This window comes from Cannabis sativa, chromosome 3 (genome assembly GCF_029168945.1).
Source record: "Cannabis sativa cultivar Pink pepper isolate KNU-18-1 chromosome 3, ASM2916894v1, whole genome shotgun sequence".
In the NCBI taxonomy this organism is placed as follows: Eukaryota; Viridiplantae; Streptophyta; class Magnoliopsida; order Rosales; family Cannabaceae; genus Cannabis; species Cannabis sativa.
Genome location: NC_083603.1, coordinates 50,358,326 through 50,430,414, shown reverse-complemented (window position 1 = coordinate 50,430,414; position 72,089 = coordinate 50,358,326). Strand labels below are relative to the sequence as shown.

General features: G+C 34.6%; 2 protein-coding genes and 2 long non-coding RNA genes across 4 annotated transcripts in view; 2 read left to right on the top strand and 2 right to left on the bottom strand.

The window, feature by feature from the left end:
- Positions 1 to 36,312: 36,312 nt before the first annotated feature.
- Positions 36,313 to 39,479, bottom strand: LOC115709634 (probable inactive receptor kinase At2g26730). The gene is made up of 2 exons (XM_030637783.2): positions 38,192 to 39,479; positions 36,313 to 37,467 (listed from the first exon to the last, which is right to left on the bottom strand). Exons 1-2 carry the CDS (start codon positions 39,471 to 39,473, stop codon positions 36,884 to 36,886), a joined length of 1,866 nt encoding a protein of 621 aa, XP_030493643.2. The 5' UTR covers positions 39,474 to 39,479; the 3' UTR covers positions 36,313 to 36,883.
- A 13,861-nt stretch (positions 39,480 to 53,340) lies between these two features.
- On the top strand, positions 53,341 to 54,301 carry LOC133035474 (uncharacterized). Its single transcript, XR_009686675.1, has 2 exons — positions 53,341 to 53,593; positions 54,070 to 54,301. It is a non-coding gene; the product is annotated as an uncharacterized LOC133035474 (long non-coding RNA).
- A 6,403-nt stretch (positions 54,302 to 60,704) lies between these two features.
- Positions 60,705 to 61,526, top strand: LOC133035473 (uncharacterized). Its single transcript, XR_009686674.1, has 2 exons — positions 60,705 to 60,818; positions 61,295 to 61,526. It is a non-coding gene; the product is annotated as an uncharacterized LOC133035473 (long non-coding RNA).
- Positions 61,527 to 70,909: 9,383 nt separating this feature from the next.
- The window catches only part of LOC115709645 (ubiquitin-conjugating enzyme E2-23 kDa), a 3,606-nt gene continuing 2,426 nt past the window's right edge, over positions 70,910 to 72,089 (bottom strand). The window contains exons 6-7 of the mRNA XM_030637806.2: positions 71,862 to 71,990; positions 70,910 to 71,358 (exon numbers count right to left, since the gene is read on the bottom strand). Coding sequence (XP_030493666.2) covers positions 71,219 to 71,358; positions 71,862 to 71,990 — 269 coding nt within the window. The 3' untranslated portion in view covers positions 70,910 to 71,218. The remainder of the gene's footprint in view (positions 71,359 to 71,861; positions 71,991 to 72,089) is intronic.

The window sequence follows — 72,089 nt, the reverse complement described above, 5'->3', positions numbered from 1 at the left end:
TCCGTTTCTGTACCTACAGAATCGTGGGAAGTAACTACAACTTTCCTTTTATAGAAAAGGAAAGTTTAGCTCCGGTTTTCTCTTCAAGAAACCTGATCTTAGAAAATGGGAAACTCAACACAAGATCAGAATAACAGCTGGTTAGCAAAGAATCAATGTGTAATCAAAACTTACCATATTTACCTCAATTTCCATAAATAGGAAAGCTAGACAACTTTCCTTTCAAGTTTGAATACACCAAATAGGAAACCATATTAATGTATACCAGCCGAAAATATACAATGAATAATAAAATATTTTTGTCAATTAAATATGCCAAAAATGGAATTAACAATCTCCCCCTTTGGCACTTTGATTGACAAAACATTTTATTATGAGAAAACCTACATCAAGTGTTAGAAACCAAGGCAAATAGCTTTTTAAAGATACAAGAGTATAGAAAATACTCCCCCTGCATGAAAGCTCTCTAACACATAAAACAAAGAACTTTTTTTGGACGGAAAAGCTTGAAAACCGAAGAACACAACTTTTTAAATGGAAAAGTGTTAAACCACAAACAACTTTTTAAACGGAAAAGTGTTAAACCACAAACAAGACAACTCCCCCTAAAAACAAGGATCCAGAGTTGTAACACATAATCCAAAAAAAATAAGTACTACTCCCCCTTTTTGTCTATCAAGGAGCCAAAGATGACAAAAAAACCATGAACAAAGTCATAATAGTTTAAGCATTCACAAATAAAAAGCAAGAGATAAAGAATTGAACCACTTATTCATCATCATTGGATCGGAAGAATTTCATGATGTTGTTCATCTTCCTAAGAAGCAAGGCTTGACTTGTCTCCATTCTTCCCAAACACAAGTTGAATTCAGCCATTTCTCTAGAAGCAGAAGTGGAAGCAGAAGCAACAGCAGGTTAAACAGTAACACCAGGGGAAGCAAGGATGTAAGTCGACTTTCAAGCTTTGGTCTTCGACTTCTTGGCAGACTTCGTTGGAGCAGAAGACGAACCTGAAGCTCCGGTTGCTGGTGCAGGCGGCGTAGGCGGGGTGACCGGAGAAGCAGAAGCAGAGCCACGAGAGGGCTTCTTGGACGGTTGGGCATTCTTAGTTTTGGCCATTTTCCTTTGAAAACCCTAGAACACAAGCACTCTTACACTTTGAAAAAGTTAGACCTTTGAGAGAAAGAAAAAAAAAAGAAAAGAGAAGAGAGTGGTGATCGTGGGTGAATGGGTGGTTGAACATATATAACATTTCAATTTTAATTACCCAATAAGAATGAAAATGGAAAAAGGAAAGTAACTTACTTACCTTAATCACCACGTGGGGAGAGGAAAAAGGAAACCAAAAAAGGTTTTTCAAAATTTGGTCAATGTTTCCTTAAATGGAAAAAGGAAACCAAAAATCCCCACAAAATCTAAGAATTTAAAAACCCTTACCAAAACCGAAATTGCCACCAAAAAGGAAACAAAAAATAATTAATTATTTAGGTACAAGTTTCCTATACACATCAAAAAGACCAAATCTCCACAAATAAAGGAAACATTCTAAATAAATAAATACAATTAAAACATGTTTCCATAAAATGAAAAAAAAAATAAAAGAAAAAATATACAAGGATTCGAAAAAATTCGAAAAGAAAGAAAAAAATATGCCCCCCTTTTTCTTTTATTTTGTTAAAAAAATGCCCCCCAAAAAAAATTGCAAATAATGAACAAGAGAACACACAAGGACACAAAAAGCACTAATCACCACTTAAGAGCAAAAAATTGTATCTAAGAATATAATGAAACATAACAAAAAAATAACAAGAATTTTTAACAAAGCTCAATTGACAAAATCGATCACAAATTTCTTTTTTTTGTTTTATTTTTGATTAAAAGACAGAAAAATAAAATAACCTTGATATTTTTGTAACTAGAATTCACAATGTCCATTTGTCTTTGTCCCTGATGAAAAAATCAAACTCATAAGAATAATCAGAAATTATTTTATCAAGCTAATGAAGTAATAGAATGAGGTCATACCGGTTCACAGGAAAAATTGACTCAGTCACCAAGAATATTAAAGCAAATCAAACAGTATGTAACAGCTTTATAACACCATTTTCGAGAATAAACAATTTTTACCACAAACTGTGTCAAGCATTAGTGTGTGAAAGTGTAAGAAGGGAACATTGCCCAATTTGTCAAAAAGACTTTTTCTGATAAATTTTACCCATAGGAGACGCTGTCACACTACCTCAATGGTAGCCCTTTTCAATGGTAGCGTATCTTCTACATAACTCCTAATTACATAGTTCCAACTTACTCAGAGATGGCTTTCACACATTGAGATAGGTAGCTCTATTCATCCAATGGAGCTTGAACACATAGTTTTTGAACAACATTATTCGAAAATGGTAGCTTACATAACACTGTTTGATGAACCTGAATATTCCTGTGAGGAGTGAACAATTTTCCTGACAAACCTGTATGACATCATAACATTACAACATTAGCAATAAAATAATGACTGAAATTCTTATAAGGTTGAAATTTTCTTCTAGGACAAAGACAAGACATTATGAACTCTAAGACAACTCAAATATCAAGGATTATGAAAAACAAAAGCATTAAACTATACAAACCCCTAAGGATTTCCTTAGAGAAATAAATCGGATCGAGTCAAGAGCTTTAGTAAAAATATCTGCAATTTGTTTGCTAGTTTCAACATATTCTAAGACAAGAATTTTATTTTCCACAAGCTCTCTAATAAAGTGATGACGAATGTCTATGTGCTTTGTGCGAGAGTGTTGAACAGGATTCTTAGAAATGTTTATAGCACTAGTGTTATCACAGAATATGGTTAAAGTTTTCAAATCAAACCCATAATCAGCCATCATTTGTTTCATCCATAACAATTGGGTACAACAACTATCCGCCGCAATGTACTCAGCCTCAGCTGTGGACAGAGAGATTGAGTTTTGCTTCTTGCTATGCCATGAAACCAGATTGTTTCCAAGATAGAAACATCCACCACTAGTACTTTTTCTATCATCTGCATTACCTGCCCAATCAGCATCACTAAAGCAAACAAGGTTAGAATTAGTGTCTTTTGAAAACCAAATCCCAAAATCAATAGTGCTATTTACATAGCGAATGATTCTTTTCACAGCAGAAACATGGGATTCCATGGGATTTGCCTGATATCGTGTACAAACACCAACACTATAACAAATGTCAGGACGACTAGCAGTAGGATAAAGCAAACTACTTATCATACTTCGATACAAAGTTTGATCTACCTTTACTCCTTGTTCATCTTTGCTTAATTTCAAAGTTGTGCTCATGGGAGTGTTGGTATGTTTGGCTTTCTCAAGACCAAACTTTTTCACCAAATTCTTTGCATACTTGCTTTGAGTGACGAAAGTTCCCTCATCTGATTGCTTCACTTGAAGACCGAGAAAATAAGTGAGTTCACCTACCATACTCATTTCGAACTCCTTTTGCATTTGGGAAACAAAAACCTGCACTTCAGAGTTAGAAGTAGTTCCAAAAACAAGATCATCAACATATGAAAAAATAATATCAAATTGAATGTGTGTGATGAACTGTGTTTTAATAACATTTCCTAATCTATAACCATGAGAGTGTAAAAACTCAGATAGACGCTCATACCAAGCACGGGGTGCTTGTTTCATGCCATACAAAGCCTTGTCTAAAACATGATCAAGAAGGTGGGAATCCTTAATCGCTCCATTTTGTTGTGGGATTTTAGGAGCAGAAAGATTATGAAAAATACCGTAAGATTTACAGAATTTACCATACACAGTATTTTCAAAATCTTTTCCATGATTACTCTTACCACGAACTATCTTACCAATGTTGCAATCTTTTTGAACTTTTAATTTCAAGCAAAGATACTTAAGAACATCAAAAGTATCAATGTTTTCTCTAAAAAATTCTACCAATGAAAACCAAGAGAAATCATCAACACACATAAAAATATACTTCTTACCATTTAAGCTTTCAACCTAGATTGGACCCATTAAGTCCATATGTAGGAGTTCGAGAACTCTGGAAGTATTCACATCAGAAACACTCTTATGAGAAATTTTCAGTTGCTTACCAAGCTGACATGGTCCACATTTTCCCAAAGACTCCTTACCTAATTTAGGTAATCCTCGAACAATTCCTGCATTAGACAATCTCCTCAGATTTTTAAAATGAATATGACCAAGTTTTTCATGCCATAAATCGGTGGTGTTATCAATAACCGAATGACAAGTAGCATAGGTAGTGATGGTGTAACAGTTATCATTAGATCTGAACCCTTGCAAGACAATTTCATCAAGAATATTATACACATAACAATGATTACTATCAAAGCTCACATTATAATCCTGATCACAAATTTGACTAATGCTAAGAAGATTAGCTTTTAGTCCATCAACCAACATGACATTCTTCAGTCTAGGAAGCCCTTCGAAATTGAGGGTTCCTATCCCTATGACTTTTCCAACAAGACCGTTACCAAAAGTAACTTCTTCACACTGCATTGGTCTGATGTTCTCAAGAAATTCTTTTTCACCTGTCATGTGTCTAGAACAACCACTATCAAAATACCACATGTTAGAAGCAGTAGTTTTAAAACAAGTAGAACCTACCAAGCATTTATTTTTGACAACCCATTTTTGTTTTTGTAAAACATGTTTATTTCCAACGTAATTAGATTTAAACATGTTATGCATGGTTATGCATTTAGGTCGAATGTGACCTTTTACTCCACAGAAATGGCAAATAGGAATGAAACGTCTTCCAGTCCCTTTGAAATTGTCAAACTTACCGTGCTGCTTCTTTTCTGTAACGACGAGTGCTTTCTTTGTAGAGACAAAAACCTGCGAGGTAGAAACAGTTCTTCCAGAAACAAAACTATTAGTGGTATTAGAAACAGGTTGATTTGGAACATAACCCAGCCCATCATGATTGGTTTGGCCAGATTTTTGAATTTTTTCAAAGATGGTGGAACCTGGATTTAGCATTTTAACATTCTTTTTAATGTTATCAATTTCCTTGGTTAAAGAAATAATCTTTGGCTCTTTTAAAGACAATTCAAATTCACAACATTTGAGTTTATCTTCCAACTCATTAATGTTGTTACACAAAATTTTATTATCTTTAACCAGGGAGCGATTTTCAGCACAAGTTTCCAACCACTTACCAAACATTACCTTGTAGGATTCAACCATGGAATCCTCATCAATTTCTGACTCATCTGATTCGGATCTGGATTCTTCCTTGTTGTCATTGATCAGGATATTGTTCAAGCAAATGCTCTTTCCTTTTTCCTGCAAATTTCTTGACAAAACACTTGTTAGAGCAAATTTTTCTTTTTCATCTTCACTACTTTCAGAATCATCACTCCAGGTAACATTCAATCCCTTTTTATTTTTCTTTAAGGTATTGGCACATTCAGATTGAATATGACCATACCCTTCACACTCTCTGCAACGAATACTTTTGTTAGATGAAAAAGGTTTAGAGGGATTGTTACTTGAAATGTTACCATTTGAGTTCTTTGAAAAGTTCATTTTATTTCCAACAGATTTCATGTATCTTTGGAAATTTTTTGCTAACAAGGCCATTTCATCATCATTTTCATCATCAGAAACAATAATTTCAGAATCATTGAAAGCATTACCATTGATTTTCTCATTCGAGAGACTTTGCTTACTCTTTTTCTTGATATGTTGATTCAACTCAAAAGTTCTTAAAGATCCCATGAGTTCCTCAACCTTCATTTTGCCAAAGTCTTTTGCCTCTTCCATTGCAAGCAATTTTGTATCAAACCTGTCAGGAAGAACTCGAACAATTTTTCGAACCAAGACAGATTCATCTAATTTTTCTCCCAAGGCAAAGAACTCATTAGAAATATCAGATAATCTTTCATAAAAATCATTTAAAGTTTCAGTATCTGACATTCTCAATTCATCAAATCTAGTTTGCAACATGGTAAATCGTGATCTCTTTACATCAGGAGTACCTTCAAATTGAATTTGAAGGATTTCCCATGCTTCCTTTGCAGATTCACAAGATGAGATTAATTTAATAAAGCCTTCACCAACACCATTAAAAATAGCATGTAAAGCCTTATTATTATAACCAGACAATTTTTCATCTTCAGTGGTCCAACTGAGTTCAGATTTTACCTGAGTATTACCTTTTTCATCATTTTCAGTAGGTTGAGACCAACCTGTAAGAATAGCTCTCCATGCCTTCTCATCTTGCGATTTGATGAATGCTCTCATTCTGACCTTCCAATAAGGATAATTCGACTCATTCAATAGAGGAGGTCTAGAGATAGAACTTCCTTCTGCAAACAAAGACATCTCACACAAAACAAGTTAAACGGAATAACCTCAAGATCTCACTAAGAATTTAGTGACTTGCTCTGATACCAATTGAAATTCCGTATTTTAATATTCCCAGTTTGATTATTTAATTAAGTGATTAATTAAATGCGGAATAATGAAACTGGTACTGAAAACAGTTTTTCCGTAGTTACAGAATACAACTCTGTAACTCCAGAGAAACCCAGAAAAACAAACAGTGCATAAAAGTAAAAACACACAAGATTTTTGTACGTGGTTTCAACAATCCTTTCAGATTGTTACTAGTCCACGGGGCCACGCCCAGAGATAAGATTCATTAGATCGGTATCAAAAATACAAAGTAATTGACTTATGCATAAATAGACTCCCTCTTATTGTATGCCGCAAGCTTGATGTATTCCACCTACTAACCGAATCTTGATAAAACTCCAAGAGCTCGAACTCCCTTCGATCACCTTGAAGAGTGCTTGAATCCTCCCGATTCAAGGCTTAAAGGCTATCTCCCGAAAGCCTATACAACCATCTCCCGAAGGTTGTGTGCTTGTATCATCCCGATGCAAGACTTCAAAAGCAATCTCCCGAAAGCTTGTAAATACCCTTCTCCCGAAGGTGCACTGATGTTCTTCTTCGTTGTAGACTTGAATACAGACTCAAGACAATACAAACAACAAATAAACAGAGTAAGAGTAGAACAACTGTTCTCTACAAAACAAAGACACTCTTTTCTTATGATATGAAAGTGAATAAAAGAGTTAACATAACAAAGACACTCTTTCCTTAAGATATGAATATAATTCTAAGTGTATGAAAGAGATGCAAAACCTAGCTACTATAAGATGTATTTATAATGAATATACATCTCATAGACAGCTTAAATTCGGTCTGAACAAGACCTCAACCCACTAGAAACTTCCCTAAAATAATTCTTCAATCAGTCCAGGAATTTCCGTTTCTGTACCTACAGAATCGTGGGCAGTAACTACAACTTTCCTTTTATAGAAAAGGAAAGTTTAGCTCCGGTTTTCTCTTCAAGAAACCTGATCTTAGAAAATGGGAAACTCAACACAAGATCAGAATAACAGCTGGTTAGCAAAGAATCAATGTGTAATCAAAACTTACCATATTTACCTCAATTTCCATAAATAGGAAAGCTAGACATTTTTCCTTTCAAGTTTGAATACACCAAATAGGAAACCATATTAATGTATACCAGCCGAAAATATACAATGAATAATAAAATATTTTTGTCAATTAAATATGCCAAAAATGGAATTAACATTATCTAAACTAAATAAAAATACTAATTAGTTTGATTGGATATTAGATGTATTGGATTTCTTAATACCCCATCCAACATCTGATCCGATCCAATTAGATATTCAAAAATAACATCCAATACGATTCGATCATAATTGGATATCAATGTCTGGTGATCTGTTGTGATTGGATCGGTCAATTGTAATTGGATTAAATTGATTTATGCACACTCTTACTATCACATGTGAATCCACATAAATTCACAACACATGATTTTAATTTTACATTTTCTAGCCCATCTTCTTCAATGTTTCTTTGTATAAGATGTTGATTAGGCTGCCATTATCAACCAATACTCCCTCTATTTTTTTATTTGAGAATTTTACTGTGATGACCAGTGGATTGTTATGGGAAGTTGGACATGTGTTGTATCCTCCTCAATAAAAGTTATTGGGGGATTCTCAGGCCTAACACATTTTATGACTTTGGGTGCAAATGCTGAGACTTGATTCTTGACTTAATTAATATATTTTTTTGTTGGAAATATTTTACCAGGATCTAGATTTACTACCATGTATGTTTCATTAATATCCTAATATGAATTCTAAAACACAACAAGATATGAATTGCATGCTTTCAATTTAATCATTCTTGAGAATATAATAAAACACAATTGAAGCATAAACATCCAATAATAAAAAATTATTTGCTCACAAAACAAACAAAGTAGTTCACAACATCAACAAGAAAATTACATATAAATGTAATCTCAAATATTAGAATAAGAAACTCTTACTAACATAAAGGAACAAAAGATTATAAAATGTCCATATCAACAACAAGTTTATTAAACAATAAGACACTTAATCCTTTGGTTAGAAGTTCTGCTAATATCGACTTGGTCTTATAATATTCTATCATAAAGTCTCCTTTCTTGACCAAGTTTCCAACAGTGTGATACTTTATTTCTATATGTTTGGAAGCACTACTAATATCATTATTCTTGAAAAAAAAACAACAATATTATTATTACAATAGATTAGTATAGAAGAGGAAATAGAATAAACTAGTCATATTTGTAAATTTAAATTCGTTAATCATGAAAGATTGTAAATAGGCCACGTAACATGCGACAAACTCAACATACATAGTAGATGATGTAATTAAAGTCTATTTAATACTTTTTCAAGAAATAGTGGAACCATCCAAAGTGAAAATATAGCCAGAAGTTGACTTTAAATTATATACACAGCCACCAAATCTTAATATGAATAACCAACAACTCAGAGATTATCAACATGCTTATAATCAAGCATAAAACTCTTCGTTCTTTGCAAATATCCTACGAATTTTTTGGTTGCAACCCAACTATCATGGTCAAGATCAGATAAATATCTCCCAAGAGTATTGACTACAAAAGCAATGTTAGGTCTAGTACAAATCGCAGCATACATCAAACTCCCTACTACACTTGCATATGGGATGCTCTTAATTTCTTCTCTTTTCAAGTTCTTCTTAGGACATTGTCGCTTAGTAAACTTTTCCTTTTTCAGAATAGGAATAGAACCAAATTTACATTAAATTCATGTTGAAGCTTTTGAGCACATGATTAATGTAAGCGTCTTGAGATAAGCTAAGAACTTTTTGATTCTTGTCATGGTGAATCTCAATCTTTAAAACAAAAGACGCCTCTCCAAGATCTTTTATATCAAACTTGGTAGACAAAAAAAATTGGTCTCATTTAGTAATAAAAAATCACTACTAGCAAGGAAAATTTTGTTCACATAAAGGACAAGAAAAGTATAATGACTCCCACTGACCTTCATATAGATACACTAGTCAAACTTGTTCTTGATGAAACTAAATGATATCACAACCTATCAAACTTCAAGTATCATTGGTGAGATATTTGTTTGAGAGCATAAATGGATTGTTTCAATCTGTAAATCAAATTGTGATTTCATTTTCCTTGAAGGATTTAGGTTGAGACATTCTCCATTCAGAAAATAATTTTTTTACATCAATTTGATGCAACTCTAAATCAAAACATGCAACCAAGACCATCATAATTTTGAATGAATCTTTAGTGGAAACATGCAAGAAAGTATCAGTGTAATCAATACAATATCTTTGAGGAAAGCCTTTTCCCACTAAACGTGCTTTATACCATTCAATTTGTCCCTTATTATCTTTTTTAGTTATTAAAATCCACCTACAACCTATTGATTTAAAATCATTCGGTAATAAATCTAACTCCTACACATCATTTTTCTTCATGGACTCAATCTCATTATCCATAGCTTCTATCTATTTTGAAGAATGTGGACTATTAATTGCATCGCTATAAGTGACATGATCCACAAAATGACCAATATCATATCCTTCTTCTCTAAGGTAAACAAATTATCATCATAACTTGTTGACTTCTTTTGTCTCTGAGATCTCCTTAGAGGAGGTATTTTTGGAATAGCTTCTATTTATTGATCATCATTTTGAAAGACACCTCTTACAATTGGAATTTCTCTGATAACAGGACCCTCATCAACAACAGGAACTTCTTTAATAGTAAGCCCCTCATCATCTTTGATATCAGGAATAATATATTCACCAACAATCGGAGCATTATCAATTGGAATAGGAATAAGACTACTATTATTTTCATCTCTTGAAAATGACATAGGAATAAAAATTCCCTTAGATGAATCCCCCATTTCAAGAAATATTGAAGGAATATTTTCAACAACATAAAATTTTAGAAATTTAGCAGTCTGAGATTCAACAATTTGCATACCATGAGTAGGACAGTAATAGCAATAGCCTTTTTGAGTGCATCGGAAAGTTAATGAAATAACAGAATAGTGTTCTTGAGTCTAAATTTTTCAAATTAGGATTATAAATCTTTATTTTATCTGGACAAACCCATACAAGAAGAAAATTCAAACTAGCCTTTTTCCCACTCCACAACTCATAAGGAGTTTGGGGAATAGATTACTTGGACAAACCCATAAATATATATATGGGTGACTATTCAATGGTTACATTTTTATTGTAACCATATGGTTACATTTTTTTTTGACCTGCAATAGCAGGTTAACAATAGGTAAAAATTCCATTTTTAGAATTAATTAATTATAATTAACTATTTTTTAAGTAATTAAATAAATATTTAACAAAGACCTATTTTAGCAATTAAAATTTTTAAATAATTTTTTTTATTTATATATAAATCCCTTGATTTAATTATTTTAACCATTAACCTATTTAATTATAATATTTACACTTTTTTTTTTCAAAAATTTTAATAATCGTATTGTTTGAAGTGTTTTCTTTTTTTTAAATATTATAATTTGGACGGATACTATTATATATTATAAGATTGATTATGTTTTAAATATTACAGTAATATTTTCTTTTATTCAAAATAGAAAAATATCACTTTTTTTTAAAAAAAAAAAATTCAGTATAATTCCAAATTATATTAAAAAAAGCTAGAATCATAATATCAACTCTAAAATTTTTGTTTAAAATAAGGATTGCTTAAATTTATAGCTTTTAATCAAGCGAAATTTAGGCCAAATGACATTAATTTGATTTTATTTGCTTTGACTCCAATTATATTAATGTATTTTATACGGCTTGATTTTTCAAACTTTTATTAATAGGTATACCAATTGTTTGATTATACATTTCACTATTCAATAAGCTTTATTTCATTTTCTTTCTATGTCAGAACTTTTTTTTTATTTATTTAAATATACATCAAAACTTATACGTAATATTCTAAACAACTGAATTTTAATTTTACATATAAACAATTTTGTTGTCTTAATACATTAGAAAATTTTTTAATTTCTAAAGAAAGTGATATTTTTAATGATTGCCACGTTCTTCAATTCATTCATGTGCACCACTTGTGTGTTTCTATTTTATAGCTTATACACACAACACACAACACACACTACTCACTTCCACCTTATTACAATTTTATTAGTGCCAACCACAAAATTACCATTATACTCTTTGTACCTTAATGTATCTAGTTAACTAAAATTTAATCAAATAAGATTTATTATAACAACAAAATTTATAATTTACTTAAACATTTTTTTTTTAAATTTAAAAGTAATTAAATAGCGAATCGTATTCTCACAATTTTTTTTTTTTTTATAATAGTTTTAAATTTTCATAAATAAAATTAATTTTAGGTATAATATTGAAAAGATCCCATTAATCAATCCATTTAATTTAAATTCTATAATTAAAAAAAAAAAAAGAAAACCAAAATCTTATAATAATGAATTAAACCAATTCTTTTCTTGGGACCATGCTCAAGTCTATGGGTGTCCAATTCTTTGTCCATTGTTTCCTGCAAGTTCAGCACATCATTATTTGCTTTATGTGGCAATTAAAATTTTTGTTTAGTTTCTATCTAGGTTTATGAATTTCAATACCCAAGATAATTTTCCCCATTTTTCCATTATTAATGTTAATATGGAAGGTGTGGTTACAAATTGTTGAGATTTCACTAAGTCCCTTTGTTTGCGCCCATGTTCCATGAGATTTCACTCATTGACATCTGTTTAATTTCATATTAACCTATTTTACAGTATGCTTTTGTTGAGATTTCATTAAGTCCCATTTTTTTTTTTTTTAATTTGGGTGTATAAGTAAAAAAGAAGGTGATGAAAAGAAATAGTTAGAGCATGAAGAGAGAGAGAGAGAGAGAGAGAGAGAGAGAGAGAGAGAGAGAGAGAGAGAGAGAGAGAGAGAGAGAGAGAGAGAGAGAGAGAAAGACAAAGAAGAAAGAGGAGGAGATAGAGAAAAAAATTTTCTACCGCAGTACTGACTAAAAAAATAAATTTAATTTTCTTCAAAAAAAAAAATAAATTTAATTATAAAAGCTTTGTTTAATAACACATTTTCTAAAAGAAGTGTGGTGATTGGTGACACGTTGGCTCGGGATAAAATTCTGGCCACCTAACTCGGGATGATACATTGGCTCGGGATAATAAAATTTTAATTATCAAGTTATATGTGTATAATTTTAAATTATTAAGAGTTTTGTTGTAAAAATTAAAATAATTTAAGTGTAAAAAAATAAATTGCTAAAAGATCCTTATTTAATAATAAATTGCAATAAATTAATTAATAATAATACTTAATTTAATTTTAAAATATAATTAATTTTAATTAAAGTTTTAAAAGGAAATAAATTAACAGGTTAATATCAGGTTACAGGTCATTTTTTTTTATTTTATTTAATTTCCAAATTAATCACAACCATTTAATGCTGATCCAATGGCTAAAAAAAACGTAACCATGATGGTTACAATAAAAATGTAACCATTAGAACCTCCTCCATATATATATATATATATAACTATTACCTTTGGGCAAGTAATTGTTAAATAAAATATAGGTCATACATCATATACAATAGGGAATTTGATACCACATGTTAAAATATTTAATAACTCAAGATACAAATATCTATATAATCTACAACACAATAATAATTATATAATAAAATGATCCTTATTGATTTATAGCAATTACTTTAGTTTGATAGTGCAATACTATGAACTAAGTTTTCATTCTTAGATCTCTAAATCATAAGTAGTTTTATTTATTTGATTATCAAAAGATATACAATTGTGATTAGAAAATATGTATTTATAGAGTTAGCTACATAACCCTACTTGGACTTGGTCTGCTCATCAAAGATTTCAGTTAATTAAAAAATTTCACACTTCGACTTCAACTAAACTTTACACATATAGTACTAATCCTATTTACTATTGATCACTAATAATATGAACTAACACAACAAAAAATTGTTCAATTAATTCACATTTTATTAAAACTAATAAAAATTGTAAATCCAAATAAAAAATCTAACAGTATATGCAAAGGGTATTGAGTTTTGACCATTGATGTAATGGGTTCTGAATTGTAGACAAGAGGTTTTGGTTGTGTGGAGACACACAATGAAATTAAATGAACCATCCAATTTGAGCAAATAATTGAGATGAAGATATGATGGAAAAAAAGAAAAACTCAAAAGTGTTGACAAATGGTAATGGGTGTGTGGGGCAGCCTCATCATATATTATTTGCCTTTTTTTTTTTAGCTTTCACGCATGGAGCCAAGTGAAGTTGATGATTTTGTTTTTGCTGACTCAAACAAACAAAGTCATTATTAGAAAGCTATTTATGATCATGGTTGTGGAATGTTATATCTAGCATAGAGTATTTATTTATAATTATACATCCTCTTAAATTACAATATTAATTTTCTTTCAAAAAAAATTACAATATTATTTTGGGAAATTTACATGGTATACTAACTTTTGCTATTTTTTTACAAAAATACTGCCAGGCAGTACTTTTTACTTTTTTACTGTGTTTTTTTATAAGTTTCATACTGTAGTATACTGTGTTAAGTTTTCACTAGTGTTCTACTAATGTTTTGATGTTGTTCTACTGTTGTTTTATAAAAACACAATATTTTTGAAAATATTTCCATGTGACAGTATTTTTGTAAAAATTAATTCAAATTCTAATATTTTTGTAAGTTTTCCTATTATTTTTGTACACTATCCAAGTGTCGGCCCACAAGTTAGTGGGCAGTTGCCTTGGTACACTCTCAAAGCTTAGGCCCCACATTTTATATGATGTTAGAAACATAGAATAGAGATAGCAATGGCATCAACCTAACTCTCTCTCAATGGTTATCTAAATCATTTTACCACAACATTTAATATATATTTTTTTTAGAATAATTACGTAAGACACCATTTTTTGTAAAATAATTATATTTTTACGTTCAAAGAATTTTTTTTTTTTTTTATATTTTTACGATTTTCCAAAAAATAACACGAAAATAACATAAAATCAACAAGAAAACTACATAAAAGTAACATGAAAATAATAAACAAAAATAACGTACATATAACAAAAAATCAACAACAAATTAACAAGATTACAACATAAAAAGACCGTATTTTCTGTAAATAAAATTAAAAAAATCATAAAAATGTTTAAAATTCCGTGAAACTGTATTTTTGTAATTTTTTTGTTGTTTTTATGTTTTTGTGAAATAATCTTTTTTTTTTCTTGTATAACTTTATCTTTGTATATAATAAGTGATTATTTAAGGAAAATTTTTGTTTTAACAATTTTTTAGTTATATTTTTATTAAACTTAACAATAAAAATTAATAATGTGATTTTTTTTTTGGAAAATACGATAAAAATTAAATTTAATAAAATATGGTTAAATTTAAGGGGAATTACTTCATATACTGTTTTTTAACCATTTTTTTTTTTTTAAATTTACGGTTTGGATTTCTAAAGTGATAGCAGCGCTAGTTGCAATAGAGATTTCTATACGATTTTTTGTTGCGATTTAGGTTGCAGGGCTAGTTGCAATAAGAGTTTCTATGTAGAATTCCGAAAAAAATACAAAAAAAAAACTGTTATAAAGTGTTAAAATAAAAAAGCCCATAAATTTAAATATGATACAAACTCAAATTTAATTTAAATTCAATATATTTAAAATATATCAGAGTTGAATTAGATTTTTTTTTCATTATTCTATAAATTAATATTTTTTATTTTTTTATATACATCAAATAAAAAGGAAAAAGCACGTAATTTTTGTTATGCCTTTTAATTATAACTTTTTATAAACTTTTAATGGTTATCTATATATGTTAATATTTATTTGTGATTATGTTAATTAGTTATTGTTATTTGTATTTTCGGATGAATGAGACATGGCAAAAAATAAAATAGAAAGAAAAAATTCAAATAATCATTGATTAAGTCTTCTTAATCGCGGGAGGTCACAAGAGATTATGCTGGCCCAGAAAGATCTGACTCGAGAGAAGCATTGAGATTTATTACAAAGCAAATGACTATCCAGGACTCAGAAGCCTTACCATTACTCTGGGACCCGAAGAGGACCAACTTACTTATAAGCGCAGGCAGATGTCGGGGAGTCATGCAAAGAGCTTAAGACGGATGCCAATTATGCAAGGAGAACTGGAAGCTACTTACGAGGCCATAGTCGGATGGCTTTATGACAGTGTCACAAACAAGTTGAAGATGAAGACCCCGATGTCAAAGACGAGAAGGAAGACGATGATGGATACATAAAAAATTGTTATTAAAAAAACCGGTACTATTATGAGAAAGACCCAGACCTAGGTCTAGTATCTAATGAATTGCATAAGACCCAACATAATCTATCTCATTAGGATGAGGTCTCTCAAAAAATGGAAAAGATAATGGCCCACCTCCAAGTGAAGTTTGGAGCCCTAAACGGAGATCTGAGGAAGATGCCTCGGTGGAAGTGGTCAACGGAGACAATAGAACAAACCCTACTAACACCAAAGCCTTTAGCTAGCTCCTGCAAATGATAAGGGAAAGGTAAAAGTGGATGACCCTACATACAAAAAAATTCCCCTACCTCCTAGATAAAGTGTAAATGCAGCCAACTGGCCCTTGCAAATGTAAAAGGCCACTAATGCCATTGGGCTTGGACATCCTTCTGATCCGAAAGGCCAAGTTGCACAAAAAGGGCCTTGTGCAAAAGTACTTAGGCCCAGTGCAAGGAAAAATTGCCCCAGTGATTCCGTTAATTAGGACAGTGGGATAGTACTCTAATAACAGTTGGTCCACCGTGGACCTTCATAGGTGTCTCGATGGTAAGTATGAAAAGGCAAAAGGGGAAAAGGCAAGACCATGTGGAAATGATATTGGGAACCATTTGAATGATATGGCTCGCGAACGTGACCAGATAGTGACACAAAGAGGTTGGAGGAGAAAATTGTTGCCCTAACTAAACTTGTCCGGAAGTAGAGTGGGACCCTCTCTGACTCAGAAGATGAGGACCCACAACCGTGTGTCAAGAAGATCATGAAAGCCCCACTCCTGGAGAACTTTAAGATGTCGCAAATCGAGTTATATGATGGTCTTATAGATCCAAGAACCCACCTGTTAAAGTATAATAAAATGATGTAGGTGGCAAGAGTGAGCGATGATGCTAAGTGCTTGTGTTTTTCATTAATGCTTACCAAGTCCACAAATGATTGGTGGAAAAGGTTGGGTCCCGGATCAATTCATAGTTGGAAAGAGTTAAAATCTGCGTTTCAGAAGCAGTATATAATCGCCCTAGACTATGACATAGAAGTTGGATCGATCACCAATGTCAAACAATAAGTAGGTGAAAACCTGAAGAACTTCATTCAGCGAATGATGGAGGTAGCAACAAAGACAAAGGTGAGCGATGACATGAAACTTGTAGCCCTTCAATTTGGACTCATAGTTGGCTCCTTGTTATGGGGAGAGATGTAGAGGAAAATGGATGAGACTTTGTCTGAGTTTATGTCCAAAGCACAAAATATTATCAATATAAAAGATGCTTATCAGCAATCCTTTGGAGTCCTTCTGGCTATGGCACCTTCCCCATCTTCACCAAGCTTCATCTCACAAGTCTCAGTCCCTAGATACCAGTACTCTCTAGCTATTTATGGACCTTCTGCATCCGAACAAGCACCTACCCAAACTCATTTTTCTAGGTATAGAGTGGCATAAACTAGATGTATTTTTGCTCCCAAACAATCAAAGCAACAAGTAGAAGTTCCAAAATAGAATGTAAGCCATTCCCAGAATAAGAGTGGAAAGAACCAATGAAGTGAGACTTTGAAAAAACAAAGGAAGGATTATGAATCCAAATTCTCTAAGTACCCTAGCTTAATTGACAATGGAGAGAATGTGTACAAAACAACCTGTAACTGTTGTAAATTATTTTACCAGGATCTTAGATCTACTCACAAGTATGTTGATTAACACCCTAAATATGAACTTCTAAAACGATGAAATAAACACATATAAAGTTTAGTAAACCTTACATTGGGTGCATCGGAATATAATGACTCCTTCCGTTCAGATATCTAGCCCTTTATTCCTTTCTGTAGCAGAGCATTATCAATATCTGAGCCTGGATCTCTTTCTCTGATTCTTTAGTGCTGAAACTCCTTCTTGCTGAAAGTCTTTCTTCACGATCTTCCTCACTATGATTGAGGTATCACTTGCTGTGTGTGGGCACTACTCTAACACTAAGAATTTCGAAATCTTTAGGAAGAAGAGAGAGAGGGAGTGGTCGGCCAAAGATAGGGAGAGAGAGAGGTTCAGTTTTTTTTGAATGAAAAGTGTGAAATTTAAGTGTAAATTTCCTGAAGCCTTCACTATCTATTTATACCATTCCACTAGGGTTAGGTTTGAATTATTTGGCATTAAAATAATGAAAATATTAGTTTGAAAAATCATTCCAAGTGGCCGGCCATGTAGTGTAATGGGCCTTACTTGGATTTTGCAGTTTTCTCAATTCTGCATCTGACTTTCTCAAAAACGCTAAATTTCTAATTCAACCATTTAAATGCCAATTCTAACTATTTAATAACTATAAATAATTATTAAATAATATTGTCATTTATCATATTTATTAATTGAACCATACAAAGTATCATAATTAACTAATATGCCCCTAAAACTCTTTCTTTACAATTTCACCCTTACTTAGTGAAAAATTCACAAATAGACATAGTCTAATTTGAGAATTATAATTGATTAATCAAAACCAATTATATGAGTCTCACAAGAAATATTATCTCAACTAGTGGGGGGACCATGGGTCTATATAACCGAGCTTCCAATAAGCAGATCAAGAATTTATAACCTAAATTCAGTGACTTATTAATTCTTCGTTGAATCCACGCATAGAACTTAGAATTGCACTCTCAGTATATAAAATGCTCTATATGTTCCACCATATAGACACATCATTAGTTATCCATTGTTATAATCCTAATTTGATCAATGATCCTCTATATGAATGATCTACACTGTAAAGGGATTAGATTACTGTTACACCCTACAATGTATTTAATCCTTAAAACACTTAACCCCGTATAAATGATATTCCAGCTTATGTGAAATGAGATCTCCACCATTTATTTTCGTTTGGTCAAGCTCGAAGGAGATCATCCTTTACTTACTATTTGCCAGATAGAAGCTATAGATTCCATGTTTATGTTAGCGCTCCCACTCAATTGCACTACCGTGTTCCCAAAATGTACGTATCACCCTGACCCAAAAGTAGGCTTAACTAACAAATCAAAGAACACGAATAGCCTCTCGAGATCGAGCCTAATCATAACAGGATTAAGATCATTTGATCTAGGATCAACTAGGCAATATTGACTTGAATAGATATTACGGTAAGTTTAATAAATCTAAGTCAAAGTTCAATATCGGTCCCTTCTGATGCATACTCCATGCATCCAACCTGAGCTTTACTTTAACCAATGCTCTGGAAAGAACATAGCATTTCTCCAAATGCAAGTAAACTCTGTTGTAGATTATCATATCAGTAAAACCCTGTGTCTGATAAATCTAGGAAACTTTATTCACATAGTCATGTTTACTTTCCAATGTGTTGACAACACAATAAACAGGATCAAGTATGTGAAAAGGGTTTCAGATGAATTCATACATTATGTACATATAATCATGAAATAAATCATGTGAACCATGCAACATTAAATGTTATTTCTGATCTATATTAATAAGTAAATCTGATTATATTGAAATGAGTTTTATTTAGGGCATAAAACCCAACAAACTCCCACTTGCACTAATATAAAACAAAATGTGCATTTCAAATAATCTCAACACCTTGATATACAAATCAAGTGTAGTAGTAGTAAACTCCTCGTAATAGGATCTGAAAGGTTGAATTAAACACAACCTTTTCTCCACCATTACTCTTCCTTAATCACAAAATCATTGATAATGTGAAATTCATCTCTATATGTCTACTCTCTTGAGATACTGGATTCTATACATTTGGCAACTACTTTTGGTTAATCAGGAAATAACACTAGTAGTTAAGGCAATTTGGAATGGTGCCAAAGATGTATAGAACTTTCCTTAGACTGAATAAGTACCTTTCCTGCAACTTTAACATTCAGTCTCTTTCTGGTAGACATAGAGACTTCAGATAGGTTTTTACACTTTTCCGAAATCACTATTCCACCCCCAGAGTAATCACCATCTTATCAGAAAGATTTTCTAGCACAAAGGCAAATTTCGAAATCTGATGTGGTGTAGTCTAAGAGTTTTAAACACACCCTTATAGACTAACATATAGTTCCTCTTCTTAATCTTAAGATTTACTTGATCGTCTTTCAATGTTCTTCTCCTGGATTAATCTGATACTTACTCATTACTCCCACTCAACAGCAGGTGTCTGGTCTAAGGCATACTAAAGCATATCTGAGACCTCTCACTGTTGATATAAGAAATTCTTTCATGGCTTTATCTTTTCTGGAATAGTTGAAACTTTTCCTTAGATAAATAAAATCTATGCCTAAGAAGTTGTGAAGCTTCTATAGATTGCCATTAGAAAGAAAATGCTTCAGCATCTTACTAAAGTAAGTTGCTTGCATTAGAGTAAGTAATTACCAGGCATACCATAAGCCATAGGTTTAGATAAACTCAAACCTATAATATTAGGAACAGGAAGTTTTGTTAAGTCCATTGAATAGACTTATAAACGAAAATTTCCTTTTATGTCCTTGTAATTGAAAACTTTAGGTTACTCCATGTGAATGGATTAAACCATAGTTTTATTGGCTTTTCTTCTTAGTTTCGTATCTTGACAATCCATTACTTGTTTAAACTCACAATGGATTTTAATCACTAGTGTCTTCCAAGTCATAAGAAGTGAGTTCCTAGAAACTCTCCCACTACGACAAGGTACCGTGAATTATGTCTAAGAAAACTAAATGGTATTGACCTCTTCGGTTGTGACAAGACAACAGAGCCAGTGGGATGATCATATGTCATATAAGATGATAGAACACTTTTGGAATCAAGAAAAATATCTCCTTTATTTGCTACTTTATTTTCAGACTTAGTCATTTTCTTAGAAAAGTAGTATTTGTTTGAACAAACACTTTCTTATCTATTGACAATGGGTTGGTCCACCCCTAATCACTTAGAATAGCTAACAAACCATGGTTAACAGTTCTAACTTTTCTTAAGATTTTGATTAGGACATCCATGAATCTAGTAATGATTTACATTAAGTATACAACCATTGCATCATTCTGAAATTGTATTACCATAGAAAGATTTAGGCAACGACTAGTAACTAATCATCAATATGCAAATCGAAATTTCTAGGGAGGTAAGTTTGGATATAATTCAAAAATCAAATTAATGATCTTTGAACTGCATATCTACTAACTATTTCTCCACCCCTATCAGTTCGCAAGATCTTTAACCACTTACCTTAATGGTTTTAACCATTGCTAGAAATTTATGAAATTTTTTAAACATTTCAAATTTCTTTGCGTAAGGTATAATCTACAGTGATCGTCTTAAGAATACAACAAAAAACTCATATCCACCCCTGAATGTACATCTATCTGCGAATGATATGAACTACTTTCAGTGGATATAGGCATATTAACTCTTTGCATAGATTGATCTTGTCAAAACCACTATGAACAAGATACAAATGCCATAGATTAATAAAATTGTGGTTATGTCTTTTGATGACTTAGGTTTAGTTACTTCAATGAGTTCATAGAATAGTGCAAGTGGATCCTGGTCACAGAATGCTAAACTCATATTCCATACAGTTTGAATCCATTAATAGAAGATGGATATTAAACACTTATGAAAGTGTAACTGTATTGTATCCTGGAATTAGAAATATAAGAAAATTTCTGTTTGGATTCTAAAATTAAACTCAAAGACTTAAATTTATACCAAATATAATGAGTAATTCTTTCTTGGACCACCACTACTAATTTAAACTCTAAGTCAGATTTGCCCATACAAGTAGGAGATTTCTAAGATTGAGGACTTATATCATTTGGGAATAGAATTTCGGGATTATAATCATATGCGTCATTTAATTTCTTAAGAGAAAATATAGAATGACATGAAATGATTTATAGACCCTTCATCCAATGATATGTTATTGAGCTAATTCGAAATGAATAAGCTAAGAGGAATTAGGATAATTTCGTTTATAAATAAGAATCCAACGATGCTTCGATTAACGAGAGTCAAAGTAATCTTATTTTATACAATCTTCTTATTTCATATCGTAAAAATACTAGTCTGAGGTGTCATCAATTGATGAACAACTAGATGTCACATATACAATATTTATCTTTCGAGGTCTAATACTATTATGTATGTCTAATGGTGAAAATTTACTAGGGATTTATCTCATAAGATAAACAAACCAAGTTAGACCAACAATGAAGATTCGAAATTAAACTACAATTTAATAACAGAAAATAACATGGTTCAATATAAATTCATACACAATTCAGAAATCATTAAACTTATAGCAAGTAGGAATGACAAGTGAAAATACTAAAACATACAATCCTAAATAATTTCCATGGTTTTCAACAAACTGATATCAGTGTCCCGTTTAGGCGAGAGTCAAAGCTACCATCCATTGAATAGAGTTGTCAGCTCATCTAAAATGTTAAACATTCTAGCAACCTTTTATTCGATCAAGATTAGAATTCAGCGTTGTCCCGTTTAGGCGAGAGTCAAGGCAATTCTATCTTATGAGCTTCCACCATTGTTTCATAATTTGCAAGTCAAATATGGTCGCTACCATTAGGGTGATCCATACCATATAAAACACTTACAAACTACTTATCTTTCGAGATTAAACGGTGCGAATTTGCTAATGAACGTTCCTCCATTAGGGAGGATTACTCACTAAAACAAACGCGATGTAAAACCAACAATGGAGATCGAATATCTTAATAATAAAGCTTAATATTTAAAGAGAGTTGTATTTTCTTTGATACTTATTTTAATCTATTTATTTTAAATATATATTTATTTAATTAAAATTTCCAATTTAGAATGAAAAATTCTAAATATAAATTTTAATTTAATATTTATAAATTTTACTTAGATGGATATGAAAATAACATGAATTTCTTCCATCTTAGTAATAATTTCCCAAAAATATTTAGAAAAATATTCAATTTAAGTTGTTACAAAATTAATTTAATTAATTTACAACTCAAATTTAATTTTCTATAAATATATATTGCATTTCAAAAAATTAAAGTATTTAAGAATACAATTTTCGAAAATGCATGTTAAAATAAAAAATAAATCCTGAAAAAATTATTCTAATTTAATGTTGGCCCAAAATTAATTTACAACAAAAAAAATATAATTTTCCTATTTAATTAAATGTATAAGAAAAATTTCAAATATTTAAGTATGATGATGAAAATCAACTTAAATATTAATTTTCTATTTAATTAAATACACTAGAAAAATACTTAAAGCAAAAACAGATAATATCTATCTAGATTTTCCTTTGACTAATTAATTCAATTTCTAATAATATACTTTAATTCAATTTATTTTAAATTAATTAATAAATGAAAAAATCATTGATTTAAGTTGATCCAAGAATTAATTAAAATAAATAATTAATTTACAACTTAATTTATTTTTCAAGATAAATTCAAAATGATCTTGCATTATGAAATGCAATTTCGAAAATTGATTAATAAAATAAAGAAAAAACATATTTTGAAAATTATTTAAATTTAGTTGAAAAAATAAATTTCAACTAAAAATAATTTTCTATTTAATTAAGTATCATGAAAAAGAAATATTTAAGTATCATGATGAAAATCAACTTAGATATTTAATTTTCATTTTAATTAAAAGTATTAATTCAAGAAATAAATAATTAAGTGTAGAGAAGGCTTAATTATTAATCTCTAGTTTAATACTAGGAAAAAATATACTTAAAATAAATTGTACCAAAATTAATTATTTAAATAATTAATTTCACAATGTATAATATTTTCCTATTTAATATTAGAAATAATAAGTAGTCTAGAAATAACTATCTAGAAAATATCTTATTTGACTAAGTATCTTTTCCACAAAATTTGAAAAAAAAAATATCTAATTTAAGTTGTATTAGAAAAAATCTAGAACTTAAATATTTTTCAAATTTAAATTTAATTAAATATCAAAAATTAAGTTGTAACCACTTAATTTGAAAATATTCCATTTTAAGTTAATATTCGAAAAGATATCAACTTAAAAAACATATCTAAAGAATCTTAATAACCAATTCTTAAAATTCCTCAACTTAATTTTGAAATTTGAAATTCAAAAGATATTCAGATTTAAGTTGATTAGTTAGTGATAACTAATTTTCAACTAAATAGGAATATTTAATGAATAATTTAAATTAAGCTTCAGAAAGAATCTAGATGGTTATAATTCTATATTTAATTAAATACAAGAAAATACATATAGTTTAGCTTAGAATAAAATTCTTTAAACTATGGTTTTCTTAAATTAATTTCAAAATAAATGAAATTAATTATGTTGCTAATCAATTTTATTAGGTTAAACTAGTTTAATTAACCTAGTACAGTTATTCAAATCAGGCAAATGGGCCTTCACAATTGGGGTGGTTCATGTGAGGGGGTGCTGGGTTCAGTATATCGTACCCACTACTATGGCTCCCAACTCTCACACAAGGCCCAAAAGAGAGGAATTTAACCTTAAAATGAACAACTGTTATTAATTGAATAGGCCCAAAAACTAAATGGGCCTAAATAAAATCTATCAAAAACTATGATATTTTATTTAGCAACAACAACCTATATGCATCTATAACAAAATTAAACATATAGGCTCACACAGGCACACAATTTGGATGGATCCTATCATGTTGCTAGGTCATACACAGATGAAAGAAGATTGTGAAAATATACCTGTTACAAATTATTTACTTGACCAAGGGAGTCATGAGTTAAAATCAGATCATTGGATCTGTCAACAAGTTAACCATGGCTATTGCAATCAAGCAATAATAGGTTCTGAAAAACTTACAAACAAGCTAAAACACATACTCCTGCAACAAGGTTAGCTAGATAGTTGGATGTAGGATTTATTTAATTTTAAATAAATAATTTCGAAAAAAAAAAATAATTATATAAAAAAAATTTATTTTTGAAAATAATAAAATAAAATTTAAAAAAATTCGAAATTAATAAAAAAAAATAGAATTTAAAATTAAACCTACAATTTTGAAAAATTAAGTTTTAACCAACCTAAATATCATTTCAAAATTTGCTAACTACTTTTAAAAATTTAATGTTATTTTATAAATAAAAATTAAATAAAAATTAAAAAAGATGAATAAATATCTTTTTTCAGATTTTATAATTTAATTTAAATAAATAAAATAACAAAATTTAAAAGTTAGCAAAATATCTTACATCTATTTAAAATTACATGATTATAGTTATCTTATTTTAAATTTAAATAAGGTCAAATTATTTAAAAAAAAATTAATTTAAAAAATTTAATATCTGACCTTAAATTTAAAAATAAGATAAGATATAATCAAATTTAAAAATAAGATAGATAATTAAGTAAGAAGATAGATATTTACTATTTTTCAAATTTAAATTACACTAATATCATGAATTAAATTTAAAAAATATTAATTAATTTAATTATGATAATTAGAATTGAATTAGGAATAGTAAATGTATAAATACAAAACTACACAAAAAATCGAAAGTTAAATCCATGAAAAAGCATGAAAAATCGAAGAAAAACGAAAAAAAAAATGCGAGCTGTACGGACAGTATGCATTGCATACTGTCCATGGGCGCGCAAGGGCTGGTCTGACCGTGTAACCTCGGCGCAGGAGGCTGCTAGCAGCCTCTCCGCGGGCGCGTGGTGCAGTGACAACATCTCGATATTTTCGAAACTTCAAAAAATCATAACTAATTCAAATTAAATCGAAATTGAGTTCTGTAAAAAAAGTAACTCTCTTAATTTTTTCCATACTATCCAATAAAAATAATTCCAGAAACAGATATTTAATTATTTTTTAATAAAAGTTCACAAACATCAATCAATCATCATATAGCACTCAATACAACATGATACCATCCAAAACATCAAACAATGGTTTTAAAGTCCAAATTTTTTGCAAGCAAATCAATTACCATGGCTCTGAGGCCAGTTGTTGGAAATTATTTTACCAAGATCTTAGATCTACTCACAAGTATGTTGATTAACACCCTAAATATGAACTTTCTAAAACGATGAAATAAACACATATAAAGTTTAGTAAACCTTACATTGGGTGCAGCGGAATATAATGACTCCTTCCGTTCAGATATCTAGCCCTTGATTCCTTTCTATAGCAGAGCATTATCAATATCTGAACCTGGATTTCTTTCTCTGATTCTTTAGTGCTGAAACTCCTTCTTGCTGAAAGTCTTTCTTCACGATTTTCCTCACTATGATTGAGGTATCACTTGCTGTGTGTGAGCACTACTCTAACACTAAGAATTTCGAAATCTTTAGGAAGAAGAGAGAGAGGGAGTGGTCGGCCAAAGATAGGGAGAGAGAGAGGCTCAGTTTTTTCTGAATGAAAAGTGTGAAATTTAAGTGTAAATTTCCTGAAGCCTTCACTATCTATTTATACCATTCCACTAGGGTTAGGTTTGAATTATTTGGCATTAAAATAATGAAAATATTAGTTTGAAAAATCATTCCAAGTGGCCGGCCATGTAGTGTAATGGGCCTTACTTGGATTTTGCAGTTTTCTCAATTCTGCATCTGATTTTCTCAAAAACGCCAAATTTCTAATTCAACCATTTAAATGCCAATTCTAACTATTTAATAACTATAAATAATTATTAAATAATATTATCATTTATCATACAAATATTGTCATTTATCAATTAAGAATATTTCTTAATTGAACCATACAAAGTATCATAATTAACAAATATGCCCCTAAAACTCTTTCTTTACAATTTCGCCCTTACTTAGTGAAAAATTCACAAATAGACATAGTCTAATTTGAGAATTATAATTGATTAATCAAAACCAATTATATGAGTCTTACAAGCAATATTATCTCAACTAGTGGGGGGACCATGAGTCTATATAACCGAGCTTCCAATAAGCAGATCAAGAATTTATAACCTAAATTCAGTGACTTATTAATTCTTCGTTGAATCCACGCATAGAACTTAGAATTGCACTCTCAGTATATAGAATGCTCTATATGTTCCACCATATAGACACATCATTAGTTATCCATTGTTATAATCCTAATTTGATCAATGATCCTCTATATGAATGATCTACACTGTAAAGGGATTAGATTACCGTTACACCCTACAATGTATTTAATCCTTAAAACACTTAACCACGTATAAATGATATTTCAGCTTATGTGAAATGAGATCTCCACCATTTATTTTCGTTTGGTCAAGCTCGAAGGAGATCATCCTTTACTTACTATTTGCCAGATAAAAGCTATAGATTCCATGTTTATGTTAGCGCTCCCACTCAATTGCACTACCATGTTCCCAAAATGTACGTATCACCCTGACCCAAAAGAAGGCTTCACTAACAAATCAAAGAACACGAATAGCCTCTCGAGATCGAGCCTAATCATAACAGGATTAAGATCATTTGATCTAGGATCAACTAGGGGATATTGACTTGAATAGATATTACGGTAAGTTTAATAAATCTAAGTCAAAGTTCAATATCGGTCCCTTCCGATGCATACTCCATGCATCCAACCTGAGCTTTACTTTAACCAATGCTCTGGAAAGAACATAGCATTTCTCCAAATGCAAGTAAACTCTGTTGTAGATTATCATATCAGTAAAACCCTGCGTCTGATAAATCTAGGAAACTTTATTCACATAGTCATGTGTTACTTTCCAATGTGTTGACAACACAATAAATAGGATCAAGTATGTGAAAAGGGTTTCAGATGAATTCATACATTATGTACATATAATCATGAAATAAATCATGTGAACCATGCAACATTAAATGTTATTTCTGATCTATATTAATAAGTAAATCTGATTATATTGAAATGAGTTTTATTTAGGGCATAAAACCCAACAGTAACTTGGTCCACTACCGAAAGCCTCCAAGGATGCTTCTGGGAGGCAAGCAAAAAAGGGACTGTAACAAAATATGTGAGTATCACGAAGATTTAGGGCACACTACTAATGAGTGTGACTACTTGAAAGATGAGATCGAATCTTTTGTCAGAGCCAGACACTTAGGCCAATGGATACAGATCCCAGTTATTTATCTCGAATAAGGGGTTGTTCATGGCAAGCAGATCATTCCAAGACATCAGGGGATTGTGAATTCTCTATAAGGAGTAAGTTTCCCTAAAGCTCCCCGAACACAACTTCCGACTCTGCCTTCTCTACCATCTCACACTATAGTTATAGTATTGACTTTGGGACCAAGGAACCCCTATCTACCAGGTTTAATTCCACCATTAGTTGATGGTAATGTGGCCACAATCTCTAGACGACCACACATTGCAAGAAGCACAAGGAATTCCCAAAAGAGATATTTTAGGGAATTGGACAATGTGGGGGAGATATGCCCTTTAGTGTAGTCACCACCGCAACGTCCGTGAATAATGAACATGACCATCACATTCACGAAGGATGACACCTAACATGTTCACTTCCCACACAACGAAGCTTTGGTCATAGAAGCCTAAATTGCCAACAAAAGAGTTTTCCAAGTCCTGGTGGACAATGGAAGCTCAATCAACATACTATTCAAGTTTGCATTTCAGGAAATTAGGCTAATTACGGTTGATTTGTCACCTTGTCCCATCCAATTTCAAAGCTTCAATGGAGACACACTCATGCCAATGGGAAAGGTCCACCTCCCAATCACACTGAAAGAGGAAACCAACATATGCGCCTTTAAGCAATACACCTTTGTGGTTGTGAATTTTCCCATAGCTTACAATTCTATACTAGGATGTTGAGTCTTAGTCTATTTTAGAGCCATAACTTCCTTCAAGCACTTGTACATGAAGTTCCATTGTGATAATGCAAGAGTTGGAGTGGTTAGAGGTGACTAAAGAAGTGTAAGGAGTTGTTACAATGTGTCTGTTTGGTCCATGTTTGCTCTCGAAATAGACATTCAGGAAGAAGTTGAAGCTGTGAGGGAGGAGTATGAAGATGAACTTGATCCCAAAGTTGAGATAGAAAGAATAATAGAATCGCTAGAAAGATGTGGAAGGAGTTATAATTTGTGACACAGATCCCAATAAAACCATCAAGATTGGAAAAACTTTACATCCAGCAGTGAGAGAAAAGATTATGTCTACGGTCAAGAAGAATCAAGATGTGCTAGAATGAAGCCATTCTAAAATGATGAGGATTAAACCTAACACAAATTTCCATGCCCTGAACATCAATGAAAGTGTAATACCCATCTACAAGAAGAGAAGATCATTAGATCAGGTGGGGGTGGAAGTAGTAAAGGCAGAAGTTGATAAGTTGACTTCTAATGGCTTCCTCCAGGAGTCATTGTATCTAGCGTGGTTGGCAAATCTAGTTTTGGTCTAAAAGCCAAATTACCCCTGGACGATGTGCATAGACTTCACAGAGCTCAACAAGGCCTACTGAAAAGACTATTTTTCCCTTCTACAGATTGATCAAATGGTAGATGCCACATCAGGGTATGATTTGTTGAGTTTCATGGATGCCTACTCCGGCTACAACCAGATCAAGAACACACCAGCTTCCAGACGGATAAAGGTGTGTACTATTATGTGGTAATGCCATTCAAATTGAACATTTCAGAGCCACATATCAATGGTTGGTCAATGAGATGTTCAAGGATCAACTTAGGAGGAACATGAAGGTATATATAGATAACATACTCATAAAATCCAAAACATCCACAGAGCATGGTGATAATCTCGAGGAGGCCTTCATAGTCATTTGGAAGTATGGCATGAAACTTAACCCAAAAAGTGCACATTAAAAGTTTCCTTCGGGAAGTTTTTAGGTTTCATAGTCAACTCCTGAGGAATTGAAACTAACCTGGAGAAGATTAAAGCCTTCATGGATATGCCTTCTCCCAAGAAGCATGAGTATGTACAAAGTGTAACCAAAAGGATTGAAACCCTTTGTCAAATCATTTCTATATCTATAGACAAGTGAATCCCACTTTTCAATGTGTTTTACGGAAATAAGAAACTTGAATGGGTCGAGGAATGTGAAAGAGCCTTCTAGGAACTAAATGAGCATTTGACCAAGGCTCCAATATTATCCAAGCCGATGGAAGGAGAACTGTTATATCTTTATTTGGCAATGTCTGATCATGCCTTGAGTGTCGCCTTAGCGCAAGAGGAAGGAAGGGTTCAACTACTATTGTATTACATAAGCAAAAGACTTCTCAGCGCAGAGTCCAGGTATCCTATGATAGAGAAATTATCCTTTTGCTTGCTAATCTCTTCTAGAAAGTTAAGACCCTACTTTCAGGCCCACACCATCAAGGTAATGAATAATCATCCTCTCCACTAAGTGATTTAGAAGCTGGAGTCATTCGATAGATTTCTAAAATGGGTTATGGAACTTAGCCAATTTGATATCCAATATTAGCCCCAGGTTCCAATCAAGGGGTAGGCCTTAGCTAACTTTGTAGTAGAGTGTTCTGGAATGAATGACCTCCTGGATGAGCTAGTCCCAAAATTTCCATTCTTAAAGGTTTGCATTGACGGAGCATCCAATGAAAAGGGAGTTGGAGTAGGAATTATATAAATTTCTCTATGAGTACATCAGCTCCAAAGTTCTCTCCGCTTTGGAATTTCTAGTCTCCAACAACGAAGCTGAATACGAAGCTCTGATAGCTGGCCTGCAATTGGCTAAGGAAGTAGGAGCCCAAAGTATCAAAGTGTACAACAATTCCAAGTTCGTGGTGAACCAAATATTTGGGGAATATAAACCAAGGGTGAAAAGATGGCTACCTATGTCACACGTCCAGAGAACTATTGCATGGATTTTTTTTGATGAATCAGCGAGATTATCATTACTCCAAACATCCATTTACAGCTTAATAGCATCTCAATCGAGACCTGAAAATAATCTATACATCAACAAATATGCATATGTGTGTTTCTTTCCAACTTTTCAAACCATGACCTGTTTTTGGCACTAACTTTCTTAGGCCAAACACGTTTAATTTTATACAAGATGTCTATCTTTATTTTACTTACTATTTTAGCAGTTTGCACACTCTTTCCATCCCAAAGAACTCCATTTCGGGCTTGCCAAATATTATATGCTGAAGCTGCCATAGCAACAGCATTCATTCTCGTCTTGACGTTGTTTGCTTTGTGTCGTTGCAGCCATCTCACTATTTGTTGAAGTGTACTTGAGCAGATCTGCCATTGCAGCCATTCTTTGAGCTGCTGCCAACAACCTGCTACAATATTACAGCAGAAAAAAAAGATGCTCCAACTTCTCTTTGTCATTCCTGCATAGCAAACAATCATCATCTAGTATGACATTAATCTTACATAGTCTTTCCCTTATTTTTAGCTTATTTTGGACAGCTAACCACAAGAAAAAACTATGCCGGGGGGTATTCAATCTATTCCATACAATCACTACCCACTGCTTTCTTTCTCCTTCAGTTTTGATCAAATTGTAGGCCTTCGAGATTTGGAAGCTTTTCCCTATCATTAGCTGCTGGAAATCAGTCGAGATCTTCAACTTTTCCTTGGTTGCCACTCTCTTTTTCCAGTACCAACTGACTTGAAGTGGAGCTTGATAACTCCACCAATTCTCTTCTTTTAAGTACACATTGTGCACCCATTTAATCCACATGTTGTCTTCTTTGTTTTCTATCGCCCAAATATATTTTGTCATTGCTGCCTAATTCCATTCTTCCACCTTTCTAAACTCAATCCCTCCTGCTGTTTTGGATTGGCAAACTGAATCCCAAGCTACCAAACCAGCCCCTTGTGATGTACTTTGGCCCTTCCATAAAAAGGCCCTACATATGGCTTCTATCTGCTTTATTATTTTCTTAGGCAAAATCATAATTTGGCTCCAATATGAGTGAATAGCTAGTAGAACTGAATTGATTAAAACAACTCTACCAGCATATGAGAGGTTCCTTGAGCTCCAAACTTATTGCATGGATTTAAAAGCTAAAATATTCACCTAGTCTTGATGGTCTAAAACTAATTCACGAACATGCTAGCTAAATGATATGAGTTATCCTCCTTGTCCATCTCAACAGAAAAAAATGCTAAGTGTTGAAGAATAAATCATCTCGTCACATTCCTTTATTGGCATTAATAGTGCAAGAGGATCTTCTCGCTATGTGTAATGCGAGGCAGTTATGTGTTATTGCATTTGTTCTGCTCGAGTGGATAAATATCTCCTTCTTGTCTGTATATTTAGAGTCATGCATATGTCTCGTCAATCTCAGTCTAATAGTTATTATCCTTATCTCGCTTATGACTATATAGTCAACGAGTTATGAATATTATATATCAAACCCTTATTTGATAATAACAAGTTTTTTAATATGCATTTATTGATATAACATTATTATATCATTAGAGTTGATTCATATTCCTTCTGCAGGACACGTGTTAGCTTCTGGAGCATAGCCGAATTTTAGGTGTAACAATTGCCATTTAACTTATTTATTAATTACACCTTACAAAATTTCTTAATTAGTAAACAAACCCTAAATCTTCTTTTTCTTCTCAAATAAACCCTTACTTAGTGAAAATTCACAAACAAGACATAGTCTTATTCAGAATTCTAATTGATTAATTAAAACTAATTAATTGAGTCTACAAGACAATATGATCTCAACTAGTGTAGGGGCCATGAGCCTATATCATCAAGCTCCCAACAAATAATTCTAAAATTTACCAAGTAAATTCCCAATCTTATTAATTCCTCCTGACTCCACTATAGATTCGAAATCGCACTCCTGTTTACATAGAACAATCTATTCACCAAGAATAAATATGCTATGAATTATCCATTATTTCAATCCAAATAATCAAAGATCCTCTATAAATGATTTACATCGAGTATGGACAAATTTACCGTTCTACCCTTCAGTGTATTTTATCCTTAAAATACTTAGCTCCTTATAAATGATTTCTCAATAAACTAATATAATAACTGAAATAAGAGCTCTTCCATTTATGTCTGTTAAGCCAAACTCAAAGAAAATTATCATTTCACTTCTAAATATAGTTATAAAAGCTATAGATTCTATATCTATGATTAGCACTCCCACTCAATTGCACTACCATGTTCCCAAGATGTTAGTATTAGGTCGATCCAATTGGTCAGCTTTAACAAACAAGTCAAAGAGCACAAATAATACAGTTAAGCTAGAACCTAACCATCTCAGGATTAAGATCTTTTAATCTAAGGTCAAATAAGTGATATTGACTTAGAAAAGATATAATGGTAAATTATGATATCTTTTCCACTGTCAATATTGGTCCAGTCTAATGTATATCCAATACATCTGATACTAGTATACTTTGTTAATGCTCTGGAAAGGGCATTCCACTTATACAAGTGTAAGTAAACTTTATCGCTGATTATAACGTTAGTGTAAATCCAGTACACTGATAAATCATGGGAATAAAGACTTTGAAGCATATAATTATAATTATTTTCCAGTGTGATTACATCACTGTAATTGTGAATAACTATATATTCTGGATTTAATAGAAATTGTCTATTAAAACTATAATCATGAAAATTACATGTAAACTTAAATGACTTCTATTCTTCTATTGATAGGGCATAAAATTGCAACAACATCTTCTATGACACCCTTGCTCTTTCTCTCAACCACTTACACATTTGGACGGGTAACATTCTCACAGACATCCCTTATAACAATGAGAAGCTTAACTAGAGTTTTCTCCCTATTCGCCCTTTTCTTCTTCTTTGGCTTTAAGGTTGGTTGCACAGGAACATGTGTTGTGTCTTTTGGCTTATCCTCTCCAATTTGCCAAGACGGGTACAAGCCGTATTGAAGGAAATTTTCTTCAGTGGTTAATAAAGAAATATTTTGAGTCTTGCTCGACATCTTTAAGATAGCTTGAGCCCTGGTCCTCAACCCTAGTATGAACAATGACTGATCGTAAGTCTTTTCCCATTGAAAAGAAAGGTAGTTGGCCTTCATCCTTTGCACGATGTAGTAATCTTGAATGTACCCACTGATCTTAGAGACATCATAGTCCATCGTACCGAACATCCAAGAGCATTCCATTTGTGAAAATTAAAAATAGCCCAGACAACCTTGCCCGAGGCTGGATTTCAGATCAAAGAACCAATTTATATTGTGGGGTAAGGGTATCTCCCATTTTTGTTGTGTGAAAAGTATATACAATACAGCCAAGTATTTGATCCCCTTCGGTGAAAATTGTGTTGGGCAAATTTTATAATATTTTTCCAATCTTTGAAAATATGGATGAAGAGGAAGAAGAGCTCCTTGCAGAGCATGTGGGTCAGACCACGCATATAGGTCATCCCCAAGGCATTGGCTAGCTGGCCATCAAATGGAAGAAAGGCTACGACATTTTCAATAAGCCCATTTGTATCTAAGTTTGTCAACCTTATTACGGTTAAGGTAGAAGGGGAGAGACCCACATGTCCATAGGCCTTTCTTAATTATAGGATGGGCGGGCTTCCTTGTATTCCTCTATAACATAATGGATGTTTTCTATTTAAAGTTGTCCTCGTGCGGTAATAGGCAGCCCGAACTCATTGTATTTGCCAAATCTACTGAAGGGTTTACGGGTAGCATCAACTTCTTCCTCCATTAGTACCTCAACTTGGGCTGGACGGGTTTCACCCTGATCCTTAACCCTCTACACCTCGGTGTCACCAATAGGCACCACTTCAGAACCCTCGTCTGTAGCACGAGCCAAAGTCATTAGCCGAGCTAAATGAGAATCTTCGGATGAAACTTCCTGTAAGTTTGCTTAGTTTGCGCCACCTTTTAAGCCTTGGGCGGACATTCTGGTGAAGGAAATTATGCAACATTGACTGCAATTTCCACCAGCACGAAAGGTCTCTTTAAAGGTTTTGGCTCACCAACTGGTAAAGTGTGCGAAACCCCCGCTGAGACCTTGTATATCAAAGAAGTGGGTAAATATCGCCTTAGTCCCCAATTCAATTCCCAATGAATCGTCCGTAGTTGTCATCACTAATTTGGTCGAGGTAATAATGGTGTTGTGGGATGGGTTGTGGAGATTCTGACTCATCACTTGTCACTTCCCACTCGTCAAAGCTGGATGATGAACTTTCACTAGATGAAGACGAACTTGCACGGAGCCTAGGATGGTCCTCGTGTAGTAATTGTAACAAGTCCTCATCTACTCAGTACTTACCACCCCAAAAATCACCCGAGTTTATCTACAAAAAAGGAAAATGGGGGTAAGAACCGAGCTGTAGTGTGAAATTTGAAGCAAGAAATAACTTCAAAACTCCGACTAGACACAATTGAAAATCAAAAGAAGGAGATTGTCCTAATGAAGAGGATCCTCATTCAAAGTTTTTCAAGAATAGTACAAACCCAGAATTCATTAGAAAAATCGCGCCGAATGTATTTCAAGATTTTTCAGAGAAAAAATATGGGAATTTGCGAGAATCAAATGATTATAGTCCAAGTACATATAATCAACATCAAAATATAAATTTTAATTCTTAGAAATCAAGAACAACCTTATTCGAAACCCAAAAATATCCATAAAAGAAGTTGTAAAGTATAAGTGCAAATTCAAAGGATTGCATAAAGTTTAGAAACTTACTCACTGTCGAAGATCTCTTAAAGGAAATTTGTTCAGAACTACAAATTAAAATTTGGAAGTACCCTTGTGGTCCCTTGGAGCTTCAAAGAAAGTTTGAAAACTTTAAAAAAAAAAAAAAAAATTGTTCTGATATTTCCAAGTGTCGAAATGCCTAAAAAAGTATAAGTGAATTCTAAAATTCCTTATTTAGGTTTTGAAAGGGTATTTTTGTAATTCTATATTCTAAAATTTGAGGTTTCCCCTAAAAGAGTATCGTCAGTACCTTCGAGCAATACAACCACCAGCACACATCCCAAGGGTGTGATTCTCGAGGTAAAAGACCTTTAATGCACCAGGATACGAAAAGATAGCTCAAAGATTTGAAGAGATTTTTTTGTTCACCCATTTTGCATACCGAGCACGTGTCACCCTATTTACCTAGCACGTGGGCCGAGCAAGTCCACGTACCAATAAATAGTTCCCACGCGGACTTAGGGGGCAAATGATATCTTGAAATCTGCACTAGGTGACATGGTGTTTATTTGGGTGACACGTTGATCATTCTTTAGACTTAGACGAAGGCAAAACTCATCAATATGTCGTCTAGAACTAAACTATCCATAAAATGTTACTTATTTAAGGAATATAACAAAGGTAACGTGGAGGGTAAGCGATACCCTTCAACCAAATCGTTTTTAGGGCCATTCCACATATGTTGCCCAAGGTAAATGTGGCAGTGAAAGCGTCTAAAGTACTTTCTTTTTATTTATCAATTAAAGTCCTATTTTTATGAGATTTTTACAAGCAATTGTTGTATTATAGAAAGTAATTAATTTTCCTTTTTATTTCTTATTTGATTTCGGAAAATAAATTTATGTAATTATTCTCTGTAAATAGTTAAGTCATTTCACTACTCAGGGATTCGAATTTTATTCACTCAATAAAGCACTTACGTTGCTAAAATTTCTGTAAAAGCTTTCGAGGAAGATCAAGAACTTCCTTATTCTTCTCTCACAAGTTAATACATGTATAAGGAGAGTAGACTATTACCACTATTACAGGGTCGAACTTCTATAACAAATTCGTGTTTTTATTACTTAATTATTATTAATGATTGTTTCTAATCGCTTATATTAACTTATCGTCGTTGGCTAAAAGTAAGATGGCAACACTTTGTGTTACAATATAATTGTATTTAAAAGAGTTAGAGAGAGCTTACAACTCTGAATACATGTTAGAACGCTATTCTTTGTTCCTCTTCATAGATCTAAGCTTGTAGATCTAAACTCTACGAATTAATGTGTGGAAATATTTTTATCCTTTCATTGCATATACATTTATATAAACATTTGATTTTTATAGTTTAACTATTCTGCATTTTTCATAATCATTTATGTATGCTTCATGTTTGCATTTTAATTCCTTACAACCAATAATGAACACACACGTATATATATATGTGTGTGTGAGAAAGAATTTGTTAGTTTAGATATGCGTACATCACAATGCAAATGATAAAGATCTCTCTTCCTCATCTCTAATACAATTTATCATCATAGAAACTTGAGTCATAGTAGGCCTTTGATTTGGAGAGGGATTTATGCACTTCAAAGCAACAAGCAACAAATTAACCATTCTCTCTTCATTAGCACCTTCTGAGATCAATGCCTTGTCAAACACTTCAACAGTCCATTCCTCTTTAACCACTGATTGAACCCAATTAGGCAAATCAAATCCATTTTTCTGAACCAACCTCCCTGTTAAAAGCTCTAGAAGAATCACACCAAAACCATAGATATCAACCTTAAAAGTGGTTTGAGAAGAAGTTGATTCTTCATCATTATAATAAGTTGCTTCCATTATTGAATGGTGTTGATTTTCATTTTCAACAACCATGAGACCATATTCACTGATGCAAGGCTCCATAGCTTGGTTGAAAAGAATGTTCATGGACTTTAAGTTGCCATGGCCAACTCCATCTTGATTAAGCTCATCATGCATGAAGGATAATGCCTCGGAAATAATAGCTGCAACACTTAGTCTACTTCCCCAGTCAAATACTTGCCCATTACTTTCTGATGATCCTGTACGTGTAATTAACCATGCATGCATTAATATAATATATATATATATATATATATATATTGAACTTGAGAGGCTTATTATATTAAGCTTTGTTAATTTCACCATCAAGATAAATTGATTTTGTAATAAACATGCTCCTCCTGTTTTTACATCCCAAAGCAATAAGAAAAATAATGTTCAAATGCATAAATTATAACAATTCTAAAAATGTTCATAATATTAATAATAAATATTAATAACGCTTAAAATAATATGCAACTGATCTAATATCTCATCTCATTTAATATAACAATTGAATTTGATTAAAAAAAAAAAAGAAAAACAAACAATTGAAATAATGGATAAATATATGTTAGTAATTAATAATTATTTCTAGTAATTTGCACATATCGCTTATAATTAATTTTTGTTTTTATATATATAATTTGTGAAAATTCTATAGTACACTCCTTGAATCAATTCACGTATGGAAGAAAAAAAAAACACCCAACTGATATTATCTCTCCAACTGATATTAGTATAAATGTATAATGATTTGAGTTTTTTATTAAGAAAAAAATATGGCTAAAAATAACAAATAAGTATGTCATTAGATTTAGGGTATAAGTATGAGAATCTATTTTGTAATGAACGGGAGATATGTAATTTGATTAATGAATGTTCACGTTTATTGTCAAAAAAAAAAATAAATAAATAAATAAAGATATTAAATAAAGCGGTTACCATGTAGACGTTGGAAAAGACTGCCATTAGGCTGAAAGTCATAAACCAAGAGCTTCTCTTGTTCGGAGCCATAAAACGCAACCGGCGGCAACACATTCCGGTGCTTCACCTGGTCCAACCTCCTCATTCTCCGATCAAACTCCTCCAAAGAAATATCCCAATCCTTGATCCTCTTCACCGCCAACAAAACCCCATTTTCCACTCTCACTTTGTACAAACTACCATGCTTTCCTCTCCCCAAAAGCTCTGCCGGAGCCTTAAGCAGCCCTTCAAACGACAACCCAAGTGTCGCCGTCTTCTTCCCAGGACTTCCAAGAACTACCAGCGTCGGAATCCTCCCGCTCTCTAGCGACGTTAATGAATACTCCGAACGCTCTTTTCTGGTTTCGCCGGAAGCAATGGTACTACTCGGCATGGCGCTACGAGATTCAGTGTTTTCCTTTCGGGGTTTTTTTCTCTTGAGGAATATGAAAATGGCTAATACTAAAATGAATGAGCCCATGATCACATAACCCGAATATATGAGAATCTTTTTTGCTGAGATTTTTTTGGGTTTCTCTGTTTTTAATGGTGGTGGGCAGAGATTTGGTAATGGAATTCCGCACAAATAAGGATTTCCCAGAAAACTCTGGGCTTCGAATTTTCCTTTCACATCTGGGATTTGGCCGGAGAAGTTGTTATTTGAAGCATTGAATTTATCAAAATTGGTGAAATCGAAATCTGGGATTCTCCCACTAAGCTCGTTGTTTTCAGCTACAAAAGATACCAAGCCCGAGATTCGTGAAATATTAGGGAGGTTGCCGTGGAACTTGTTATCTGAGATATGCAGCCTTTTCAGGTTACTAAGCTGGGCAAGTGAGTCGGGAAGGTCACCGGAGAATTGGTTTCCGGCTAAGTATAAATGAGTGAGTGCTTTACAGTCTCCAATCTCAAGTGGGAGGTTTCCGGTGAGGTTGTTGGTCTGAAGACTAAGGACAGTAATGGAGGTCACTAAGCACAATGAAGAAGCATCGAAGGTTCCATTAAAGCTAAGCTTTTCAAGAACAATTTTCCTCACTGTAGTTAATCCATCGTTGCATTCAACACCGAACCACTTGTCTTTGCAAGGGTCCGAAGTCGAGTTCCATCCCCAGTTGCCAAGTCTTAGTACTACATCATTTTGTGGTGAAAGGTTGTCCATGAACTCGATCATAGCTTTCTTCACTTCATCTTCTACTGAATTTGACCTTGGAATGGTGAGAGTGATCCAAATGAGGAGTGCCCAGATGAAGATTCTTTCCATTCTTTGACGGGAAAAATTAAAATTTAAAAATTTAAAAATGCCAATGGGATCGACGAGACTATCAAGGTAGATTTTGCGTGATTGTTTGTAATATTAGAATATGTGAAATTAAAGGAATTGCAGAAATAAGCCCAAAAAAAAAACAAAGAAAGAGTTGCCGGCTGATTGATTTAGTCTTTCTCGTTTACTTCGACAGTAGGTTGATGGTTCTACTAACATATAATATTGTTTGTTCTGTTGAAATAAACTATTAAACAAAGTATTTTTTTAAGACTATGTGTATTGAAGTAGCTGGATCCTTGGGGACTTTTGTTCGGCCAAGAGTTGCATGATACAATTGGAGCTTTCTTATTGTTTAATAGACTTTTCTTCATAAGAAAAGACTTGTGTTTTAGGGCTCTAGCGCACAAGTGAGGCTTGTAGATTGTTGGAAAAAGAAGTGCCCGGAAATAATAACCAACAAAATACAAGTATTACAAGGACTATAAAAATAATTAAATAAAGTTATAATTTAATTACAAAATACCTCCTAAAATAGAGAATGACACTCTTATCCTAAATACATAGGGTGACATGGCGCTTCTCTGAGTGACACATGGATCATTTTTGGGTCTAGACGATATATACCTTTTATCCTCTAGTAAAGGAGTGCTAATCACACTCTATTTTACACTTTTTTTTGCACTCTCCTTATATATATTCTAATGACAAGTGTCATTTTTTTTAGATAATACTTATTAGAGGTGGCCATCCGATCCAATCCAACCTTTTTTTTCTCATCCGATCCAATCCAATTAGTAATTGAATTTGAAAAATCATCATCTGATCCAATCCAATTAGACCTCAAAATCCAATTCAATCCAATCCAATTACTAATTAGATTGGATTAGTTTTTTTAATTGGATATCCAATTACACACCTAAATTTCAATATTCACTTAAAAATATGAAGAAAAATGCGTAAAAACTAATTATTACCTTTTATTTAAGTTTAATATTTCATAAATATACTATCGTTACAAGTGTAATGTAGCCAAATTGTATTAAATAATTAAAACAACAATATTTCTAAGTAATAAAATAAAACAAAACATCATGAAAATAAATACACAAAACAACCAAGTGTTGTAAATTCAACACACAAAAAAAAAAAATCTAATAAAAATATAATAAATATGTATTATATTTTTCAATATTTTTTATTATATAAATAATTTTTTAACATATATAAATGTAATTGGATTGGATCAGTTTTTAATTAGATTTTGAGATTGACATCCAATAACTGATCCAATCCAATTAGAATCCAACTTTTAGCATCTAATCTAATCCAATTGTAATTGGATATCCAACTTTTTGTAATTGGATTAGATTGGATCGACTCGGTTCAATTGGATTAGATTGGATGATGCCCACCCCTAATAGTTATTCTACCTAATAATTAGTCTTAACATTATAACTTAATTACATTTGTGTCATTCTAATTAAATTGTTCTATTATTCTACCAATTTAGCAATTTCTTTTTTATAGTAGAATAAGTATATTTTTAATTGTTTAGCTTTTTCATCAGTTAAACAAAAACTACAATTAATTATGTATTTTTGTAAATTATAAAATTTATAAAGTTTACATATTATTTATAGGAGAGTTATAACACGAGTACACGTAATTTTTTTCTTAATGTATGTTGACACTCTTTTAAATTTGAAGTCACTAATATTATAATGGTGCTAGATATATTATTATTTTCCATTTCATTTTTTAATTAATTGATAAATTTTATTATATATTGATGAATACTTTAGTTAGTTTTCCTTATGTTAATTATTTGAATTAATTGATGATCTCATTCTTTCTTAGTTTTGAATTTAATAATTTATTATTTTCGATTTACTAATAAATTAGAACTATTTTACAAACGAGAAATAATTTAATATTTTTTTTTATTTTTTATTCACAATTATATATTGTGACTATTGAGTTAATTAAATTATTTTCATTATAATGTTGTACTCATAAATTAATATTCATTGAACTAATTAAATTTTTAGTCATTATTTACAAACGAAAATAAGCTCTAATATATTTACATATTGAGTTAAAGTTGATTTTACTTTAATTGTATGTATTATATCAGTAGTTTATTGATATTGGACAAAGATATATAGTGATAATTAATTTTGTTCAATTTAAGATGGGAGAATTAAAATAAACTAAAGAACTTTATATCTATACTCCACAAATTTATTTATACACCCCAATTGAATAAAATCAACTAAAATAATTTTAAAATTCACACTTAATACTTTTTTAAAAAAATATATTTGTTCTCTTGTCATTTTTTAAATCTTGTTTTCATATATTTTTTTTTTTTAAAATAATAGCTTTATTTTATTTTTACTCTAATATTTTTCTATATTATTTTTTAATTTTTTTATATTAATATTCAAAATATATTCTATTTTACATATATACATCTTTTCACAACACGAGAAAGAAAAAAATGAATTAAATATATATATGTATTTTATGCAAAATATATTTATATTTTGGAGTGTACATATTATTTCACTTAAAAATATTTATTCTTTTATCAATAAATGAACAAATTATTTAATTAGGAGAGTAATTTAATTAAAATGGCACAAATATAATAAATTATGATACTATGATTAGATATTAGGTATAAATAAACATTGTTTAAAAAATGACACTTGTCATTAGAATATAGAGACAGGGCAAAAGAGAGTGTAAATTAGGGTGTGATTAGTACTCCTCTTTATAGTATTAGAATTTGCTACATATTTCTACACAATTTAATCTAGAAATTTCTATACACTTGTCGAAAAAAAATTATCTAAGAACTTAAGAGATTTCTAGATTAGATTAAGTCTAGAGTATACTAGTTATGTTGAACTCTAGAAATATTTAGATTTATTTGGATATAATTCCTTCTAGTAAAAGAAGGATCTAGAGAAATAATTATGACCATAAAATATAAGGGGTGAGCAACTATAAATACCCCATCAAGGGTTTCAAGTTGTAACCAACACCCAAAAGTCAAAGTTCCAAACTATCAATAAGAGCTTACTACTTTATATACAACTCTCTCTTCTAAGCCAAAATTAATTTCATACACTAAATCAACAACTACTCATCAACTTCAATACTTCACTACATTACCACAACAAACCATTAACCACATATCCACCTATTCTAAACAAAACCAATAGAATTTCATTCTCAAACTATCACACTACAACATTCAACACCATTAGCGGCGGACCTCGGCCGCTATTGGTGTACTTTCTGGCCGCTAAAGGGCATTAGCGGCGGACCTCGGCCGCTATTGGTGTCCTTTCTGGCCGCTAAAGGGCATTAGCGGCGGACCTCGGCCGCTATTGGTCCGCAGCTAATGCTTGGCCGCTATTAATAGTATTAGCGGCCAAAAAAGGGGTCCGCCGCTAATACCCGTCAGAATAAAAAAAATTAATAAATATTTGTAAAAATTTATTTATATATTAATCCTATATATAAATAAATAATTATTTATATAAATATTTAATAAATAAAATCTAATTCATATAATTATAACAATTTAATAGAATTTATTGATAATTTAAAAATGTCTCCAAGGTAATTAACTTTAACATATTAATCCTAATAAAATATTGTCTCAAAATTAAACTAAATTATTACAAAACATAAATAAATTATTCATTAACATCTTCATTCAGGTCTCCAATTATAAAGTCTTGATCCGGATTATTTTCGTTACGAGTCCTCGAAGCCCGTGGCGGAGAAGGCACATATGCTTGGTCTGATGATAAACCCAGCGTTAAATTACCGAGCTCATCTTGGTTGAAAATGGGAGTTGAATAAAATTTGTTCTCCTGCGATGAACTCCCAAATAATCCAAAATCAACAAAGTTTGAGCCGAGCGGAGGAGACTCTGATGGTGTTCGGTATAAGAACTGATTTCCCAATGGCGGAGCAGACTGTTGTTGCTGCTGAGGAAAAGATTGGGGTTGCTGCTGCAAAAAATTTTCAAATTGCTGCTGTGACAAACTTTGGAACTGTTGTTGCGAAAACGACTGTTGTGGTTGAGGAGGTTGTTGTTGCTGTTCCGGAGGAGCGACATAACTCTGAGAAGACGAACCACCAGGCGACTGCGACTGACTATACGTTTGAATAAAATTCTCAAAGCGTGGGTTAAATATATGAGCATGTTGTTCAGGCGTCAAATTACCCCCCCAAGTGGCACGCATAGCTGAGAATATTTCTGCCACAGTGCTCATCATTTCAGTAGTTGGTGGGGGAGGCACCGTCGATTGAGTTTGAGGGATTGGTTTCTTTCCTTTGCCCTTGAGCCTTTTACCCACGCCTCTTTGATAGTCAGATCTTTGGCCTAGAACTGTTTCCAAAACGTCAAACTGATAACCAATATCAGATTCAGATTCAGTACCAGTATCGCTCTGGGATTGCCGTTCAAGTCTTTTCCTATCAAGCTCCTTGATCAGTTCCTCCTATTTAAATCAAAATTATTAGAATATATAATTAATATAAAATATAAATTTTAATAATAAATCATTTTATTCACTTACATAATCTTTTGCAGCTAATTCATTAACGAAAGTGCCAGACGGCTTTTTCACATGGATCTCCTTCCATGCTTCAACTACATGCTCTCCAGGAGGACCCCCCTATACGAACATAGACAATTAAATTAGTTTATTATAAGAGAAAAACATTATTAACACTTAAAGAATTAATACATACCATTCCGTGGCGTATGGAAGCCAACGATTTTGTGCCTTGCGTTGTTGGATATTTCATTAGTTGCCGATTCGATTTATTTTAAGTTGAACGATTCAAAAATGCCTCGCTAACGAACAATTCGCAAACTGGTTCCAAGTCTCGGTATTCAAGTAGTCAGGGGGGAATTTGAGAATTGTCTCCTAATCTTCTGGTTTTTTGTAATGTTGTTTAAAATGCTTGTGTCTGAGTGTCTTTCGCTCACTATACCGCTCCGTCATCACCGAATATAAAGTCCCCATAAGTAGGTCTCGGTGGGGATTCCCATCGATATCAAAATAGTACTGTGTAATAAAATAATTTAAAATTATATTAATTTACAAATGAGGACATAAAATTATTACAGCCATTAATAATTAAAAATCAGTCACTCTTATTCGATTGAGCACTTGATCCTTATATTGTTGGGGTACATCAAAAAAATTTAGATGACGACCCGGGCACAACATGCTTACTTGTTGGCCAAGAAATCGAACATAATTGCTTGCTTCAGTGCCAACAACTTTACCAGTTTCAAGATCTACCTCCACCGGTAAGGGCTTACCAGCTTCTCTCCTTTTTTTTTCGAGGTTAGCGTTTGCTGCAACCCCACGACCCTTTTTGACCGGAGGTGGAACTATATTTATTCGAGAGAAAATTATTATTATTAGTAAATCATACATTCACTATTTATATTCAGAACAATGTTAGATCTGAAAAAATATGAAAACCTGATTCGCAGGACGACGGTACCCTAGAAGGATCAGGGGGATCCCTGCCATCACCATCCCCACCATGGTATGTCGCTAACGTAGCTGACATTGTACTTTACTTTGAAGACGGAAAAAAATGTAAGAATTCACAAAATGTGAAACACATAATTGAAAGTTCACACAAATGTTAATGCGAAAGAAATTAAAAAGTCATTTAATTGTAAAAAGTTTTAGTAACAAATATTTGCAAAATAAAAGTTACACTGACGAATCACTATCATTTCCATCATTCACCAAGTTTACATTTTCATCCTCCACATGTTCAACTAGTAAATCATCTACTTCTTCAGCAACATAATTTTCATCAAGTTCATTATTCTCTATCTCAGAATCCACTAACTGATCGGATGATTCAACAATTACTAGAGGTTCATTCGATTGCATAATTAACTCTCCATGATCAACAGTCAACACAAAATTGGAAGAGTTAGAATCACTAACAACATCAACATCAGTCTCATCTTCATTGTCATTAATGTCCCAAATTTGTCGATGGCTAATATCTTCAACAACCTTCCAATTCCGACCTCTGAGTGGATCTTCAAGATAGAAAACTTGCTTCGCTTGGTTAGCAAGGATGTATGGTTCATCTTGATACCAATATCCACGAGTATTTATACTGGTTATATTATTTTCAGTGATTGTCTTCTTTCTTAATGGATTAGTGTTATACCATTTACATTCAAACAATGTCACTGTATATGCACCAGTATAAGATATAGTGATTACATCTTCAAGTGTGTCGTAGTAATTAAACCCTTCAGTTCCAGCAACAGTAACACCACTATTTTGTGTCTTCTGCTTTTGGTCTCGCTTCAACGCAATAAACCGAACACCATTCACTACACAACCTTCGTAAAATGTTGCTAAGTAATCGGACCCAGAAGCTAGAGCGAGTAACTCATCACCATTTTGTAAAGTTCCAAGCTTCTGCAACTCATATATCTAAATACATAAAATGTATTAATATGAGAGGAATATAAATGGTTGAATTAAAACTTTACAATTTTGTCATTATATCTTCTTATGAAACCACGGACGGAAAGTTTGCCTATGCAAGACATCGTGATTACCATTAGGATATTCATGCCTGATCTTGTCCAAATGTTCACTGTGAAGTATGATAATGTCAAGGTACGATAGAGGGAGATAGAGAATAAAAACTAAGCGTAATCTTTTCCACTCATCAACATGAGTTTGGAGTCCAATCACTCTTCTCTACCTCTTCCAATTTTTAACGAAGAAAACTATGATTTTTGGTCCATCAAAATAAGGACCTATTTTCAATCACAAAGTCTATAAAAAATTATTAAAGAAGGAATCACTATTCCGAAAGATATTACATCTCTTTCGAAAGATCAAAAGAAGGCACTAAAGGATAATCAACAAAAGATTCTCATGCATTATACTTCTTGCAGCAATATAGTAGACATTCTTTTTTCACGAATTATGGGCGGAGCAACGACAAAAGAAGCATGGGACACGCTGCAGGAGGAGTTTTAAGGAACAGTTAAGGTACACACAATTAGACTACAAAAGCTTAGAAGAGATTTTGAGAATCTTAAAATGAAGGATAATGAGACTGCAAAAGATTACTATTCTAGAATTAAAGAAATAGTAAATCAAATGGGAGCCTATGGAGAAATAATTTCAGACAAGAATATAGTACAAAAGATACTAATTTCTTGTACAGAAAAATATGATTCAATGGTTTATACGATAGAGAAAACTAAAGATTTAGAAACTCTATCACCTACTGAACTTATGGGCTCTCTTGAAGCACATGAAAGTAGACGAGAAAGGCATAAAGAAAGTGAAGCTGAAAATACCTTTCAGTCTAAAATCAATCCGCGGTCTCAAAAACCAAAAGCTGGAGGGAAAAAGACATAAGAAAAACAAAAAGAAAATAACGACAAGTATCCTCCATGTGGCATTTGTAAAAGAAAAAGTCACTTTGAGAAAGACTGCTGGTTTAAAGATAAACCACAATGCCAAAATTGTAAAAAAATTGGCCACACTGAGAAAACTTATCGTTTAAAGAAATCCCATCAAGCTAATTTTGCTAAAGAAAAAATGATGAAAGTAATCTCTTCTATGTCTGACAATCTACAACAGAAGAAGGAAAAGATACTTGGTATCTTGACTGTGGTTGCAGTAACCACATGAGAAAGAATTCAAGCATCTTTTGTAGTCTTGATAGATCTAAGACTAAATTCAAAATCAGTAATGGTGACTTCATGGAAGCAGTCGAGAAAGGCACCATTACCAATGACACTAAAAAAGGTAAGAGATACATCAATGATGTACCCTTGGTACCCAACATCGATCAAAACCTACTTAGTATAGGCCAAATGATTGAAAAGGGATACTCTTTGTGTAACGTCCCCGCTTTAAGCCTCCATTGGCTCCTTACACCCACGGAATGAATGGCTCTTATACACGAGTACGTCACTCCGGCTGCTTCATGAACTGATGACTGACCCTACAGACCAACACGAGTATTTTCAGCGTGCTTTGTCCTCACTCGCACGCTTCCTAAGAAAACTTCCCAAGAGGTTACCCATCCTAAAATTGCCCCAGGTCAAGCACGCTTAACTGTGGAGTTCTTTCGTGATGGGCTACCGAAATACAAGATGCACCTTGTTGATATAGGTAGTACCAATCAATCCATTTAAGCTCTCTTCAACTGTGCAGTCCCATACCTACACAGCCTCACAATCATCACAGTTGACCTTCCCCAGGCGATGTGGGATTGCACAACTTACCCGTTGTTTCCCCTTATGGATCATGAGACTACTGACTGTCACAATCACCCCCCTTACGGGGTCCGACGTCCTTGTCGACCACACTTCCAGCTGGGTCAAGGCTCTGATACCATTTGTAACATACCCGCTTCAAGCCTCCATTGGGTCCTTACACCCACGGAATGATGGCTCTTATATACGAGTACACCACTCTGGCTGCTGCCTGGATTGATGAATGACCCTACAGACCAACACGAGTGTTTTCAGCGTGCTTTGTCCTCACTCGCACGCTTCCTGGGACAGGAGGTCACCCATCCTGAAATTGCCCCAAGTCAAGCACGCTTAACCATGGAGTTCTTTCGTGATGGGCTACCAAAAAACAAGATGCACCTTGTTGACATAGGTAGTACCAATCAATCCATTTAAGCTCTCTTCAACTGTGTAGTCCCATACCTACATAGTCTCTGAATCATCCCACTTGACCTTCCCAAGGCGATGTGGGATTGGACAACTTACCTGGTATTTCTCCTTACGGATCACAAGACTAATGACTGTCAAAATCACCCCCCCTTACGGGGTCCGACGTCCTCATCCCCTTAAAGGTGGCCGGTACCTTCCAGATGATCACATCCAACACAATTGCATCCTAACCAATTTATTACCCCACATGGTTACATGCACACGTTACTGGACCCGAGTGATACCATTTGTAAGCGTGCCTGATTTCACATTTATAAAATATTCACTAAACGGAATGAAATTAATTGGGATTTATTTATGCTTCGGAGTTTAGAACCCTGTTACCATCGGGAGACCTTATAGTTACCACTAGGTGGATTCGGCCCTTGTCTTTTTGGATTGACGGTTGTGAGTTGACCGCCAATCTAATTGAGTTACAACTTTCTGATTTTGACATAATCCTGGGAATGGATTTTCTGTCTAAATATGGAGTGACGATTGACTGTAAACGGAAGATGGTGGTGTTTGAGCCCGATAGTGCTAAACCAACGGTGTTAGTGGGTAAGATTCAAGGTACACGCATACCAGGAATAACACTGTTGAAAGCTAAGGACCTGATGAGCAGAGGTTGTCTTGGGTTCATAGTCACTGCAGTGGATACCAGCCAACCTGTGACATCAAGGCCTGAGAATACAAGATTGGTATGCGAGTTCCTTGATGTCTTTCCTGAAGACTTATCGGGATTGCCACCTACCTGGGAGATTGAATTTGTTATTGAATTAGTTTTGGGAGTGGATCCAGTATCTAAAGCACCGTACTGAATGGCTCTAGCAGAACTGAAAGAATTGAAGATACAACTGCAAGAGTTATTGAATCTGGGATTCATCAGACCAAGCTACTCACCTTGGGGTGCTCCGATATTGTTTGTGAAGAAGAAAGACGGAATCGTGCGAATGTGTATTGATTACCGGGAGTTGAACAAGCTCACCATCAAGAACAAGTATCCTTTACCTCGAATAGATGATCTGTTTGATCAACTGAAGGGGAAGACGGTCTTTTCCAAGATCGATCTTCGCTCAGGATATCATCAGCTGAGAATTCGAGAGGAAGATATCTTGAAAACTGTGTTTCGTACTAGATATGGACACGATGAATTTCTTGTGATGTCTTTTGGACTCACTAATGCCCCGGCGGCATTCATGGATTTAATGAATCAGGTGTTCAAAGACTACCTGGATAGGTGCGTCATTGTGTTTATTGATGACATTTTGGTGTATTCTGAGTCAGAAGAAGAGCATGAGTTGCATCTCAGAGCGGTTTTGCAACGGTTACGAGATCATAAGCTCTATGCTAAATTCAAAAAGTGTGAATTCTGGTTATCGCGTGTCTCATTTTTGGGGCACATAGTGGATAAAGATGGGATCATGGTGGATCCGGCCAAAATTGAAACTGTTCGGGATTGGCCAACACCGAAATCAGCTACGGAGGTCAGAAGTTTTCTGGGTTTAGCTGGTTATTACCGTCGATTCGTTAAGGGTTTTTCAAAGATTGTTGTACCCTTAACGGAGCTGACTCGAAAGAACCAGAAGTTTGTTTGGACTTATCGGTGTGAGAAAAGTTTCCTGAAGTTAAAGCAATGCTTGATTACCGCTCCAGTACTAACTCTTCCTTCAGATAAGGAAAAGTTTGTGGTGTATTGTGATGCCTCGAGATAGGGTCTTGGATGTGTGCTTATGCAAACCGGAAAGGTAATAGCTTATGCTTCTCGACAGTTAAAGGTGTACGAATAGAGGTACCCTACTCACGATCTAGAACTCGTAGCAGTGGTATTTGCTCTAAAGATTTGGTGGCACTATCTATATGGGGAGAAATGTGAGATATACACTAATCACAAGAGTCTGAAATATTTCTTTACCTAGAAGGACTTGAATATGAGACAGAGACGTTGGCTAGAGTTGGTGAAGAATTATGACTGTGAGATCCTTTATCATCCTGGTACGGCCAATGTAGTTGCTGATGCCTTGAGTAGAAAAGATCAGAGTCGGTTGAGCATTGTGAAGCGAATCTCTCAACAACTAGCAAATGAGATGACTCGAGCTAAAATTGAGTTAGTTGTGGGGTCGTTGGCTAATATTACCCTCCAATCCACTCTTTTAGAGCGAATCAAAGAAGTACAAATGCAAGATCAAGAATTAGTAAAAACTCGAGCTAGGGTTTCGGCTGGGAAGGCTAGTGATTTCTCAATGGATAAAACGGGAATGTTAAGATTCGGGAATCGAGTTTGTGTGCCTATGGATGAGAGCATCAAGAAATAGATCATGAATGAGTCTCATACGACTCCTTATTCAGTTCATCCAGGGTCATTGAAGATGTATAAAGACCTGAAAGTCATGTTTTGGTGGCCAGGTATGAAGAACGACATTGCTGAGTATGTTGCAAAGTACCTTACTTGTCAACAAGTTAAGGCTGAACATCAGCAACTGGCAGGGTTGCTGCAGCCACTGAACTTACCAGAGTGGAAATGGGAGGACATTGCTATGGACTTCGTGGTAGGTATGCCTAGAACCACGGGACAGTTTGACTCTGTGTGGGTCGTAGTGGATAGGTTTACAAAGTCAGCTCACTTTTTACCTGTTCGGACGAATTTCTCCATTGACTAGTATGCTGAGTTATATGTCAGAGAAATTGTTCATCTTCATGGTGTCCCAAAGTCCATTATTTCGGATAGAGATCCAAAGTTTACATTGAGATTCTGGGAGAGTCTACATCGAGCTATAGGTACTCAGTTAAAGTTCACCACAACATTTCATCCTCAGACGGATGGGCAATCCGAGAGGAGCATTCAGATTTTAGAGGACATGCTACGGGCATGTGTGCTTGACTTTCAGGGATCATGGGGAAAGTACCTTCCCCTGATCGAGTTCTCTTATAACAACAGCTACCAGGCCACAATCGGGATGGCCCCTTATGAACTTTTATATGGAAGAAAGTGTAGATCGCCCATTCACTGGGATGAAGTGGGTGAAAGAAAGTTCTTGGGTCCTGAAGCTGTTCAGAGAACAAATGAGGCAGTTGACAAGATTAGAGCGCGAATGCTCGCGGCTCAGAGTAGACAGAAGAGTTATGCTGATCCAAAGTGTCGGGATATTGATTTCCAGGTCGGGGACATGGTATTACTCCGAATATCTCCGATGAAAGGCATTAAACGCTTTGGGAAGAAAGGAAAGCTTAGCCCGAGGTTCATTGGACCTTTCGAAATCCTTGAGAGGATAGGGCAAGTAGCGTACGGGTTGGCTATGCCCTCAGCGCTAACAGCTGTACATGATGTGTTTCATATTTCAATGCTTCGGAAGTATGTCTCAGACTCGTCCCATGTTCTAAGTTATGAAGCATTGGAACTTCAGCCAGACTTGTCATATGAGGAACAACCGGTGTAGGTACTCGATAGAAGAGAAAAAGTCTTGAGAAGTAAGACAGTGGCACTGTGAAAGTATTGTGGAGGAACAGTAAGGTGGAAGAGGCAACCTGGGAACTCGAGACGGATATGCAGCAGAAATATCCGGAGTTGTTCAGGTAAATTTCGGGACGAAATTTCTATAAGGAGAGGGTAATTGTAATACCCTAGAATTAAGAAATGGATTAGCAAAACCCTAATTAGATAATTATGAATAAAGTGAGGAACTATATTAATATATAGTTCAATATATGTGAATTAATATGAATTTTAACATGTTAAGACCCCGTTCGTGAGCCATGGGCATTTAGTAATTGTGACCCGAGAAGGGTAAAATAATGAAATTAATTTAATTACGTGCTTAATGGAACTATATTATTATATAGTATGCCTGTGTTGTCTTTTCAGGTGTGTTCTGATAGGTTGGCGCTGTAATACCCCGGAATTAAGAAATGGATTAGCAAAACCCTAACTAGATAATTATGTATAATTGAGGAATTATATTATTATATAGTTCAATATATGTGAAATTATATGAATTTTATTACGTTAAGACCCCGTTGGTGAGCCAGGGGCATTTTGGTAATTATGACCCGAGAAGGGTAAACGATGAAATTAATTTAATTACGTGCCTAATAGAACTATATTATTATATAGTATGCCTGTGTTGTCTTTTCAGGTGTGTTCTGACAGGTTGGCGCGGTATAGTCACAACCGGGTATTTCGAACAGAACGGGGTTCGGGTCCGAAATGCAATTTGAATTGAATTATTTGGCATTTTATTTGATAATATGAAATCTGAAATTATTTGGAATTAAATGAGTGTGGAATGGCATTTTTGCCCTTGAAAATGTGTATGTATGATTAATTGGCCCTAGGGGCAATTTGGTCATTTTGACCATTTAGTCTATTTTGCAACAATGAGATTATTGAGTAAAGAAAAGATCATTTTTGCATTTGTTCTCAGCCCCAAACCGAATCTCTCTCCCTCTTTCCTCTATTTGCATTTTCTTTGCATATCTCTTCAAGATTGAGGTGTAATCTGTGCTTGGATCTTGGGAAAGGTTGTGGAATTGCTTGTGTGAAGAACTTGAGGTAGTTTCTACCTCTTTCCTTGTTAGTTTTGCTGCTGTGAATTGAGGTTGAATCTATGTTTGTGTAGCCATGATTTATGATCTTAAGTGCATGGGTTATAATTGATGAGTTTTGATGATTTGTAGATGAATTAAGCTTTGGATTATGTGGTTTGCATCTTATATGTTTATGTGATTTTTAGATTGAAAACTAGGGTTGTTAGCAGCTGTTATTTTGGGTAGTTTTAAGGAAGTTCTGGCTGGAAATTGGTTGAGTTTGAAGGATTGTTAACTCAAGTTCTTGAGCTTGTGAATAGGTTGTGTAAAGCATGAATTTTGTGTTTATGCAATCTGAATATTGGTTTTTGTTATGGGATTTGATGCATGAGATATGTGTTTTTGATCCTCTGAGTTATGTTAGCAGCTCTATTTCATGATTTTGAGATATATGCATGTTTGGGTTGAATTGGGGGTGAGTTTGGCATATTTTCGAAGCTGAAATTTGAGTTTTCTGGGTTTTTAAACCCAGTGGTCGCGACCATGGTCGCGACCACGATAATGGCAGATTGCTATTTTTTTTAAGTTTTTGTTTTGCCATAACTTTTGACTCGGGACTCCGTTTGGGACGTTCTTTATACCATTAGAAAGCTCTTTTCGAGCTCTATGTGATTATATGTGATTTGGATGCCAATTTTATATTTTTGTGGAAGTTAGATTTAGGGATTAACCCTATTTGTGTAAATCTCGGTATTGTGACTAGGATTACCGGCACCTGGTCAGGAGCACCCGGGGATTTGGAATCTCTACTATTGCGGGACAACAGGTAAGATAGTAGTTTGCACGTAGAGTATGCGCAGTGGCGCTTATGTGAATATGATATGCATGAATGTTTAGTAACCGGGATTAGGGTTATTACCCCAATAGGAACGGTCTGTTAGCCTAGGGTTATTACTCTAGTGAAATATGTGTATAATGCCATGCCATGTTAAATGAAATGAAATTTAAGGATTGTGCGCTCAAGGCATAATCAGGTTGGACTCGGTACTCATAACCGAGATGAACCACTTCTAAGGCCTTAATGTAATTAGACGTGTGAGAGCAACACGTGGGTCTACGTCACGTAGATTTAAATAGATGTGTGAGCGCAACACATAGGTCTACGCCACGTAGACATAAATAGGCATGTTGATATAGTGATCAGGTCTGTGCCATACAGACATATATGTGAATAAGCATAATATATGTGTTATGATTTATACTGTCTTGCTGGGCTTGGCTCACGGGTGCTCTACTGTGCAGGAAAGGGTAAGGCAATAGCTGATCAGCCATGAGTTTCAGGAGTAGACGAAGAATGTACATGTTCACGCCACTTCAGACCAAGCGGGTTATGGGTCTAGCAGTGTTGACTTTTGTATTCTGTTTTGCCGCTTAGGTCGGCTAGTAAGAAAGAACTTGTAATAATTTTGTAATTATTTTTGGGATCCCAACTATGTTTGAAAAGTTTAAATATATTACAAGTTTATTTTCAGTCTGTTTAATATAAAAGTTTAAATTCTGCGCTATTTTTAATTAGTAATCCCGTTTAGGGGATTAGGGTTTCATAATCGTTTTGGGTAGCGTGCCTAATTATTTAGGGCGTTACAATTTGGTATCAGAGCGGCAAGGTTTTTAAACTTCCTGTAGACCGGCCGAACATGTACATTCGTCGTCAGAGATAAGCTCGACTCATGGTGCAGTAAGTATTGAGAGTAAATACTTGACTGAATGTGTGATAATCTGTTTACCGCTTTCCATTTTAGGCAGTATGCAAGCATCTAGAGTATGTATGTGTTATGTGATGCCATGTTATAAATGTTAATTATTATGTGTATATGAATGAGGTAAATAGATGAGTTAGGGTTTAAGGCAATAAGTGCGTAAGTGTGGTATCGGTGCTTAACTCGCTGGGGTTGTTGATTTTAGGGGTACTAGTAATGGACCCTCCGCAATCATCCAGACCACAGGGCGAGCAAGTAGAGCCCGGGGCTACCCAAACCGATCCACCCGCACCGCCTCCACCTCCGCAAAATCCGGGGGATAATGCGGGGGCTGTTAATGCTAATCCTCCTGCTGACTGGCAGCAAATGTTTCATGAAATGCGAAGTGTCATACTTCGTCAAGAGGAAGAGTTGCAACGTTTGAGGCAACAAGCTGTCCCAGCTAATCAAGGGTTACAACCAGCTCCTGTGCCAGTGGTGGGTAACCAAGGGTATGTTATGCCGCACCGGGACTCGGTGTTCGAGCAGTTTGTGAAGCTGAAACCTCTGGTTTTTCTGGGAGGCATTGATATTATTAAGGCTGATCAGTGGATGAGCACTGTTACCTGGATCCTCGATAATATGGGGGTGACGGGAACTGAGAGGGTAAATTGTGCGGCCTTTATGTTTCAAGATCATGCCCGCGTCTGGTGGGACATAGTGAATCAAACCCGAGATGTCAGTATGATGACATGGGATGAGTTTAAGAAACTTTTTGAAGAAAAGTTTTATAATGTGGCTGTACGGACTTCACACCAGGAAGACTTTGTGAAGTTGACTCAAGGGAAGATGTCGGTGGCTGAATATACTCTGGAATTTGACCGATTATCCAAATTTGCTGGTGATTTGGTGCCTACCGATTTTACTAGAAAACAAAAGTATGTTCGAGGACTGAATGCTACAATCAGTCAAGACTTGAAAATTACCACATCCCATGACACCCTGTATAAGAGGGTGGTAGACTTGGCCTTCATTGCTGAAGAGGCCGAGCAGCAAGTGATGAAAGAGCAGGCTGTAAAGGATGCCGCCATGGCATCAAACCCTCCTGCTGGTGGTAATTTCAGTAAGGGGATCGACAGTAGCAACCCTGAGCACAAGCGGAAGGCTGAGGCTTCCGGAGCTTCAGGAGGAAATAGAAAGTTTCGGGGAAACAGAGGTGGCCGTCAAGGCCGCAGTTCCTCATTCCGGTCATACCCCGAGTGTCCTAAATGCATGAAGCATCATCCTGGTGAGTGCCGAGCCAAGACATGTTTCCAGTGTGGCGTGGTGGGCCACTTTATCAGGGATTGTCCCCAAGCTAAGAGAGAAGAGCCTAAGAAGAATGTTGCTCAGAACCCGGGGAGACTTTTCACTATAACTCAGGCAGATGCTGATGCTAGTCCGTCAGTTGTGACAGGTCAGTTATCTATTAATGGTTGTGCTTATACTGTGTTATTTGATTCTGGAGCTACTCATTCATATGTATCGAGTAGAGTGATAGAAACTTTGCATAAGCCATGTGATAATTATACTTCGGGGTTTGGAACCCTGTTACCCTCGGGAGACCTGATAGTATCCACAAGGTGGATTCGGTCTTTGTCTTTTTGGATTGACGGTTGTGAATTGACCGCCAATCTAATTGAGCTGCAATTATCTGATTTTGACATAATCCTGGGAATGGATTTTCTGTCTAAGTATGGAGCAATGATCGACTGTAAACGGAAGATGGTAGTGTTTGAGCCCGAGAGTGCTAACCCAGCGGTGTTCGTGGGTAAAGTTCAGGGGGCGCGCATACCAAGAATATCGTTGTTGAAAGCTAAAGACTTGATGGGTAGAGGTTGTCTAGGGTTCATAGTTACTGCAGTGGACACTAGCCAACCTATGACATCAGGGTCTGAGGATATGAAATTGGTATGTGAGTTCCTTGATGTCTTTCCAGAAGATTTGCCGGGATTGCCACCTGTTCGGGAAATTGAATTTGTTATTAAACTGGCTCCGGGAGTGGATCCAGTGTCTAAGGCACCGTATCGAATGGCTCCAGCTGAGTTGAAGGAATTGAAGATACAGTTGCAAGAATTATTGAATCTGGGATTCATTAGACCGAGCTACTCACCTTGGGGTGCTCCGGTTCTATTTGTGAAGAAGAAAGACGGAACCCTGCGAATGTGTATTGACTACCGAGAGTTGAACAAGCTTACCATTAAGAACAAGTATCCTTTACCTCGAATTGATGATCTGTTTGATCAACTGAAAGGGAAGACGGTCTTTTCTAAGATCGATCTTCGCTCAGGCTATCATCAGCTGAGAATTTGAGAGGAAGATATCCCGAAAACTGCGTTCCGTACTCGGTATGGACACTATGAATTTCTTGTGATGTCTTTTGGACTCACTAATGCCCTGGCGGCATTCATGGATTTGATGAATCGGGTGTTTAAAGATTACCTGGATAGGTTCGTGATTGTGTTTATTGACGACATCTTGGTGTACTCTGAGACCGAAGAAGAGCATGAGTTACATCTCAGAGCGGTTTTGCAAAGGTTACGGGATCACAAGCTTTATGCTAAGTTCAAAAAGTGTGAATTCTGGTTATCCCGTGTCTCATTTCTGGGGCACATAGTGGATAAAGATGGGATCATGGTGGATCCGGTCAAAATTGAAGCTGTTCGGGATTGGCCAGCACCGAAGTCAGCTACGGAGGTCAGAAGTTTTCTAGGTTTGGCTGGTTATTATCGTCGGTTCGTTGAGGGTTTCTCAAAGATCACTGTACCCTTAACGGAGCTGACCCGAAAGAACCAGAAGTTTGTTTGGACTGATCGGTGTGAGAAAAGTTTCCTGGAGTTAAAGCAACGCTTGATTACCGCTCCTGTACTAACTCTTCCTTCAGATAAGGAAAAGTTCGTGGTATATTGTGATGCCTCGAGACAGGGTCTCGGCTGTGTGCTTATGCAGGCTGGGAGGGTAATAGCTTATGCTTCTCGACAGTTAAAGGAGTACGAACAGAGGTACCCTACTCACGATTTAGAACTCGCAGCAGTGGTATTTGCGCTAAAAATTTGGCGGCATTACCTTTATGGCGAGAAATGTGAGATATACACTGATCACAAAAGTCTGAAGTATTTTTTTACCCAGAAAGACTTGAATATGAGACAGAGGCGTTGGCTAGAACTGGTGAAAGATTATGATTGTGAGATTCTTTATCACCCTGGTAAAGCCAATGTAGTTGCTGATGCCCTGAGTAGAAAAGGTCAGAGTCAGCTGAGTTCTATGAAGCAAATCTCTCAACAACTGGCAAATGAAATGACTCGAGCTCAAATTGAGTTGGTTGTGGGGCAATTGGCTAATATTACCATGCAATCCACTCTTCTTGAGAGAATTAAAGAAGCGCAAAAGCAGGATTCGAAATTGATAAAAACCCGAGCTAGGGTTTCGGCCGGGAAGGCTAGTGATTTTTCAGTGGATGAAACGGGAATGTTGAGATTTGGGAATCGAATTTGTGTACCTATGGATGAGAACATCAAGAAAGAAATCATGGATGAGTCTCACACGACTCCTTATTCAGTTCATCCAGGGTCGACAAAGATGTATCAAGACCTAAAAGCCATGTTTTGGTGGCCAGGTATGAAGAATGACATCGCCGAGTATGTTGCAAAGTGCCTTACGTGTCAGCAAGTGAAGGCTGAACACCAGCGACCTGCAGGGTTGCTGCAACCGCTGAAAATACCAGAATGGAAATGGGAAGATATAACTATGGATTTCGTGGTAGGTATGCCTAGAACCACGGGACAGTTTGACTCTGTGTGGGTCATAGTGGACAGATTTACAAAGTCTGCTCACTTATTACCTGTTCGGACGAACTTCTCCATTGATCAGTATGCTGAGTTATATGTCAGAGAAATTGTTCGTCTACATGGTGTCCCAAAGTCCATTGTGTCGGATAGAGATCCGAAGTTTACATCAAGATTCTGGGAGAGTCTGCATCGAGCTATGGGTACTCAGTTAAAGTTCAGCACAGCTTTTCATCCTCAGACGGATGGACAATCCGAGAGGACCATTCAGATTTTAGAAGACATGCTACGGGCATGCGTGCTTGACTTTGAAGGATCATGGGTAAAGTACCTTCCCCTGATCGAGTTTTCTTATAATAACAGCTATCAGGCAACAATCGGGATGGCTCTTTATGAACTTTTGTATGGAAGGAAATGTAGATCGCCCATTCACTGGGATGAAGTGGGTGAAAGAAAGTTCTTGGGTCCCGAAGCTGTTCAGAAAACAAGTGAGGCAATTGATAAGATTAGAGCGCGAATGCTCGCGGCTCAGAGTAGGCAAAAGAGTTATGCCGATCCAAAGCGTCGAGATATTGATTTCCAGGTCGGGGACATGGTATTTCTCCGAATATCTCCGATGAAAGGCATAAAACGCTTTGGGAAGAAAGGAAAACTTAGCCCGAGGTTCATTGGACCTTTTGAAATCCTTGAGAGGATAGGACAAGTAGCGTACAGATTGGCTATGCCCCCAGCGCTGGCAGCTGTACATAATGTGTTTCATGTTTCAATGCTTCGGAGGTATGTCTCAGACTCGTCCCATGTTCTGAGTTATGAAGCGTTGGAACTACAACCGGACTTATCATACGAGGAACAACCAGTGCAGATACTTGATAGAAGAGAGAAAGTCTTGAGAAACAAGACTGTGGCACTGGTGAAAGTACTGTGGAAGAACAGTAAAATAGAAGAGGCAACCTGGGAGCTCGAGACGGATATGCAGCAGAAATATCCGGAGTTGTTCAGGTAAATTTCGGGACGAAATTTCTATAAGGAGGGGGTAATTGTAATACCCCGGAATTAAGAAATGGATTAGCAAAACCCTAACTAGATAATTATGTATAATTGAGGAATTATATTATTATATAGTTCAATATATGTGAAATTATATGAATTTTATTATGTTAAGACCCCATTGGTGAGCCAGGGGCATTTTGGTAATTATGACCCGAGAAGGGTAAACGATGAAATTAATTTAATTACGTGCCTAATAGAACTATATTATTATATAGTATGCCTGTGTTGTCTTTTCAGGTGTGTTCTGACAGGTTGGCGCGGTATAGTCACAACCGGGTATTTCGAACCGAACGGGGTTCGGGTCCGAAATGCAATTTGAATTGAATTATTTGGCATTTTATTTGATAATCTGAAATTATTTAGAATTAAATGAGTGTGGAATGGCATTTTTGCCCTTGAAAATGTGTATGTATGATTAATTGGCCCTAGGGGCAATTTGGTCATTTTGACCATTTAGTCTATTTTGCAACAATGAGATTATTGAGTAAAGAAAAGATCATTTTTGCATTTGTTCTCAGCCCCAAACCGAATCTCTCTCCCTCTTTCCTCTATTTGCATTTTCTTTGCATTTCTCTTCAAGATTGAGGTGTAATCTGTGCTTGGATCTTGGGAAAGGTTGTGGAATTGCTTGTGTGAAGAACTTGAGGTAGTTTCTACCTCTTTCCTTGTTAGTTTTGCTGCTGTGAATTGAGGTTGAATCTATGTTTGTGTAGCCATGATTTATGATCTTAAGTGCATGGGTTATAATTGATGAGTTTTGATGATTTGTAGATGAATTAAGCTTTGGATTATGTGGTTTGCATCTTATATGTTTATGTGATTTTTAGATTGAAAACTAGGGTTGTTAGCAGCTGTTATTTTGGGTAGTTTTAAGAAAGTTCTTGCTGGAAATTGGTTGAGTTTGAAGGATTGTTAACTCAAGTTCTTGAGCTTGTGAATAGGTTGTGTAAAGCATGAATTTTGTGTTTATGCAATTTGAATATTGGTTTTTGTTATGGGATTTGATGCATGAGATATGTGTTTTTGATCCTCTGAGTTATGCTAGCAGCTCTATTTCATGATTTTGAGATATATGCATGTTTGGGTTGAATTGGGGATGAGTTTGGCATATTTTCGAAGCTGAAATTTGAGTTTTCTGGGTTTTTAAACCCAGTGGTCGCGACCACCACGATAATGGCAGATTGCTATTTTTTTTAAGTTTTTGTTTTGCCATAACTTTTGACTCGGGACTCCGTTTGGGACGTTCTTTATACTGTTGGAAAGCTCTTTTCGAGCTCTATGTGATTATATGTGATTTGAATGCCAATTTTATATTTTTGTGGAAGTGAGATTTAGGGATTAACCCTATTTGTGTAAATCTCGGTATTGTGACTAGGATTACCGGCACCTGGTCAGGAGCACCCGGGGATTTGGAATCTCTACTATTGCGGGACAACAGGTAAGATAGTAGTTTGCACGTAGAGTATGCGCAGTGGCGCTTATGTGAATATGATATGCATGAATGTTTAGTAACCGGGATTAGGGTTATTACCCCAATAGGAACGGTCTGTTAGCCTAGGGTTATTACTCTAGTGGAATATGTGTATAATGCCATGCCATGTTAAATGAAATGAAATTTAAGGATTGTGCGCTCAAGGCATAATCAGGTTGGACTCGGTACTCATAACCGAGATGAACCACTTCTAAGGCCTTAATGTAATTAGACGTGTGAGAGCAACACGTGGGTCTACGTCACGTAGATTTAAATAGATGTGTGAGCGCAACACATAGGTCTACGCCACGTAGACATAAATAGGCATGTTGATATAGTGATCAGGTCTGTGCCATACAGACATATATGTGAATAAGCATAATATATGTGTTATGATTTATACTGTCTTGTTGGGCTTGGCTCACGGGTGCTCTACTGTGCAGGAAAGGGTAAGGCAATAGCTGATCAGCCATGAGTTTCAGGAGTAGACGAAGAATGTACATGTTCACGCCACTTCAGACCAAGCGGGTTATGGGTCTAGCAGTGTTGACTTTTGTATTCTGTTTTACCGCTTAGGTCGGCTAGTAAGAAAGAACTTGTAATAATTTTGTAATTATTTTTGGGATCCCAACTATGTTTGAAAAGTTTAAATATATTACAAGTTTATTTTCAGTCTGTTTAATATAAAAGTTTAAATTCTGCGCTATTTTTAATTAGTAATCCGGTTTAGGGGATTAGGGTTTCATAATCTTTTTGGGTAGCGTGCCTAATTATTTAGGGCGTTACAGGCGCAATATAGTCACAACTGGGTATTTCGGGCCGAACCGGGTTCGGGCCCGAAATGCAAATTGGATTGATTTAATTGGTATTTTATTTGATAAGTGATAATCGAAATTAATTGGGATTTATTTATGCATGAAATGACAAAAATACTCTTGTGAGGGTGAATATGTATGCTTTGGGCCCTAGGGGCATTTTGGTCTTTTGACCTTTATTTACTAAGTTTAATAAAATTGATTTTTGAGAGTAAAAGAAATCAATTTCTGGTTGTGCACCTCTCTCTCACCCTAACCCTCTCTTGAAAATTCTAGTTTAATTGGTGTGTTTTGCTTGGAGTTTGCTTTGATTTGGAGCTTAGAACTTGGTTGTTGTTGTTCTTGGACTTGCAAGGAGCTGAGGTAGTTTCTTTAAAAGCTTTAATCTTAGTTTTGTTGCTGATTTTGATGTTTATTGAGCATGAGGAAAAAAGGGTTATGAAGCTTTGAGTTGCATGTTTATGATTTTGAGTTTAATATTGGTAAATTGAGTGAGAAATTTCATGATTTGGTTGGGATTCATGTTTGTGAGCTTGGATTGCGATTTTAGGTTATTTTCTAGCTTGAAATTCATGCTATTTTGATATGTGGCTGTTAGAAAATAATTGTGGTTGTTGGATTTTCAGCTCAAATTCTTAAGCTTGGGTATTGTTAGTTTGAGGCATGAATTATGTGTTTTATGCAATCTGAAATTGTGAATTTTATGCATGAAGTATGTGTTTTAAACTCCCTTTATGATGATTAAAAACCTATTTTATGGTTTGGGAGTTTTGGTTGTGAATTGGGGTGATTTAATTGTGTTTTGGAGCTGATTTTCGTGTTCTTGCTGCTGTTTTTCTGGATTTTGAACCCAGGTGCCGCGGTATGGTATTTAGCATGCCGCAGCGCGCTCAGTTCTTTCTGGGCAGATCCTTTTGCAAACTTCAAATAGCCATAACTTTGCGATTTGGACTCCGATTTGGGAGTTCTATATACCGTTGGAAAGCTCTTTTCGAGCTCTATCTGAATATATGAATTTTTAATGCCATGTGAATATTTTATGAATGTGAAATCAGGGGTTAACCCTATTTGTGAACTCCCGGATTTGTGTGACTAGGATTACCGACACCTGATCAGGAGCACCCGGGTATTCAGAATCTTTAATATTGCAGGACAACAGGTAAGACAGTGATTAGCACGTAGAGTATGCGCAGTGGTGCTTATATTGAAAATGATATGTATGATTGTTTAGTAACTGGGATTAGGGTTATTACCCTAATAGTAGCGGTTGATGGCCTAGGGTTATTACCCTAGTGATATATGCGTGTAAATGCCATGCCATGTTAAATGTAATGAGATTTAGGGATTATGCACTCAAGGCATAATCAGGTTGGACTCGGTAACCATAACCGAGATGAACCATTCTAAGGCCTTATTATATTCAGACGTGTGAGAGCAACACGTAGGTCTACGCCACGTAGAAATAAATAGATGTGTGAGCGCAACACATAGGTCTACGCCATGTAGACATAAATAGGCATGTGAGTGTAACATGTAGGTCTGTGACACACAAACATATATGAATGGTATTACCGTTTAAATAGCATGATGAGCATATTATATTTGTTATGATTTATACTGTCTTGTTGGGCTTGGCTCACGGGTGCTCTACTGTGCAGGAAAAGGTAAGGCATTAGCTGATCAGCCATGAGTTCAGGAGCTGGGCGAAGAATGTACATGTCCGGGCCATATCAGACCAAGCAGGTTAAAGGTCTACTAGTGTTGAATTTTTGAAACTCTATTTTGCCGCTTAGGCCAGGTAACTGAAAGAGGCTTGTAATAAAGGCACAATATATGATAAGCAACATAAATCCTTTCAAATTGTAAAGGTAAAAATGAAAGAAAATAGATGTTTTCCAATACAATGGAGATATGCAAAGCAATGTGGTGATGCAAGCACACACAGATGATTCATGGCTTTGGCATAGAAGGTTCGGTCACTTTAACTTTCACGGGCTAAAGATCCTTAAGCAGAAGAATATGATGCGAGACCTCCTAACAATTAAGGAGATCAACACAGTTTGCGAAGGATGCATGCTCAGGAAACAACATCGACAACCTTTCCCATCCGACAAAACTTGGAGAGCCAAAAATCCACTGGAGCTAGTCCATACTGACGTCTGCGGGGCAATGCGCACTCCATCAAATGACCAAAATAGGTACTTCATTCTCTTCATTGATGAATTTACTAGAATGACATGGGTTTATTTAAGGCAACAAAATTTGCAAGTCTTCGATATTTTCAAAATATTCAAATTCCGTGTCGAAAAACAAAGCGGTCACTACATCAAGACAATTAGAAATGATAGAGGCAAAGAATACACTTCTAATGAATTCAACAATTTTTGTGAAGACGAAGGGATGGAGCACCAACTCACTATCAGATACGCACCAGAACAAAACGGCGTATCTAAAAGGAAAAACATGACTGTTATGGAGGCAGCAAGAGCCATGCTACTAGAGAAAGGTCTCCAGAAACGATTTTGGGCAGAGGCGGTAAGCACCGCAGTCTACTTGCTCAACCGATGTCCAATAAAAGTCGTGCAAAATAAGACGCAAATCGAAGCTTGGAGCAGACGTAAGCCATCAGCAAAGCATCTCAAAGTCTTCGGCTACATATGCTAAGGTCACATTCCAAAAAGAGAAAAGAGGCAAGCTTGATGAGAAGACTAAGAAAGGAATCTTCTTAGGCTGTAGTACTCAATCAAAAGATTATCGAGTCTATAGCTTAGAAACAAACAAGCTAATAATTAGCCGAGACATAAAATTTGACGAAGATGCTGCATACAACTGAGAGACACAAGAGGTTGAAAGAATGGAACTCAATATTCCTCTACCGCCAAGACCAGAAATTGATCAAAATAGAGTTCTTACTCAACCAACAACATAAGAACCAGTAAAAGCTATTGAGTCCCTGCCAGACTCACCAGTAAGGCGAATAAGACCACTATCAGAAATCTACGAGACATGCAACTTAGTACTTATGGAGCCAGAGAGTTTTTAATCAACTCAACAACAAGAAGTATGGAGACAAGCCATGAATGAAGAGATAAAGATGATTGAAAAGAATGAGACTGGGAGCTTGTAGATCGTCCATAAGACAAAGATACTATAGGAGTCAAGTGGGTCTACAAGACAAGGCTGAAGCAGATGGCTCTATCCAAAAGTACAAAGGAAGGTTAGTTGTGAAAGGATACTCCCAACAATATGGAGTTGACTACAGCAAAATATTTGCTCCTGTTGCACGCCTCGATACTATTAGGGTTTTAATAGCTCTAGCTGCACAGAAGAAATGGAAGATTTTTCAACTCGATGTGAAGTCGGCATTCCTAAATGGTTATCTTGAAGAAGAAATATACATGGAACAAACTCAAGGGTTCGTGGTACAAGGACAGGAAGATAAAGTTTTCATGTTGAAAAAAGCCTTGTATGGCTTAAAGCAAGCTCCGCGAGCCAGGTATAGTAGAATCGATAACTACTTCACTCAATAAGGATTTAGGAGGAGCAAGAGTGAGCCAACTCTTTACATCAAGACTCAAGGTACAAGTGACACTCTTATTGTCTCTTTATACATTGATGATCTCATCTACCCAAGAAATAATGAGGGTATGATAAAGAAATTTAAAGAAGACATAATGAAAAGTTTTAAGATGGCCGACTTGGGCTTAATGCACTACTTCCTTGGGATCGAAATAACTCAAAAACAAGATAGGATCTTCATCTCACAAAAGAGGTATACCAAGAAACTATTGAAGAAATTTAAAATGGAGGGATGCAAGATTGTATCAACTCCATTAGACAACAACAAAGCTCTCAAGAAGGAAGATGGCTCACCGAAAGCTGATGAATCAAAATTTTGACATCTAATTGGCAGCCTACTATATCTAACTGCTACAAGACCAGACATAATGTATGCAGTTACTCTCCTATCAAGATTCATGCATGATCCAAGTCATGTTCACTACGGAGCAGCCAAGCAAATTCTCAAATACTTGTAAGGAACAAAAAATTCTACAGAATATGGTACAAAATTACAAGTGACTCAAAACTTGTAAGCAACACAGATAATGACTGGGCAGGATCCATAGACAACATTGAAAGCACGTCAGGATATGCCTTCACACTTGAATCTTGTATATTTTCTTGGGCATCAAAGAAACAAGCAACTGTTGCATAATCATTAGCAGAAGCAGAGTATATTGCAGCAGTAATGACTACAAGCCAAGCTATATGGCTTCATAGAATACTAGAAGACATGGGAGAATCATAGGAGGCTACAAAGATATATTACGATAGCAAATCAGCTATAGTAATGGCGAAAAATCCAATATTTCGCAGCAGGACCAAGCATATAAGCATCAAGTATCACTTTATCAAAGAAGCAGAAGCTAACAAAGAAATATAACCTAAGCACTGCAAGACTGAAGAACAGTTGGCAGATATTTTCACAAAGGTGCTACCAAGAGGAAAGTTCAAGCTACTACGAGATATGATCGGAGTTACCGAAATGTCAACCAAAGAGGAGTATTAGAATTTGCTACACATTTCTACACAATATAGTCTAGAAATTTCTATACACTTATAGAAAAAAATTTATCTAAGATTTTAAGAGATTTCTAGATTAGATTAAGTCTAGAGTATACTAGTAATGTTGAACTCTAGAAATATTTAGATTTGTTTGGATATAATTCCTTCTAGTAAAAGAAAGAACTAGAAAAAATAATTCTAACCATAAAGTGTAAGGGGTGAGCAGGGTCAGGCCTATGTTAATTTGGGCCTTAGGCAAAAGTAAAAATTGGGGCCCAGTGAAAAAGTGAGATTGTTGGGATTTGAATTCTCAACCTCTTAGTTGTTAAACTAATCAAATTACCACTAGGCTGCAACACATATTTAGCATTAAAAGTATTATTATTTATTTTATTACTAACTATATTTTAATTTTTTTTCGAAATGAGGGCCCTGAGCGGTGGGGGGCCTAAGGCGGCCGCCGCCTTCGTCTCACCTCAAGGCCAGCCCTGGGGATGAGCAACTATAATTATCCCATCAAGGGTTCCAAATTGTAACCAACACCAAAAAATCAAATTTCCAAACTATCAATAAGAGCTTACTACTTTACATACAACTCTCTCTTCTAAGCCAAACTAATTTCATATACTAAATCAACAACTACTCATCAACTTCCCTACTTCACTACATTACCACAACAAACCATTAACCACATATCCACCTATTTTAAACAAAACCAATACAAATTTATTCTCAAATCATCACTTAGTATGCCACCCAGATTGAATTACTCATCAGATACAATCTATTTGAATAATAAGGTAAAGGTGTCACACAGAGCAAACGACACCATCTGACTAGCGTCGATTTTACGGCCACTTCGCGTATGCCACCCAGAGTAAATGCGAAAGAAAGCCTTAAGTACTTTCCTCCTTTATTAGTCAATTAAATCCCTATTTTCATGGGATTTCCACACATAAATGATGTAATTTAGGAAAGTAATTAGTTTTCCTTTTTATTATTTATTTCTTTTATAAAACCTAATGAATGTAATTATTTCATATAAATAGTGGAGTCATTTTACTATTCAGGGATCTAAAATCTTATTCTTTAGAAGAGCACTTATGCTGCTAAAATCTTTGTAAGTTTTCGAGAGAGATCAATAACGTCTTGCTTCTTTTCTCATGAGTAATACAAGTAAAAAGGGAGTAGGCTATTACTACCATCACGGGGCCGAACCTCTTTAAAAAATTTGTATTCTTTTTTTTTTTTTTTTGAAAGAACAAATTTGTATTCTTAATTTGCTTAATCATTATTCAAATTCTATTATTTTAATCGCTTTAAAGACTCAATGTCGTTTGCTAAAAGTGAAATCAATATTTTGGTGCTTTCATTGAGAGATCAAAAACACGGTCGTTGTTTTGAATCTCTTTAGAACACACGAAAATTGTTGTAACCATAAGGAGGGGCAATCCCATTGAAAAAACTAATCTAGTAGCTACGGATCCTAATGTGCAAACTCTAGCGAATCGGAGAGATCTAGTGAGGACAGATCTTATTTTCTCCTACCACAAGCAAAAAAAAAAGGATCGAAATAGATCTTTAGATTTATCAAGCACAATAGAGTTTCTAGTAATGTCCTCTTCTAATAGAAACCGATGTCTCAAAAAATAAATCCATAGGTCTTTATTTATAGTGTACGTAAACCACAATTTTAATATTCAAACTTCCAAAATACCATGGTTGTTGCAAGCCCTTAAATAGGTGTAAATGTGGTCATAAATGTTGGAGAATGAAGTTAGAAACAAGCCCAACCTTTCCCATGTTGTGGAAGAGTTTTTTTTGAAATTGTAGCCTCAAGCGACATGTCACCTGACATAGTTTCAACATACCAAGTTTGGAGTTTTGTCACTTTTCTTTTTGATACGGTCTGTACCTACCACCTGACACCGAGGGAAAGAGAATGTCAGTGTAATGACAGCATAGTTATATTATGGGAATTAGTAGATAATTAAGGATTTAATTATTAATTATGATTATGTGCTCTTAGTAGATAATTAAGGCTTACCGTTAGAAATAAGCTTTAAATTATTACTTTTACAATTATGGTGATACTTTTGAATTCTAGATGTATTATGTATGTTATATATGAAATTTTACGTTTTTCATACTTTATGCTTGGTAACAGTAAAATGCTATAATTTGGCCACTTTGAGTCACTTGGATACAGTTGGGTATTTTAAAACTAGCAAGGCAAGATAGTTAGACATTTAGCATGTCAAGATTATACAAGATTATGATTTTGGACCATTTTATCCTTAAGTGATAAGTTAAGAGCGAAATGATCCTTTTACCATAAGATATGTTATTGGTTTTAGTAAATTATTTGGAAGATGAGGATTAATATTTTAATCTGAATAAAACAACTTATGTTGATAAGATTTATCCAAAATAGGAAAAAAATCACAAGTTATACCCATCTCTCTCCCTTTAGCTTCGGCTCAAACAAGAACCAAGGAGAAGTAAGTGATCTCTGTAATTTTGACCTTAAAATCAGAGGATTAGAAGCAGGGATTCAAGTATTGTTCTAGGGTAAGCTTTATCTTTCTTTTCCTTTTGAAATTTTCAAAAAAAAATGGGTTTTGATGTATTTTTGGGTATTTGGTTTTTGCATGATCTTAGGACATTTAGGGTTTGTTTCTGATGCTATTTCTAAGTTATTTATGCTTTTTTAAGTGAGTTTTAATGGTTGTTGTTGAGCTTGGACAAGGTTTGAGCTTTCAAGCTCAAACTTGGTCCTTTAATGGTAGATTTAAATTTTGGGCCTTGATGGTGTTTATTTTTGTTGGTATTTGTTCCTTTTGTCTCAAATAGGTATTCTGGAGCTTTGTAGAAGTTTTGGGGTGGATTTAAAATAAAAATGACATTTTATGAAAATCTGCAGTAGAAAATGGCATACCTTTTTTCTAGAAACAGTCTACCGTTTTTAGTAGGTAGAGACTCAAAAAAACGGTCTGGCCATTTTTTATAAACGACCTACTATTTTTTGGAGTATTTTTTCCGAAGTATTATTTTTATGTGTTTTCTTGATATTTAAGGTATTGCCACGATATTTATCGATAGGAAAATTTTTAGTTTTAAGTCTACATTCCCGAAAAGTGATTTAGCAGGTCACTTACCAGTTTTACGCAAATTATGACTTAGGACCTTAAATCGTCGAGCAGCAGTTTCCACTCAACGTTACCGATATTCTTACATTTTAAATCAAGGTAAGATTAGTATAATAATTGTATATATGAGTACATGTTTATTGTGCATGTCAGTTTCCGTTAGAATAACATATCAGGGTATCAGTGAGGTGTGCATAGAGTTGTACTGAGATGCCAACAAATATATTTTAGGTAAACCAGTAGCCATTAGATTAGCATATCAAGATATTGGTGAAGTGTACATAGAGTTGTACTGAGATATGAATAGATATATGCTAGGCTTTATCATACAAACCTTCTAGACCTAGTACGTGTTGAATGCGAGATAGGGTTGTGATTAGGTGTATGGGTACACGTTTAGTGTGCATGTTAGTTTTCGTTAGAATAATATATCAGGGTATCAGTGAGGTGTGCATAGAATTACACCGAGATACCAACATATATATTTTAGGCAAACTAGTAGCCATTAGATTAGCATATCAAGATATTGGTGAAGTGTACATAGAGTTGTACTGAGATATCAACATATATATGCTAGGCTTTATCATACAAACCTTCCAAACCTAGTACGCGTTGAATGCTCGATAGGATTGTGATTAGGTGTATGGGCATCTGGTTACAATCTGGTTATATGTTGTTTATGTTTATGCTTTTTTTACTGAGTCTATCGACTCACAGTTATTACGTATATGTGCAAGTAAAGACAAAAACTGAATTAGAATGAGTTTAGAGCTGTATGAAGATTGTACATATCAAGACAGTTAGACTTAAAGTGTTCCACTTTTTGTTGGTCGCTGAGTGACAGCTTTTGTATAAATAAATTTTGAAAGTAGTTGTAAACTTTTAACAAGATCCCAAAATTATAGTTTATTTAAAAGTTTAAATTAATCACATTTTTCAATAAACTCTTTTATTAGCAAAGGTGTACACAACAATTAAGAAAAATATTGTAGCGCACCTAAACTAGTAAGACGTTACAATCAGAGTAGTGGAATCATGATCCTACGTTTATCCTCATTTTTCATGAAAAACATCTGACAATTGAATAGAAGGAACAAATCATTATATTGTGTCAGACATTCGTCGTTGCCTTCGAGAAGAACTTTCCGCCTGGAGCATGTTGTCCTCAACGAGGAACTTTCCATTTGGAGCAAGTTGTCCTCCATGGGGAACTTTCCATTTCGAGCACGTTGTCTAGGATTCCACCCAAACCATTATTCGTATCAATGCCTTGAAAGTAATAGGCTTCTCACACTACACCATCCAGACAAACCATCCCTGAACTTATCTTGACTTAAGGTCTAACTTTGCTTTAGGACAACACAACTATTGACTTGAAATTCATTCTCACATATTCAAGTTCAGAATTTTTTACAAATCAAAAGTTTAATGACATTTAGCTCAATGTTTTCCAAGATAAAAAAACTCTTGTAAATGTTAGAAAAGTTCCTTGAGATCAATGTCTCTGTCCAAAAACAGGTGGGTTCACTTGAAGAGAAACATAAAATATATGATTAAGCTAAGCAAAAGAATAAGAAATCTAACAGAATATGAAAGGCAATGACAAATATTCAGCGGTTCCTTTCTATCCCTCTATTTCCCATTGTGTCTGTTACAACATTTGAAATATTAAGGCATTATTAGCCTCTAACACAGTTACTGATTTTTTTTTACAAGGAAATCAAATTTAGTCTACAAATAGTATAGCAACTAAATAGTAGACATGTAATGTGTATTTGTGATGCTGCTGCTTCTGTAAATGGAGGGCTTGAACAAAGATATTACCCCTTTATGTAAGTTAAGGGTCTGCATGCCCAGCAATATCATCATCATCATCACTTGGATCACTTTCTTCATCAGAGGTGTGCTCTTCATCACTCTCCTCTTCAGGTGTCATGTTGGCTATATGCTCCCTTTTCGCATATCGCTCGCAGTACTCTGTAACACAAATGAATCATATATAAACATATGAAATTATGCACAAGAGAGAGAGAGGGCGGGTGGAACTTACTGTGATCAGACAATTTCAACAACTAATCAGTCTTTAAGAGACCAATGAGTTTATTCATGCTATCACAGCCTTGGACTTGGTACCACATTTGAACAAGACTTCTACTGAGAAACCTAGTTCTATATGAGTAACTGTAACATGGTTTCACAGCTAGAGTATCTTACAGCCATAATTATCACCATGAGGTATTTTTTTTTTTCTATTTTCAATACCAGAGATTCTTTAATGAATAATAAAATATATTAATGACTAGCTTGACCGTCTTCTCTGGGTCTCGACAACAACTTTCACAAACAGAATCCATCTCCAAAGCACCAATGCCATTGTTATGATCAGATTGAAGAATTTAAAATATGGGATAGATTGTTTGATACCATGTTTCAAGAGTACCAAAAATAAAGGGTGGGCTAATTACACGTTAAATTTTCACCTTTTACTTTCTGGTCATATAGCTTCCGATCCTTCATCATCAATGATGCAGCATCACCGTTGAGCGGGTCTGAAGGATTCGGATAAAGCAAGAGTTGTGGAAGGAAGACTTCAAAAACATTAAGAAGATCTGTGATGGGAAAAAAAAAACAAGAACCCATGTCAATCCAAAAAATGAGAAAATGATAAAAGATAAAATTAAAGAACTTGTTCTGAAAGATTCGCAGGA

Coding starts and splice junctions, on each gene's coding strand:
- LOC115709634 (XM_030637783.2), bottom strand. CDS start 39,473: ATGGAAAGAATCTTCATCTGGGCACTCCTCATTTGGATCACTCTCACC. Junction 37,468..38,191: donor TCTTTTCCAACGTCTACATG/GTAACCGCTTTA, acceptor TTACACGTACAG/GATCATCAGAAAGTAATGGG.